General features: G+C 41.3%; 1 long non-coding RNA gene and 1 pseudogene across 1 annotated transcript; both read left to right on the top strand.

Moving 5' to 3' along the window:
* The first annotated feature begins 7402 nt into the window (after nt 1–7402).
* Nucleotides 7403–8920, top strand: LOC147890360 (wall-associated receptor kinase-like 20 pseudogene; annotated as a pseudogene).
* A 36393-nt stretch (nt 8921–45313) lies between these two features.
* LOC147890359 (uncharacterized) lies at nt 45314–45943 on the top strand. The gene is made up of 3 exons (XR_015542700.1): nt 45314–45405; nt 45500–45666; nt 45825–45943. It is a non-coding gene; the product is annotated as an uncharacterized LOC147890359 (long non-coding RNA).
* Nucleotides 45944–72089: the final 26146 nt, after the last annotated feature.

Below are 72089 nucleotides of genomic sequence, written 5' to 3'. Positions count from 1 at the left end.
GATGTGTGGACTACTAAAGCTGCATCTATTGGAGGCTGTCATTATTTTGTCACTTTTATTTATGACTACAGCAGAAAAGTTTGGGTGTATTTTATGAAAAAGAAAAGTGAAGTGTTTGGGCATTTCAAAGCTTTTAAAGCTATGGTTGAAAAAGAAACAGGCCTGCAAATAAAATGCCTAAGATCAGATGGAGGAGGAGAGTACCTCTCAAATGAGTTTGCAAGGTTCCTATAGGAGCATGGCATAAAGCAGCAATATTCATGCAGTCATACCCCATAGCAAAATGGACTTGCAAAAAAAGGAAAAACAGGCATATTGGAGAGGTATCTCAGGCCATGCTAAATAAAAAAGACCTACCAGATTATTACTGGGTTGAAGAAGTTGCTACAGCACTTTACATAATGAACAGGACTCCCACTGCAGCAATACATGGCATGATGCCAGAGGAGATGTATACTGGTAGGAAACCAGATATTTCTCATTTGAAAATGTTTGGTTGCATTGCCTATGTTCATGTGCCACATGAGTTGAGGTCCAAGTTGGATCCAAAAGCTGAGAAGTGCATCTTTATTGGTTATTCTCTCCAGCAGAAAGGGTATAGATGCTATAACCCTTCTACTCGTAAGTTTACAGTGAGCAGAGATGTTGTTTTTTATGAGATGAGCAACTGGTATAAACTAGTAAATGTGATTGATGATGTAGATGCACAAAATGGTAATGTTGCACAAAATTCATAGCAGCAATCACAAAATATTAAAGGACCTGTAGTGTCCTCTAGCAGTGGTTCACATACTTCGCCATGGACAGGTAAATTGAGATCAGGAGAATCTCCTCAAAGCAATGCAGATAGTGCTATGCAGGTATCACGAAAAGGAAAAGAGAAGGTAGATCAGCCCATGTTTGATGTGAATGCAGGTCACTCTTATGTGGATGGTGAATCCAGTGGCTAGGAAGACCAAGGATGTTCTGAGAGCACCTGGAAGTGAGCCTATTTTGTGTAGGTCTACCAGAGCTAGGTATCCTGTGGATAGGCTGAAATATGATCGATTTACAGCCATTCACTATGCCTATATGGTCAAAGTGATACAAGAATTAGAACCCACTTCTTTTGAGCAAGCCATGGGAAAAGAAAAATGGGAGAAAGCCATGGATGAAGAAATGGATGCCTTGGAAGCAAATCCTACATGGGAATTGGTTCCTTTGCCTAAAGACAAGAATGCAATTGGCTGTAAGTGGGTTTATAATGTGAAGCACAATGCAGATGGTTCTGTGAATAGATACAAGGCAAGATTAGTTGTCAAGGGGTATGCACAGACATATGGCATTGATTACGAAGAAACATTCAGTCCAGTTGCAAGGATGGCAACCATAAGAGCAGTCATTGCTATGGCTACATCAAAGGGATGGTCTTTACATCAGATGGATGTAAAGAATGCCTTCTTGCATGGTGATTTGCAAGAAGAGGTCTTTATGGTGCAGCCACCAAGGTTATGTTCATGCTGTTCATCTTGAGTTTGTTTGCAGGTTGAAGAAAGCCTTGTATGGCTTGAAGTAAGCACCTAGAGCATGGTCTGACAAGATAGGACAGTATCTTGTCACTATTGGCTTTCAGATTTCCAAGGCAGATTTCTCACTTTATGTGAGAAAAACAGAGAAAGGTATTATGCTACTTGTCATTTATGTTGATGATTTGATCATCACAGGTGATAGTGATGAAGATATCCTTCATGTGAAAATGCTATTGAAGCAGAAGTTTAAGATGAAGGATTTGGGAGAGCTACGTTATTTCTTGGGCATTGAGGTGATTAGATCACCAAGTGGGATACAGCTCTTGCAGAGGCAGTATGGATTGGAAATGTTGTCCAAATATGGGATGACAGGCTGTAAGCCTATTTCAGTTCCTTTGGAGTAGAATGTGAATCTAAGCGCAGATGCAGGTGAGCTTCTGCAAGACCCTACTATGTACAGACGCATAGTAGGAAGTTTGATTTATATGACTATTACCAGGCCAGATTTGAGCTATGCTGTTGGATTGGTTAGTCAGTTTATGCAGGCTCCAAGGAAACCGCATTTGGATGTGGCTAGACGCATACTTAGGTATGTGAAGTCCACTTGCAGTAGTATGGACTATTTTATGAGACTGGGGTTCAGATACAGTTGCATGGATACACTGATGCTGATTGGGCTGGTAGTATTTCTGATAGACGATCTACCAGTGGATATGTGTTCTCTTTTGGGAGTGCTGCAGTCACTTAGAGTAGCAAGAAACAGCCTACAGTTGCCTTGTCGAGCATAGAGGCTAAGTACAGGGGTGCAGCAATGGCTACATGTAAGGTAGCTTGGTTGCATAAGCTACTTTATGATATGCATCAGTCTATAGATGGGCCAATTGTCATTTATTGTGATAACATGAGCAGTATACACTTGGCAAATAACCCAGTCTATCATGCTAGAACAAAGCACATTGAGGTGCATTATCACTATGTGCGAGAGAAGGTTTTACTAGGTCTTATTGATCTAGTTTATGTCAGCACAAAGGATCAGGTAGCTAACATATTCACGAAGGCATTGGGCGCAGAGAAGCTGCACAAGTTCAGAGACCTGCTTGGTGTGTGCAGGAATTGGGATTGAGCTCGAGGGGGAGTGTTGAGATATCAAGCTCCACTCGTGATATGCCAGGGTGACCATTGTGCATTTATGTCACTGCCTTGTTAGCTGCAGATGCGGTTGGTAGACCGCCCATGAATAATAGTTGGATGACAGCTATCCTTACGTACTCTAGTTCGTGGCTCAGTTAGTATGCCACCTTAGTTAGCTGAGTTTGGTTTGAGACCCACATATAGGGTTCTTCTATTTCTTTGTACTAGAGTTCTTTTAGCTTTCACAACTAAGAAGAGAAAAACTGTTTTCAGCCTCCACCTTTGTGTGTATTCCCCCATTGTGTATGTGAGAAAGCCGCAAGTGAGACTCCTTCCTTCTCTCCCACTATCTTCACAATCCTCCCATGTGAAGTGTCAGGGAAGTGTCAAAAGATATAAGAGATGGTGATTGTGGCAATATGAGGGGAAAACATGCATCTTTTTGCTAGCTCTAGCCATGATGGGTTTTGAGATTATCTTTGATGTAGTGATTAGTTTTTGGATTTGGATCGAAAATGGTGGCTATGAAAAAGTCATATTTTAGTTTTAAAACTTCCTTGATCCAGCCTTCCACCTTGTGATGTTACGTTTTGACTCTTGAGTATGCTTGGAGGCTGAGTGGTGCCACTAGGGCTGTATTGCATTCCATGCTTGTAATTACTAAAAGTCCATTTATGGTGATGTCATAGATAAGTCAGCCCTAAAAGTTTCATATTTAGTTTTCCTTTGTGGTGTACCCCTTTGGATAATGTTTGAGAAGTAATAAAGTTTCCCTTTTGTACAAGATTGAAAGGATAATTTTTTGGTAATCCTTTCAATGCTTGCTTGAATATTTCAATGAAAAGGTGTGGATGTTCCATGTAAGATAGTTGCTATTCTAAACTTATTTTATAGACATTATAAAACAAGTTGAGTTTGATTTTAGTATCAATTTTTTGTTATTGTGTATTCTTTCTTATTAAATGATTGAATATATCTTGCTTATTGAGAAAATTTTCTTAAATGTACATGCCCATTCTCCATGCTTGAATTGACTTTGTAGCTGCATATGATTGTAAAGTATAGTAGAATGTATTAAATTAGGTATGTGGTTTTCAAAGAATGGACTAAGAAATTCATAATTATGACCAACAACCAATACATTGAAATAAAAATAGCACTAAGGGAACCCTTATCAAAATAAATACAATTATTCATTTCATGATTATTGTACATAATTACATGGATAGCCTTGTAAGAAGAACCAAGTCCTAAGAGATATTTTATCCATTCATTTAGCCTAAAAGTTGTAGCTACTCATGGGTTTTAAGAACTCATGGGCCTACTATGGTTTTGCAAATTCCAAATTCTAAATCACTAAAGAGTTTATATAGGTGCATTGCATATGTGCAAAGACCCATGAATAATGAATTGAAAATATCAAAGTTTGTTCCAAGTGGAAACAAAGGAGGACCATAATCAATCTCAAACACTAGCCTCCACATTAGAGAAACAAATTGTCTAAATATAACCCTCTCAAGAAATGAAGAGATCCTTAGCTAGAGGTAAGGTATTGTCTCTAGTAAAGGTAACTTATTGTATCAAATGAAGAATTGATAGTCTTAAGGTTAGTTGTTACATATTTATCTACTTATTCATCTCTATTGGCCAACTAGATGATGATTTGAAGCTCATAATGCGTACACACATGCACATATATGTCTACATATGTCACATGCATCATATAACCTTTAGAGAGTATTTTGAAGGTAACTTTGTAATCTAGCACAATTGTAGTAGCCATTTGAGATCATGCAAGGGTGTCATGTTGGATCCTGTAAGCTTTATTTCTACACCAGTAGTGCTAAAGAGAATAGATATGGGTGATTGCCAAGGTACATAGGAAAATTTCACATAAGAAATGTAATATGAAAGTTAAACAGGTGGACATGTATGTCCAAATTCTTCTCAAAGAAAATCTATGTAACACTGCTTTATCTCTGGGTAGGTTTGATAGATCCTAAAACCTACGATGGTATGTCAAAAAGAAATTGCAAGCTGGTAGTATCTAGTCAAAATGATTATATCCAAAATGTAACCAAGAATGCAATGCTTTCTTATGTGTAGGATATCTAGGAGTTATCAAATGTACGATCAACATTTTTTATTTTAGTTGTTTAAAATTATACTAAAGTAAGAAGCGTCTTGTTTCTCTAGTTTGTATTGATATTAAAGATTTTTCCTTCTTTACTAAAAGATAATAGTGGTTTTTTAATGGAAATATTGACAGCATTTGTGGACAAAAGGCCATTTTTCTAAGAGTAGAAACACTGATAAAATTGGTAGTTTTGGGGTCGGCGGTCTCAATGTGCTGGTATAACCATGGCTATATAAAAAAATGGTAGGTTCTTTTTTCATTTGTATTGGCATCACAATATGCCATCGATCCTTCTATTCGTATATGCATTGGTATTCTATCGGTGTATATGCATATATTGATGGTAATTCTAATGAAAATATCCACAAAAATATACTTAAGGGCCATTCACTTTAAAAGAAAGGGTGAATAGTTGAGGCGTGTCGACATTGGCAAAATGGTGCTCTCTTGACCCTAGGAAATATGATCTTTAGGGCCATTCACTTTAAAAGAAAGTGAGTGGTTAAAACTTGAGGTGTGTCGACATTGGCAAAATGGTGCTCTCTTGATGACGAGACCATATGACATTCATTTTAAAAGAATGGGTGAGTGGTTGATGCATGTCAACATTGGCAAGATGGTACTGTCTTGACCCTAGGGAATATGATCTTTAGGGTCATTCACTTTAAAAGAAAGTGAGTGGTCAAAACTTGAGGTGTGTTGACATTGGCAAAATGGCACTCTCTTGACCACAAGACCATATGACACTTAGGGCCCTTCACTTAAAAAGAATGGGTGAGTGGTTGAGGCATGTCAACACTGGCAAAATGGTACTATCTTGACCCTAGGAAATATGATCTTTAGGGCCATTCACTTTAAAAGAAAGTGAGTGGTTGAAACTTGAGGCATGTCGACATTGGCAAAATGGTGCTCTCTTGACCATAGGACCATATGACCCTTAGGGCCCTTCACTTTAAAAGAATGGGTGAGTGGTTGAGGCATGTCAACATTGGCAAAATGGTACTGTCTTGACCCTAAGAAATATGATCTTTAGGGCCATTTGCTTTAAAAGAAAGGTTGAAACTTGAGATGTGTGGACACTGGCAAAATGGTGCTTTCTTAACCATAGGACCATATGACTTCAATGCGCATGCCGAGGGACCCTACCACGAAGCTCTATCGCAGGAGGGCCACGTCCTTCGTTGTGCCTGGATGGGAGTGCATTGTGACACAAACCTCAGTGTCGACGAGCTCTCTCTCCGCGGCTGGGGTTTAGTTATGTACAACCGTTCTTTTGTGCTGCTGTTGGCCTCTTTGAAAAGCCTCAAGACATTAGATCTCTCGTCGAACCCTCTGCGCACTGAAATCCCTCCGGAGATAGCCAATTTGACTGGCCTCACCTTGCTAGATCTTTCAGCCGGCAGCATACCATCCACACTCCGCAATCTCACCAACTTGCAGTTCCTACGTCTTTCGGGCAATCAACTGACTGGCCCGATTCCTCAGCTGCACAATTTGACCAACCTTGTGAGCTTAGAACTCTCCAGCAATCGATTTTTTGGCCCCGGTTCCCAGTCTGTAGGGTCTCAACAAGCTCATCTCCATCCATCTTGAAAATAACAATCTTACTGGGTTTGCCGGGTCTCAATTTCCGAGTTTGGCGAGTCTCTTCGAGCTTAGAATAAGAAACAATCAACTAGAGGGACGGATACCGTCCGGGTTTCAATTGGGCATCTGCCAAATCTTCGATCGCTGGACCTGTCATCCAATCGCTTGGTGGGCGAGATCCCGTCGGAGATTTGGTCGAATACTACTTCTTATGCTTTTCCCACTGTAGATTTGTCTGGAAATCTGCTCAGTGGCAGCATTCCTGCCGCACTACTGCAGCCTGGGAGCCTGTGGGGTTATCTGAATCTTTCGAATAATCTCCTAGTCAGAAGGCTTCCAGAGGACAGCCTTAATTTCTCAGTTTTTGGCCTCGACCTGAGCCACAACCAGTTGGAAGGCCCCCTGCCTACTAGGTTTGCTGCAAATTCCAGCATCGGGCAGCTGTGGGTTCAAAACAACCATCTCTCCGGCGATATCCTACTGGACATCTGTTTCGCAGGCGCGACAGACATTCGACTCGCAGGCAATATGTTTAGTGGTGACATTGACATGCCGGTTTTTGATTTTTGTGCCTTTGAGCCTAGACCTTAGTTACAACCCTCTCAGCATGACAAGCACAGCGAAATACCCCAATCCTTTGCAACTTCTTCTCCAAAACATTAGGATCTGCTCCTGGTGGGCAACAATGTGACAGGCCTCACCCTACCTAGGAGACTCAACCTGACATATTTTCACTACCTGGAAGTCCTGGATCCTGAGCGACACCAATCTGGAGGGAGAATTGCCACCTGACCTCTTCACCTCCATGTCCTTGCCTTCCTTGTCCTTCTTAAATTTATCCCACAATCGACTGAGCGGGCAAGTTCCTGCTAGCTTCAAGGGTCTACTAAACTTGACATATCTCGATGTCTCTTACAACAGTCTCTCCGGGCCTCTTCCTGCTTCGCTACCCCCCAATCTATGGAATCTCGACTCCTTTTCTCACAATCATGGACTTTGTGGTGGCCCTCTTAAGTCTTGTCCCCCCATTAGGCATATACGATTGAGGCTACTCTTGTCAGTTGTTGTTGCATCTCTCTTCGTATCTGTTGGGAGCTGTTTACTCCTTGGATGGCAATGGAGCGTGCATTCGAGAAAGCATCAGCAAGATGTGGACTTGATACAAACACTCATGAACAAAGACGCCGCCACATTGATGCCTCTTCGGGAGCTTCAAAAAGCCACGGTCAACTTCGCTGAGAGTTGCCAGATAGGAGTGGGAGGCTTTGGAACGGTCTACAGAGGTAAACTCAGCGATGGAACGGTAGTGGCCGTTAAAAAGAGCAAGCGCACAGGATCACCACAAGACAAACAACAGTTTCTAAACAAGGTAAGGATCCTTTCACAAGTAAATCATCGGCACCGTGTAAAGGTCTTGGGATGTTGCTTAGAGAACAAGGTTGCATTGCTTGTCTTTGAATTCATCTCGAATGGCACACTTCTAGAGCATCTTCAAGCGAAGAAGGGGCAAGCCACATTGAGTTGGAGGCAGCGCCTTCGCATTGCTCTTCAAACAGCAGATGCTCTGGCCTATCTTCATTCGGCAGCCAATCCTCCAATCTACCATTGGGATGTTAAATCTACAAACATTCTCCTAGATGAAGGCCTAAATGTTAAGGTAGCAGATTTTGGAATCTCCAAGCTGGCTCCTCTAGGGGCTACTCACATCTCAACTGCGGCCATCCAGGGCACTATCAGATACATTGATCCTGAATATTACACTAGCTTCCAAATCAATGACAAAAGCGATGTTTACAGCTTTGGCATTGTGCTTTTAGAGCTCATCTGTGCCCAACCTACCGTCGATTTTAGTAGAAGTTACGAGGATGCTAGCCTTCGGAACATGGCAGTACCCTACATCAACAATGGGGATTTACAGGGGCTACTTGATCCAGTTCTTGTGGAGGCTTACAATTTTGAAGTTGTGAAGGAATCAATTTTGAGTATGGGGAGGTTGGCAGTAAGGTGCTTAGCAACGTGGGCAAGGGAGAGACCCACTATGAAGGAGGTGTGGAGAGAGTTACAAAGATTGTGGCTAGAGGCAGATGTCAACTCTGATGATGTGGGCTACATGCATTTAGAAATGTTACAAGGGGAGGATGAGAGTCTTCAAGACAACAGGTGTTTGCTTTGGGATACTTCCTTGAGCGATCCAAGCATAACAACAAGAGGACACTCGGGCATTCATGCCATTGAGATGGCAGACCTTCGTGAATTGAGTATGGCTCTTGCAAGCTCTCATGGAGCTCCACGAGGGATGAGTTGCCCTTCATGCTTCAGATTATGTGAAACTACTTGATGAAACTCCTCAGTATCTCACTCAAAAGTTGACGCATGCAGCTTTCAAGTCTTCAAGGGAGAAGCTCATCGGCATCATGTTCATCGTCTCCTATGCTATAGTCTAGATCTCACATCCTCTTCATTTTGTGCAATGTAGACTAGTGGGTGCGCCAAGCATACTTCCTCAAGATTCATGTCTAATGTAAGGGCCCTTGTTACTTCAGATGACAATATATATACATATATAGCTTTTAATATATTATATTTATATGAATTTTCTCGATATCAAGAGAAACCTCATTATATTTTGTGGACCCTTGTTGAAATCTAAGATTGTAGTAGGGGCATCTTTTTTAATTTTGTGTCTACCCCCCTTGATGCTTCATTACTAGCTTACTGTTACTTTGTATTTATGGATGTTCATAGTTGTATTGTATTGTTTCCCTTAACTTGAACGAGTGCCTTGTGAGTTCGCTATTGCCCATTGGCCATGGCTTGAAATGTTCACTAAAAGGGAGGGATGCTATTCTTTTCTCTACTCATCACGGTGTGCGTAAAACTCCACCTAATGTTTTGTATGTGCCAATTGTTGCAAAGAAGTTGCTTTCAATCTCTACTAGTAATAACATAAAGGTGGAGTTTGATGATGAGTAGGTTTTATTGAGAAATAGACAAAGAAATGTCATTGTCGCTTGAGGGATCAAGGATAGTATTCTATCTCAGATAGTGCATTCTTTTCTCTTATTCAAAATTCATTGAGTATGTTGTGGCATAAGCATTAAGGGAATGTACCACCCACCACATTAGTGGAGCTGCATCAAAAGAATAAGCTGACAAGACTTTCCAAGCTTTCCCCACATTCTTCTATTGGCACAACTTACCTCGAGGGTAAGAAATGACAAGAGCCCTTTCCATAAAGCTATAAATAAAGATGACACCCTTAGAGCTAGTTCACTTTGACTTGTGTGGGCATATGTCCACAACATCCTTTGGTAGCTATCTATATTTTCTTACCTTTTTGTTGAGCAGCCTCTAGGCTTTGAGATTAAGGAGGAACACATGGTGTGCAAGTGAAGAAGCTCTTGTATGGTTGAAGTAGGTCCCTAAGCTTGGTGTCATAGGATTAATAAGCTATTCACTACTATTGGACTCACTTGAATTTCTTGTGATGTCAACCTCTACACACTAGTACAAGATGATCTTATCATGCTCATTGTATTCTATGTTGATGACTTTATCATCTCTAGCAATGATCATCGTCTGATAAGATATCATGCTCATTGTATTCTATGTTGATGACTTTATCATCTCTAGCAATGATCATCGTCTGATAAGAGATACACAAATCATGCTTCAAAGTGAATTTGAGATATTTTAAAAATGTTAAAATAACAACATGCACAAATATATTTAGACATAAGTAAGCCAAGTTACGATTAAAAAATACATCTTTAAAATATTAAAATGATAATATATACCAAAATCATACACCAATTAAAAGTATTATTAAATGATGCGAATGATTAATACTCTTCTTCCAACCTCTTTTTGGTAAATTATTAAAATAATATTATTGATATAAATAATAAAAATTAAGAAATATAAATGAATAAATATTTAAATAAGAATGAGGCATGCATTAGGCATGAATATAAGAGAAGCAATATATATATATATAATATATTTATTTATTTATTTATATTATCCAACATTCTTTGGACTTTCTATCCCTTGGCATAGGATTTAGTAATTTTATGCCATCTTTGGGAAAGGAAGAATCTTGAATCTTTCTTTATGATCGATCATCAACACATTTAAACTCTTCCAAAGCACTTTTGCCACATCATTTCATGCTTGGCTAATCCATGAGCCAATTTAATAATAACATCTAGGTATCATCGTCTATTTAATAATTCTTAATTTCCTATTTATATTATATTGATTGTCATGGTGAAGTTTGGAATATATGAAGCATGTGAAGAGTTCCCATCACCTTTACTACAAGGCATATTTATGAATTAATCTTATACAATATATTGATATTTGGATGATCATGATATAAACATTTTTAAATTTTTTTATAAAATAAATATTGTGGCTTTTTTATCAATTGTCCATCATTTGGTTTTCATTCCTAAGTTCCATTTCAACCACATGCATGCAAGGAAATGAATTTTCTTGAATGGTCTTTAATGCATATATATGAGTTATAATGATGCAATATTGTGTTGGTTTTATTGTGAAAATTGTTATTTCTTGTGTTGAATTTGAAGTTGACTTTATTTCATCTCATCCTCATCGAGATTGTGAAATTCTTTAAAAAATTTAGCACTAAATCCACCAAACCTTGATTTTTGGTACTAAATTGAGAAATTTTTTGAATTCTTACAATATTTTTTACACAATCCTAAATTTCATGCCATAATTTTTAAAAATTATAAGATTTGAACAAGAGGTTTTGTTGCACGCAAATTGGCTCTTCCCCCAAGTTGAACCTATTGTGAGAACAATATGTTGGGGTGCAACATAAACCCTTGCTCAAATCAAGAAATTTTTTTTCATTCGAGAAAGTGGTTTTATTACTCCTCATCATAGGTTGGTGGATCTAATATCTATTTCATGTAACCTATGGCTGAAGCAACACCTTGAAGTGAAACACACCCTATTTTGCTAAATAGAATGGGTGCCCCATCCGTGCCCCAGATATTGACTTGAAGGGTTGTAAAGCTCCTCAAGCTACCTCTTAAGCTCCAAGTTCTCCTCCTATGTTTACCTGTAAGGTGTCTTTGCTAGTAAGTACACCTCTACCTTGTGATTAATCTCATGCTTCAGAGTCAACATGCTCAACAGTGCCTTTGACATGAATACATGAAAGCACCTCAAATTCGGGTAGGTATAGAGGGATAGGTTAAATATTTAACCACTCTTTCATCTTCAGTAGCTCCCACACAATGGCAATCAAGGTTTTTCCCACCCTCTAGGATGCACACTGCAGCTATAACATTATCAACAACAATAGTTGCAAGACCTATGTGTTTGTTGTTCTTTAAACAATTTACCATTTATCATCTTCCATGGTTGACAAAGAGGAGCTACTCCACTTTTGGGTCAACAAGGGCATTGTTACCCTATAGCCAAGTTTTCCCCACATGACGTCGAAGTCGTCCATGGATACAATGTTGAACTCCATGCTACTACATTATGCTATTGCACTCTCCCACAGTGATGGACACATGTTGTGCCTTGTGAGAACTACTTGGCCTAGTGCATTCATGACTTTCATGGTCCACCCCATGCTTGCTTTCACATTCAAGCCAAGCTCTCGAGCCCACTCTAGGGTCATGATATGATGTACATATGCCATGCCAAATGAGTCATAGCTTGGCCTAGTGCATTCACAACTTTCATGGTCCATCCTGTGCTTCCTCCCACATGAAAGTCAAGCTCCTTGATCTTCTTCTAGCTCATGAAGTTGTGGCTAGCTCCGATGTCAAACCATCATAGAGGTTGACCAACCATTTATCATCACAAGACCATACAAGATTCTTGGGGCCGTTTGAATCTCAATCATTGCTCTAAGCAATCAAAGTGGCATTCATGCTAAATCAAAATGGCATTTATGCTGAATCAAAATGGCATTTATGTTGAATCTTCTTCTCACCCCTCATTCGACTCGTGACCCAATGCTCGATATAGTGTGTGCATAATGCTTAGTAGGAAGATGTCCTCTATTTCTATCCATTAACTACTAGCTGCGCAAGACTTCCAGAGTGCTCGGGTTGTAGATCAAGATGTCAAGAATTAGAACATAGAGATTTCTATTGCGTAGGTGAAATCGTATGGAGATGGGTGATCGAGTGTATTAGTAAATACATGAGATGTAGAAATAGAATGTAATTTATAATTAGAAATCCAAACATGTTATTAGAGAATCCACATAGAATACAATAGTCATAGCTACAAACTCATAATGCATACTCCTTCTATTGCTCATCTTGGCTGAGGATCAACACTCTGTGAGAGCTACAAACACATACTCCTTCTAGTGCTCACTTTAGTTGAGGCTCAACACTCTCTAAAAGTAGTAAGACTCGACTCCTTCTAGTCTATACATATCCTAACATGATAAAACAAGATGACTTGAAATGAGAAACTAAGGGAGAAATCTTGTTCCAGCTTGGCCTCACCCTCTAAGTACCTAAAAACTCAAGCAATTGAGATATGCTACCTTCCTATCCTCGACCTTGGAATTCACTAGACTTCCTAAGTACCTACAGACTCAAGAAATTGAGATATGCTACCTTCCTATTCTAGACCTTGGAATTCACTACCTTCCTATTCTTCCTAAGTACCTACAAACTCAAGCAATTGAGATATGCTACCTTCCTATTCTAGACCTTGGAATTCACTAGACTCTTCCTCTTCACCCCACAATCTTCAATTTTAGGACCTAGTGTCGATGTATCCAAGAGTCCTCTATTTCTCCTGCTGGCATACATTTACTTGAGTTGACTAAACCCCATAACCTCCCATCATGGGCTTACTGTCACATTTTGCGAATGAAGGCCTCGAGTGGCTACAAAAATATGGTTGAGAGGAAGGAGAAAGGATAAGAAACTATCTTTTGCAAAATAATAGCACTTAGTATTACCCCTCAGGTATTCTAATATTATATAATAAATTGTTGGAGTTAATGCAAAAAATTCTCAATGAAGGCTTTAGCCATTTTGAGACTGAGCATGTTGCGCCTACCCAACACAACTAATAGAGGAAGAGTTAGATATATCTCTTGCCATCTTTAACTCCACTACACATCCTGATACATCACACTTGCCCCACCCCTCCACTAGGGATGTTTTTATGGAAGGTATACTTATATATTAATATACAATCTTAGCAAAAGTTTATCGTGCTAGTTTTTTTTGTTTCATAATAATGATAGAATATATTATACTTTTTCGTATTTTCTTTGGAATTTTGAATAGTAAGGTAAATATTGGGAAAACTTTAATTTTTTTCTCATAAAAGTTTCAAATCCTGGCAAATGTTTCAAACCTTTATTTTTATTTGGGCATACAAACTTTCAACATGACTATAAAACTTTCACCTCTTAACAAAACTAACATGAAAAAATCATCCATGTCCTCCACCAAATATTGACCGCCCACCTGCTTCTCCCCTCAATAGATATCTTAATTTTCCCAACCCCTCCACTCACTCCAAACCACCCACTTCTTCCACCTCCACATGGCCTTCTGCCTCATAGCCCTCCACAAGCACACATCTAGGGTCAATGGAGACCCTTGTACGACAAATAAATGATCAACCTGCACGAGGAAGTCCAAAAGATAAACTGGCTAGCCTCCTTCTCAGGTGAGCCTCTTCAACAGGAGCCACTTTTGATTGAGACAAACCACTTTCCAATAGAAGGGGAGAACCAGGTTGAAGACAATCCAATCAAAGACCCCAAGTGGTACTGTGTGCTGCACAAATGCATACCCTTTGAAGATATTATTAATCTCAGTCTATGGAAAGGCAAGCTGCAAAGTTTTGATTTAAAGGCTATAGACATGATGGAGGTCTGAAATCCTGACCACTTTTATCTACAAAAGTTTTTGACATTGGTAGGTTGCCAATAAGCTAGATACCAGATCGATATGCAGATCCCAAACCCTAAGCTGTGCTCCTTAATAACAACAATGCAAGAGTTCAACCGTATTGGAGGATTCCCTTTTTTGATTCATCACAAGTATAATGTAATGCAATGCATGTCGGGACCTCTGAATGCATCCCACCTATATGCCTCTCCGTCAAAGATGGAAGTGGAGCCTCTTCCAAAAGATGTAAGCAAGCGATCCAAATGTCATTTACAATTTTCCTTGCTTTCACTTTTTGAAGGTGGCTTCTACTGCATATGCCCTCACATCCCCATGTAAAATTTTATAGATACATATGCCGAAGTTCGAGTTCCTACAGTCGTGGCTTCGATACACTTTTTCAGGTTCTTGATTATTCTACTTTGAGATATGCCCCAAAGAGCTCCGATAGTAAAAAAGCAACATTTAAATAAATGTCATGAACTAGTCTTTGATCTAGATGGTGGTCCCTCCTATAGGAAAATGGCATGTGTGTACCTCCGCGTATGTGCCTATCACATCAGAATATTTGAGGAAATGCATAACACACATTTCTAGTAGCCCCATTTTCCATTTTGCTGGATCTTGCAATGACTCCTCTACTGCCATTCAATTGTCCAAGCATCTTTTGGATTCCTCACACACTCTTAATCTAGGGATGGATCAATAGCAGGAAGGGGGCCATGTTACCTGCTTGGGTTAACATTGTTACATTTTGTGCCCTCTTATGAACTCTTGTAAATAAGTGCAATGCACTCGTGAATGTTGTTAAAAGTCACCTTGGAATCGTAGTGGCCCACGAGAATCATAAATACTAGGAACAAAAGAGTAGAAAAGATAGAAAGGGAGGAAAGCATAGGGTCGCCCCTCCCCTCAAAAGGTGACGTGTATAAAAGGCCAAAAGTTTGACTTTGTTCTTCCATTGTTGGATGTAAGTTTGAGAAATAGAAGCTCTCTCTCTTTCCAAGAGTCGTGTCTTGTGTTTCTCTTGCTTCTTACATTTTGTGAATGCCTCTCACCCCCTTCTGCCCTAATGCCTCTTGCTTCCCATCTCCTCTCCCTCTTCCTCTCTTTTCTCCCCTCTCTTCTCCCCCTTCTTCTTATGAGGTTTCACACTTGCAACAACTCCGAAAGCCATTTGAGTGACACTTATGGACCGTGTATGCTTGCATAGCTCAAGGAGTAGCTTGGAGTAGGAGGTTCCATTGGCACACCTCCAAGATCCCACAACAAGTGAGTCACCACCGAGACTATATTGGAGTTCTAGCTTTTAGATTGTAACTCTGTGAGAGTGTAGCTCATCAAATTTCTCCTTATACTTAATACTTATGGTAGACCAAGGTATAAGAACCCTTAAGATTATTCGTTTGTAAGGTGACCTTTTCTTGTTGGGGAATGTCCTCAATGGTACTTGACCATGGATTAGACTTGGGCTTGAGCAGTGGTTGCCTGTAAATTGGTGGCAAGTTCTTCTTTGAGTAGAAGGCATTTCCTTATAAATTGAATGATGTATTCTATCATAGTAGGTGCTGGAAAGAAAGAGTTTAGCTTCTCAAAAAGATTCCCTAGACCCTTTAACTGCAAGAAGTTGCATGCATCAACGAATAATTGTGAAAAGAGTGGGAGAGAAGGAAGGAGTCTCACTTGCAGCTTTCTCACATACACAATGGCGGAATACACACAAAGGTGGAGGCTGAAAATAGTTTTCCTCTTCTTAGTTGTAAAAGCCAAAAGAACTCTCTAAGTACAAAAGGAATAGGTGAACCCTATATGTGGGTCTCAAACCAAACTCAGCTAACTAAGGTGTCATACTAATTGAGCCACTAACTGGAGTATATAAAGATAGCTGTCATCCAGCTATTATTCATGGGTGGTGTACCAACTGCATTTGCAGCTAATAAGTCGGTGACATAAATGCACAATGGTCACCCTGGCATATCACGAGTGAAGCTTGATATCTCAACACTCCCCCTCAAGCTCAATCCCAATTCTTGCACACCAAGTAGGTCTCTGAAGTTGCACAACTTGTTTGCGCCCAATGCCTTCGTGAATATATCAGCTACTTGATCCTCTATGCTAACATAAACTAGATCAATAAAACCTACTAGATCCTTCTCCCGCACATAGTGATAATGCACCTCAATGTGCTTTGTTCTAGCATGATAGACTGGGTTATTTGCCAAGTGTATACTGCTCATGTTGTCACAATAAATGGCAACTGGCCCATCTGTAGACTAATGCATATCATAAACTAGCTTATGCAACCAAGCTGCCTCACATGCAGCCATTGCTGCACCCCTATACTTAGCCTCTGTGCTCGACAAGGCAACTGTAGACTGTTTCTTGCTACTCCAAGTGACTGCATCACTCCCAAAAGAGAACACATATCCATTGGTAGATTGTCTATCAAAAATACTACCAGCCCAATCAGCATTAGTGTATCCATGCAACTGTATTTGAACCCCATTCTCATAAAATAGTCCATATTGCAATGTGGACTTCACATATCTCAGTATGCGTCTAGCCGCATCCAAATGCGGTTTCCTTGGAGACTGCATAAACTGACTTACCAACCTAACAGCATAGCTTAGGTAATAGTCATATAAATCAAACTTCCTAACATGCGTCTGTACATAGTAGGGTCTTCCAGAAGCTCACCTGCATCTGCGCTCAGCTTCACATTCTGCTCAAAGGAACTGAAATAGGCTTACAGCCTGTCATCCCATATTTGGACAGCATGTCCAATCCATATTGCCTCTACAAGAGCCATATCCCACTTGTGAATCTAATCACCTTAATGCCCAAGAAGTAACGCAGCTCTCCCAAATCCTACATCTCAAACTTTTGCTTCAATAGCATTTTCACATGAAGGATATTTTCATCACTATCACCTATGATGAATGACAAGTAGCAAAATGCCTTTCTCCATTTTTCTCACATAAAGTGAGAAATCTGTCTTGGAAATCTGAAAGCCAATAGTGACAAGATACTGTCCTATCTTGTTAGACCATGCTCTAGGTACTTGCTTCATGCCATACAAGGCTTTCTTCAACCTGAAAACAAACTCAGGATGAACAGAATGAACATAACCTGGTGCTTGCTCCATATAGACCTCTTCTTGCAAATCACCATGCAAGAAAGCATTCTTTACATCCATCTGATGTAAAGACCATCCCTTTGATGTAGCCGTAGCAATGACTGCTCTTACGATTGCCATCCTTGCAACCGGACTGGATGTTTCTTCATAATCAATGCCATATGTCTATGCATACCCCTTGACAACTAATCTTGCCTTATATCTATTCACAGAACCATCTGCGTTGTGCTTCACCTTATAAACCCACTTCCAGCCAATTGCATTCTTGTCTTTAGGCAAAGGCACCAATTCCCATGTAGCATTGGCTTCCAAGGCATCCATTTCTTCATCCATGGCTTTCTCCCATTTTTCTTTTCCCATGGCTTGCTCAAAAGAAGTGGGTTTTGGTTCATGTATCACTTTGACCATATAGGCATAGTGAATGGCTGTAAATCCATCATATTTCAACCTATCCACAGGATACCTAGCTTTGGTAGACCTCTGCAAAATAGGCTCATACCAGGTGCTCTCAAAACATTCCTTGTCTTCCTTACTCCAGGTGTAACAATAGAAGGAATACCCAACTCATCATCAAGGCTCTGTTTTGAGCCACTGGATTCACCGTCCACATAAGGGTGACCTACATTCACATCAACCATGGGCTAATCTACTTTCTCTTTTCCTTTTCTTGATACTTGCATACCACTATCTGCAATGCTTTGAGGAGATCCTCTTGATCTCAATCTACCTGTCCTTGGCGAAGTATGTGAACCACTGCTAGAGGACACTACAGGTCCACTAATATTTTGTGATTGCTGTTGTGAATTCTCTGCAACATTACCATTTTGTGCATCTACATCATCAGTCACATTTATTGGTTTATACCACCTGCTCATCTCATCAAAAACAACATCTCTACTCAATGTAAACTTACAAGTAGAAGGGTTATAACATCTATACCCTTTCTGCTGTAGAGAATAACCAATAAAGATGCACTTCTCAGCTTTTGGATCCAACTTGGATCTCAACTCATTTGGCACATGAACATAGGCAATGCAACCAAAAACTTTCAAATGATAAATATCTGGTTTCTTACCAGTATACCTCTACTCTAGTGTCATGCCATGTATTGCTACAGTGGGAGTCCTGTTCATTATGTAGACTATTGTAGCAACTCCTTTAGCCCAATAATAATTTGGCAGGCCTTTTTTGTTGAGCATGGCATGAGATACCAAACTCTTTCACAACTAAATAACCAATAAAGATGCACTTCTCAGCTTTTGGATCCAACTTGGATCTGAACTCATTTGGCACATGAACATAGGCAATGCAACTAAAAAATTTTCAAATGAGAAATATCTGGTTTCCTACCATTATACCTCTCCTCTGGCGTCATGCCATGTATTGCTGCAATGGGAGCCCTGTTCATTATGTAGACTGTTGTAGAATCTGCTTCAACCCAATAATAATCTGGCAGGTCTTTTTTGTTGAGCATGGCACGAGATACCTCTCCAATATGCCTATTTTTCCTTTCTGCAAGTCCATTTTGTTGTGGGGTATGACTGCATGAATATTGCTGCTTTATGCCATGCTTCTGTAGGAACCTTGCAAACTCATTTGAGAGGTACTCTCCCCCTCCATCTGACCTTAGGCATTTTATTTGCAGTCCTGTTTCTTTTTCAACCATAGCTTTAAAAGCTTTGAAATGCCCAAACACTTCACTTTTCTTCTTCATAAAATACACCCAAAGTTTTTTGCTGTAGTTATCAATAGAAGTGACAAAATAATGACAGCCTCCAATAGATGCAGCTTTAGTAGTCCACACTTCAGAGTGGATTAATTGCAATGGCCTCTTACTCTCTTGAACATGTTTAGGAAATGGTTTCCTTGCTTGTTTTCCAAATTTACAGGCTTCACATACCTTATGCATTTCTGCAACCTTGAACTTAGGCAATCTTGCAATAATATTTTTGGGCCTGCATTGATTTAAGTCATTGTACATTAACATGACCAATGCGTTTTTGCCAGATATCAATATTCGCAACTACACCAGTCCCATGTGCAAACATTGCTGCACTCAATTCAGGCATGTCTGCATCCAACGTAAACATCCTGCCCTTCTTCTTCCCTTTTGCTATCAAGCGACCTTTATTTTTCATATCCTCAACAAAGCATCCATGAGGCTTAAATCTAACCTGCAAGCCCTACTCAACCATTTGACCAACAAAAACCAGGTTCTTGGTAATATTCAAGACATGAAATACATCAGACATGTATTTCTTTTTTCCATCCTACATAGACAATAGGATGTGTGATATCATCACCAGTCTCCACAAATCCTGGTCTTTCCATTTTCCTTGCATCCTACATCCATTCTGCATGACCTGTCATGTGGTTTAATGCACCTGAGTCCACATACCACAAATCATTGCTTTTTTCTGCACTTGTCATAGAATTGGTCATGTGCTACACCATAAACAAATGCTCATTTCTGTCATCACCCTGTCTAATAGAGGATGGATAATTGCCTTGCTACAATTTTCCAGTCATGATGTCATTCTGCATTTTATAGCAGTCTTTAACCATATGACCCATTTTACCATAGTACTACCATTCAACATTGCTGTTTGCATTTTGGCCTCTTTGCCATCCACCACGACCTCTTTGGCTCCCCCTGCCTCTAAAGTTACCACGTCCTCCTCCATAGGACTGATTTTCTTGAATTCGCTGCATATTCTAATGGCCTCTAGATCGACCTGCTCTACCTCTGCCTCTACCTCTTCCAGCATTTGAGTACAAGACAGTTTCTTTTGAAGTTCCTCCTTAAGAAGATGCACCACCATTTCTCTGCTCTTCAGAAATTAGAAGAGCAATCAACTCTCTAAAATCAGGAAAATTCTCACGGACGGCAATGGATGTCCGAAATTGTGCATAATCCTTTCCTAGACCATTCAAGGTCACAAAAACTAAATCATCATCTTCCACTGGCGACCCAATGGAAGCAAGTGCATATGCAATCTTCTTCACCTTCATGTGGTAGTCATTGATGCTCATATTTTCTCTCTGCATCTCATGCAACTCCTGCTTAAGCTGCATTTTCCTGGCTTGCATATTTGTGCTATATATTTTTGTCAAAGTATCCCACACCTCCTTTGGCATGCTTGCATCCTGAATATGCACAATCATAGAATCTGAAATAATGATAGACAGCCAGTATATAACTTTTGTGGCTCTCTCATGCCATCCTTTAAATTCCTACAACTCCTATTGATTGGGAACATTAGGAATAATTGGTTCTTGTTCAGCTCTAGTAATGAACTCCTAGTTGTGAAGATAGTGGGAGAGAGGGAAGTAATCTCACTTGCGGCTTTCTCACATACACAATGGGGGAATACACACAAAGGTGGAGGCTGAAAATAGTTTTCCTCTTCTTAGTTGTGAAAGCCAAAAAACCTCTAGTACAAAGAAATAGAAGAACCCTATATGTGGGTCTCAAACCAAACTCAACTAACTAAGGTGGCATACTAACTGAGCCACGAACTAGAGTAGATAAGGATAGCTATCATCCAGCTATTATTCGTGGGCGGTGTACCAACCGCATCTGCAGCTAACAAGTCAATGAAATAAATGCACAATGGTCACCCTGGCATATCGCGAGTGGAGCTCGATATCTCAACACCAGTAGCCTTTTCCCTTAAGGAAATTCGTGATTCTAAACTTCCATGCTTGGAAGTTGTTCTTGTCAATCTTTTCAATGACTATCTATGAAAGAGCATCAGACGCCATTACGAAACACTGCAAAAATATTCTGTCACTGCAAAAAACACGTCTACCTCACAAGGGCAAATCTGCAAAACTGACGAAAATGGTGTTTGACCACACAGTCACTTCCTAGTGATGATTTTGCATCAACAGGTAGTAAGAATGATTCTGTCACTCCCAATATCTCTGCACTCAGGCATACGATGCAATTTCTATGGCAACTTTTCACCGACCTGTAGAATAGTGGTCGCACAGCAAAAATAAGGCGCTTTTTTGAGTGCCTACAAAAAGTTTTCACCACCAAAATGGGCCTTGAAATGGCCTCGAATCAAAAAAATAAAGTCACACCAGGCTTTGCCCTCTCTTGCAGCATATACTACCCTCTCACCACACCATGAAGGGTGTCCCAATCTGAGACAGTGCACTCTTCCACTTTTTGGTTGTGCTACCTGTAGAGATTTGCTCCCAAACTCGAAAAAGGAAAGCAACACTGATCCACTTACCAAGACACCACGAACTTGGTTTGCTTTCTTGAGCTCCTTACCATGAAGCGAGCTCTGATACCATGTGAAGAGAGTGGGAGAGAAGGAAGGAGTGTCACTTGCAGCTTTCTCACATACACAATGGGGGAATACACACAAAGGTGGAGGCTAAAAATAGTTTTCCTCTTCTGTTGTAAAAGCCAAAAGAACTCTCTAAGTACAAAAGGAATAGGGAACCTTATATGTGGGTCTCAAACCAAACTCAGCTAACTAAGGTGGCATACTAACTGAGCCACTAACTGGAGTACATAAAGATAGATGTCATCCAGCTATTATTCATGGGCGGTGTACCAACTGCATTTGCAGCTAACAAGTCAATGACATAAATGCACAACGGTCACCTTGGCATATCATGAGTGGAGCTCGATATCTCAACAATAACATGGTGACCGTTGAGACTCATGGCCGTACAAGATGTATTGCTCCCTCTATTGTTAGCTCTTTGTTGGCTTGGGCATCAAGCTATTCTACGCTTGCATCCTACATAGGGTCCGTAGGTTCTGTGGCATGTCTCCTTGGCATGATGCATTATTTTATTCATCACAGTCACTGTCCAAAACCACCAGCCGTAGTAATTTTGGTGTTAACCTCTAGGTTGGTAATCTTGGATCCTGTCCTTCTTTAGGTTGGTGATTTGGGGAGGGCTATCAAGGTTTAAGGTTTGGGCTGTTTGGCTTGGTGTTGCTTTGTTGATGGCATTGTAGGACTTTTCCCCATTCTTAGTGAGTTGTATTTAGCATGGCATTTCACACATGAATTAAAACCTAGTCTGACAATGCCAATAATGCCATGTGGTAAGAGTACCATGTGCCAATAGTGCATGTTTCTTTTTCGAGTGGCTGATGCATTTTACTCTTTTTGTGATGAGGGTGCCGTGCATGTGGATCAAAGCAAGTATCTCTTAGGGCTTATATTTATGCAATTTATTGGTGGTACTCAAAACATGTGGGTGCTCTATGCATGAAGAGTGGGGTAGGAATTCCTCATATATGCTTAATTTACTAGGGACTTCATATTGCTACTAGGACTAAATCATCACCTCTGAGCCCTATGTTGAAATCATTTGATGCTACCTATATGTGCAAAGACATACATATGCTAGTGAGTGCTTGTCACACAATCTAATACTAGATATGGAATATTTGGGCTCTAAAATCCTTCCCAAATCTTCATTATTATTGGGGGTGGCTTGCATGTTGATGTAGTAGTGTGTCAATTAGCTCCCGTTGATTGTTCTAGTGAATTGGACTCTGTCTAGTGTTTCTAGTAGCATAGGTCCTATGGGATTCATCTTTTTAACTCTATAAGGTCCTTGACCTAGATATTTGAGTTTGCCCTTGTGGAATTTGGCATTGTATAGAAGAACTAGGCCACCTTCCTTAATCTCCTTATCTTTTAAGGTTTCTATCAAACCATGCCTTCCTTCTTCGTTTTTCTACTGTCATGGCATGGTAGGCAACTAAACTTGACTCTATTTGCTTTTCCAAGTGATAGAGTCCTTCCTTGAGTGACTCATGGTCTTCTATGCATTGTTGCACTGCTATGCATAGGCTTGGTATCACAAATTCTAGTGGGAACACTGCTTCAAGGCTATTACCAAATTGAAAAGGCAAAAATCATGTTCTAACCTTTAGTGTGGTTGAATATGCCTATAAGGCTGCATTAAGATTTTCTACCCAGTCAAATCTCTTAGGCTCCACTATTTTGGTGAGGACAATGCATAGTACCTTGATGGTGGACTCGGCTTGTCCATTGCCTTGGGGTTAGTAGGGTGTGCTTTTTCTATGGATAACCATCAAGTCGGCCAAAAGTTCTTGGATTACCTCATTGACAAAATATGTGCCTCTATTTGACACAATTTCAATGGAGCATATAGATTATGTAATAATATTTTCATACAAGAAATTTGCTATGCTTTTGGCATCTGACTTTCTCATTGGTTTAGCATTAGCCCACTTTGTAAAGTAGTCCATGGCTAGAATGATGTAGCATGCTTGTGTTCCCTTTGCGGCTAGATGTATGGGTCCCATGAAATCAATCCCCCATTTTTCAAATGGTTGTTGAGTAGTATAACTGTTGTTAGGGGGTTGAAATCCTTGTGCTAGGGTTTGATTGCTCTTTGGCATACATTACATTCTTTGACATAGTCATAAGCATCTACCCAAAGGGTTGGCCACCAATATTATATTAAGAGGATTTTTGTTGCTATTGCTTCCCCTTCAAAGTTTCCTCCTGATATGCCTTCATGATTTCATGAAGGCATATCAAGAGGACACTTTGATTGGCATGATTTCATGTGGCATAACACATCTTCTGAGAATCTTGTCATTGCCCATCTTGTGTAACTAACTTGCAAAAATTAGTTGGTAGGGGGCAGCTTTAATAATTTCCTTACCTCCACTGGTCTCAGTTCAGGGGGTGGTCTTCCTATCATTAAATAGCCAATGATGTTTGCACACCATTCAAGGAGAACATCACTTTGAAACAAAGCAGCATTTAGCAAGTCATTTTTTATTCCTTTTGGCTTTTCTCTTGTCATTAATCATGACATATGACCTGCAATGTAGTGCTGAGCTCCTTTCTTAACCACTATCTTGAAGTTGAATTCTTGGAGAAGTATAAGCCGTCGGTCAATTCACAAGATACAATAGGGCTTGATGATCCATATAAAATACAAAGTCAATGACCAATAAATAATCTCAAAATTTCTTCACACTATAAACCATTGGTAGGGCTTCTCTTTCAGTGGTAGTGTAATTGACCTCTGTGTCATTTAACTACCTGCTTGCAAAGTGGATTGGGAAGTCTTTATTATACTTGCCTGGTTGACATAGCACAATCCCTATTGCATATTTGGAACCATCTATATGCACATGGAATCTAATGTCCCAATTTGCAGCCATCAATATGGGACTTGTGATCCTTCTGTGATCACTCTCCACTTGAGGGTTTCAAATTATTGTTCGCATTCTTCTGTCCATATTAAATTCACCAGTAGCTTATAGAAAGGTCTTGAAATCATGGCATAACTAAGTATGGACCTTCTATAGTACCTAGCATGGCCCATTAATACTTGGACACCCTTAGCATTTTGTGGGGGGGAAAGCTCCATGATGATCCTGCATTTCTTTAGTACATCTTCATGGCATTTTAAGTGACCCTTTTTTCATGAGTGTATGCATAAGTCATTGAGGAATACTTGTAGGAACTTGTTGAAAAATTCCTTGAAGGTGGTGTACACGACCCTTTTAAAAGTGGATAGAGCATTGCATAAGCCAAATGGTGTGACTCTTTATGGAAAGATGCCCCACTCTGTAGCAAAGGATGTCTTTTCCTGATCCTAAAGTGTAATTTGTACTTGATTGTACTGGCTAAACCCATCCAAGAAGTTGTATACTTCTGACCTTGCTACCCATTCCAAAAATGTCTCTGGCAATGGTAGGGGGCAGCGATCTCTGATTGTGGCTACATTAACATTGTATGATTCCCCATATTCTCATCTTCTTGTTTTTCTTTGGGACACGATTGGTGCACCCAGTTGGTGTGCTCAATCCTATAAATGAAACCGGCATCCAATAAATTTTGTAGTTCTTCATAGACATGGGTGCCATACTTTGGATTTTTCCAATAGGGTCCACATACTTGGGACATAACTTAGGCTTGGATCCTTCTCTAATCAGTATGGTGTGTACTTCAACTTGAGGGGAGATCCCTTCTATGTCGTTATTGGATCAAGTCATGAAATACCTATATTCCATGAGCAACACTTTTAGTTTTTTTAATTCCTCTTTAGTGAGTTGCTTGCCGATGTACACAAGCCTTCCCTCTTCTCCTTCCAAGGCAAGATCCAATTTTTTGGTCTTGATTGGTCCCTCATAAACTAACATTTCCCCTAGTCCTTTTGTTTCCTTGATCTTTGATTCCCTGATTGGTCTAGGCATGGCTATTGTTGTGTTTCCCCTTGTATAATTTTTGAAATAGTTAGGTAATTACCTAAGGCTTTCATAGCATTGTGAGGTGCTAACTTGACTATTTGTGCTACTCCTTGCTATGGAGGAGTCTTGATCTATTGAATCGATACCCACTTGCTTTCCCATTTTGTGTGTACTATCTAGCTCAATCTTGATCCCATGTCAGGTTTCAACTTATGGAACTTCTAGTTTGGGAGATGGGCATTGGATTCTCAATGGGCATTTTGTTTTCAAAGAGTGGTTCTTATGTCTTGCATACACCCTCAAGGCCCTTTGGGTCCCATTGTAATTTTGGTGGTTCCTGCACTTAGGTGGGCTTGGTTAAGTATAATTCCACCACTCTATCTTGCTACCACTCTATCTTGCATCCTTTCAAACTCATTGAAGTGCTCCACCTTAGCCTTCTGGTGTTCCACACCCTCTTTCTTCTTCCTTGACCGTTTGCTATTTGTTTCTGCTGGAGGATCTAACTTGGGATATTCTATCCCCATTAATGCATGAAGGATTGCCAAGTTGTTATCAAAGATTTGACCTTTTATTGTAGCATTCTCTACTTCTATTTTAGATCCCAATCAAAATCTTCACTGTATCCTTCAATGATGGCCTCTTTGAGATCACTATCCCAATCTATATCTGCCATGAAGATAGGTACCTCCATTGCCTCTAATTCTTCATCCCAAATTGGTGGTTCTACCTGTATCATTTGTGCATCCACATCTGGCAACACTGGATGTGTTGTTTTTGTAAAGAATGAGGGAGAGAGATAGGAGACTCAAGTGCAGCTTTCTTCACAACACACAAAAGAGGAGAGAGGACACAAGGTTGGAGGGTGAAGCCTTTCTTCACTTTTGCACACAACAACAATACAATAGAAGAGGGAAATACCCTATATGTCAAAACCTAGAATACGTGGTTCATATGTGAACCCAAACCAAAAACATACGTGGTAGTCTAACTACACCACGAGTACAACTAACATAGGCAGTGACATAAATGATAGTCATCCAGGAGGTATATCGGCGATAGAGCTTGATATCTCAACACTCCCCCTCAAGCTCAAATCCATCTCACGTACACCAAGCAAGCTTCTAAATCTGTGAAGCTTCTCGGTACCCAATGCCTTCGTAAAAATATCAGCCACCTGCTCCTCAGTGCTGACATAGACAAGATCAATCTCACCAGCTAGAACCTTCTCTCTCACAAAGTGATAATGCACCTCAATGTGCTTCGTTCTAGCATGATAAACTGGGTTATTAGCAAGCATGATGCTGCTAATGTTGTCACAATGAATGACAACTGCTGCATGAATTGACTGTCCCATATTTGCAAGTAGCTTCCGTAACCAAGCTACCTCACATGCAGCCATTGCTGCACCCCTGTACTCAGCCTCTGTGCTCGACAAGGCAACTGTTGGCTGCTTCTTGCTGCTCCAACTGATGGCACCACTCCCAAGGGAAAACATAAAACCACTAGTAGATCTCCTGTCTGAGACACTACCAGCCCAGTCAGGATCTATGTATCCATGTACCTGTAATGCACACCTAGCTTCATAAAACAGTCCATAATGCAATGTGGACTTCACATACCGCAGTATGCACCTAGCCGCATCCAAATGTGGCTTCCTCGGTGCCTGCATTAACTGACTCACCAGCCCCACAGCATAGCTCAAATCTGGTCTGGTTATAGTCATGTAAATCAAGCTACCTTCTATGCGCCTGTACATAGTAATATCTTCAAGAAGCTCACCTGTATCTGCATTGAGCTTGACATTCTGCTCCAATGGAACAGAAATAGGCTTACAGCCTGTCATCCCATATTTGGACAGCATGTCCAAACCGTATTGCCTTTGCAACAGCCATATCCCACTCGGGGATCTAATAACCTCAATGCCCAAGAAGTAACGCAGCTCTCCCAAATCCTTCATCTCAAATTTCTGCTTCAATAGCAGCTTCACTTCATTAATGTCTGCATCACTATCACCTGTAATAATCAAGTCATCAACATAGATGACTATAAGCACAATCCCTCTGTTTGTCCTTTTCACATAAAGTGAAAAATCTGAATTAGAAATCTGACATCCAATAGTGACAAGATACTGCCCTATCTTGTCTGACCATGCCCTCGGTGCCTGTTTTAAGCCATACAAGGCTTTGCGCAACCTGCATACAAAATCGGGGTGTGAATTATCCTCATAACCTTCTGGCTGCATCATATAAACCTCTTCCTGCAAATCACCATGCAAGAAGGCATTTTTCACATCCATCTGATGCAAAGACCATCCCTTTGCAGCAGCCATAGCAATTACTGCTCTCACGGTTGCCATCCTTGCAACTGGGCTGAAAGTTTCCTCATAGTCAATTCCATATGTCTGCGCAAAACCTTTGGCAACCAATCTTGCCTTGTACCTGCTAACAGACCCATCAGCATTGTGCTTTACTTTGTAAACCCACTTGCAGCCAATAGCCTTCTTATCATGAGGCAAAGGCATCAAATCCCAAGTGTGGTTTGCATCCAAGGCAGCCATCTCTTCATCCATAGCTGCTTCCCAATTTTTATGCCCTGCTGCATCCTCAAAACATGTGGGCTCTGGCTCCTCTAGAACCTTGACCATATAAGCATAGTGATGTGCTGTATACCCATCATATCTCAGCCTGTCAACTGGATACTTAATACGAGTGGACCTCCATACAACTGGATCAGTTGCAGGAATCTTTAAATCATGCCTGCTTTTCCTTGCACCAGGTGTAACAACAGAAGGAATCCCAAGTTCCTCATCAAGGCTCATTTCAGAGCCACTTGACTCTCCATCAACATGAGAGCTACAAGCAGACACATCAAACACTGGAGCATGGTCCACTTTTTCTTTTCCCTTATGTGATACCTGCGTGATACCTGCACAACACTATCAGGACTGCCATGTGACGATTCACTAGATCTCAATCTCCCTGTCCATGCATTAGATCCACTAGTAGAGGACTCTCTGTGTCCACTCAAGGCTTGAGATTGCTGCTCTGGATTTATTGCAGCATTCCCATTTCCTGCATCTGCATCTCCTACCATAACAGTTGGTGCATACCAGCTGCTCATTTCATCAAAAACAACATCTCTGCTCACTTGCATTTTGCGGGTGGAAGGGTTATAATAGCGATACCCTTTCTGGTGCAGAGCATATCCAATAAAGACGCATTTTTCTGCCTTTGGATCCAGCTTTGTTCTCTTCTCATCAGGAACATGAACATAAGCTATGCAACCAAATACCTTCAAGTGAGAAATATCTGGTTTTTGGCCTGTATACATTTCTTTAGGCGTCATGCCATGGACAGCTGCAGTGGGGGTTCTGTTCATAATATAAACAGCAGTTGCTACTGCTTCAGCCCAAAAATAATCAGGCATGTTTTTCTCATTTAGGATCGCCCGTCCTACTTCTGCAATATGCCTGTTCTTCCTTTCTGCAACCCCATTCTGCTGAGGGGTAGACCTGCATGAGTACTTCCTTTGAATTCCCTGTTCTTTCAGATATTCACAAAATTCTTCTGAAAAGTACTCTCCCCCTCCATCAGATCTTAGCACTTTAATATGCACACCTTTCTCTTTTTCAACCATGGCCTTAAAAGCCTTGAAATGGCTGAACACTTCACTTTTGTGCTTCATAAAATAAATCCACACCTTCCTAGTGTAGTCATCAATAAACGTCACATAATAATGGCATCCACCAATAGAAGCAGCTTTGGTTGTCCAAACATCTGAATGGATCACTTCCAAAGGTCTTCTGCTCACCTTAGCATTTTTGGGAAATGCATGTCTGGCCTGCTTACCCATTTGGCATGCTTCACATACCTTTTGCATTCCCTCAACTCTGAATTTAGGCAAACCTGCAACAATGTTTTTTGTTTGCATAGATTTCAGCCTTTGTATATTCACGTACCCAATGCGCTTGTGCCATATCTCAATATCTGCAATGACACCTCTCCCATGCGCAAACATAGCGGCTTTCACCTCAGGCGCTTTCACCTCAGGCATATCAACATCCAAGGTGAACATTCTGCCATTTTTGTTGCCTTTTGCAACCAAGCGGCACTTATTTTTCAAGTCCTCAACAAAGCATCCATCAGGATTAAATCTAACCTGCAGACCTTGCTCAACCATCTGGCCAACTGAAACCAGGTTCTTAGTGATTTTTGGAACATGAAGTACATCTGCCAAGTACTTTGTTTTGCCATCCTGCATAGCCAATGGCACTTTACCAACCTGCGTAATTGGGTGCGCAGTATCATCACCTGTTTCAACATAACCTGGCTTATCCAAATTTCTAACATCATGAAACCACTCACCATGACTGGTCATGTGGTTAGAGGCACCTGAATCAACATACCAAACATCATTGCAAGCTGCAGCATCTCCTGACATGGAGTTAACCATATGCTGCATCACAAAAAGGTGCTCATTTCTGTCGTCACCATGCCCACTTGATGATGCATAGTTGCTTTGCTGCAACTTCCCACTTTTGATGTCGTTCTGTTTTTTATAGCATGTATTCTCCTTGTGTCCAGGCTTTCCACAATAATAGCATTCTGTGCTGCTATTTACTTGCTAGTTCCTTTGCCATGAACCACGGCCTCTTTGGCTCCCCCTGCCTCTAGAACTACCACGTCCCCCTCCATAGGACTGGTTTTCCTGTTGTTGCTGCTGGTTCTGATTTCCTGCACGGCCACCAAAACGGCCTCTTCCTCTACCCCTGCCTCTACCTGTATTCGAGTAGAAAGCAGTCTCTTGAGAAGTTGAGGTGGCTGAACCACCATTCCTTTGCTCTTCACTCAGCAAGAGAGAAATAAGTTCCTGAAAATCAGGAAATGTTTCACGGACTCCAATGGATGTCCGAAACTGTGCATAATCTTTCCCAAGACCATTCAAGGTCACGGACACTAAGTCCTCATCATCAACAGGTGCTCCAATGGAGGCAAGAGAATCTGCAAGGCCTTTCACCTTCAAGGAATACTCATTTATATTCATATTCTTCCTTTGCACATTGTGCAACTCCTGCTTTAGCTGCATCTTTCGTGCTTTGGTATTTGTGCTATACAGCTTCACCAATGTATCCCATGCCTCCTTAGGTGTCTCTACATCCTGTATATGCACAATCATAGAATCTGAAATGCTAATAGACAGCCAATACAAGCATTTTCTGGCTTTTTCATGCCATTCTTTAAAGGCCTTCGATTCAGCAGGAGTGGGAGCAGTACCCAAAACTGGTTCTGCAGTTTCACCACTGATGTAATCCCAAACTCCCTTTCCCATAAGGAAGTTTGTCATCCTGAACTTCCATGCTTGGAAGTTGTTCTTGTCAAGCTTCTCACTGACAATGGTAGACAGATTCTCAGACATTTTACAAATCACGAATTGCAACAGCAACCTATAAACACAGCAAATGCCTCACAAGGGCAAATAGCAAAACTTCTGCAAAAAATCTCACAGGGGCAGATCTGCAACACTGACGAAAGTGGTATTTCACCACACAGTCACTTCCTAGTGACGATTTTGCATCAACAGGCAATAGGCATGAATCTGCAACTCCCAATATCTCTGCACACAGGCATACGATGCAATTTCTGTGGCACTTTTCCACCGACTAGCCATGCAGTGGTCACACAGCAAAAAACAGGGCCTTTTTCTGAGTGCCTGCAAAGAACTTGCACCTTCAAAACGGGCCCCGAAACGGCCTCAAATCAAAAAAATAAAGTCACCGAGGGCTTCGCCCATTCCCGCAGCATATACTGCGCTCTCGCCACACCGCGAAGGGCCTCTCAATCTGAAACAGTGCACTCCTGCACTTCTGGCTGTGCTACCTGCAGAGATTTGCTCCCAAACTCGAAATAGGAAAGCAACACTGGTCCTCTTACCAGGACACCACAAACTTGGCTTGCTTTCTTGAGCTCCTTACCACGAACAAGGCTCTGATACCATGTAAAGAATGAGGGAGAGAGATAGGAGACTCAAGTGCAGCTTTCTTCACAACACACAAAAGAGAGAGGACACAAGGTTGGAGGGTGAAGCCTTTCTTCACTTTTGCACACAACAACAATACAATAGAAGAGGGAAATACCCTATATGTCAAAACCTAGAATACGTGGTTCATATGTGAACCCAAACCAAAAACATACGTGGTAGTCTAACTACACCACGAGTACAACTAACATAGGCGGTGACATAAATGATAGTCATCCAGGAGGTATATCGGCGGTAGAGCTTGATATCTCAATAGTTTTGTAGTTGTCGATTGTGGCCAATGCTGGCCAATTCTATATCCAAATTGTTGATGTCACTTTTTCTATCATCTTCTATGGGTTTGAGTTCAAGTGATGCATGACTGTGGATGTGGTGGAAGAAGTGTCATTAATATTCCAAGGTATAGTGGGCTTGACTTCCCCAATTCCCAGGTTGATTTTCATAGGATTATCTTGATTCAAAACTCTTGATAGGTGCTTGATATGTGGTTGGTCTTACTTGATTGGCATAAATTGGAATGAGTCCTTTTGCACCATTCATGTAGTATATGGGGTATTCTGTTTCATACTCATATTCTGATTCTAATTCTTTAGGTTTAAGTTCTTGCACTGGAACTACTAGAGCAAGATTGGGGGCTCAAGGGTTCTACAAAGGATTTGGATTTATCAATAGTGGAGGCACTTGTGTCCTCATAGGTATGGGATTGAGCCATGGCACTTGTGCACTAGGTGCTAGTGCTAGGTACCTAGATAGTAGGATTAGCACTTGTTGTTGATACTATTGGGGTCGAAGTTGTGCAACCCTCATATTGTAGAAGCATGTATTTACATCATGGCCTGTAACATTGCAAATGCCACACTATAACCTTGGGGGTTGGGCCACTTATGGTGGGTTGAGGCAATTTCTCAGGATTGGGCACTCATTGGCCATGTGGTTGGCCATATAGTGTAAAGAGAGTGGGAGAGAAGGAAGGAGTCACACTTGCAGCTTTCTCACATACACAATGGGGAATATACACAAAGGTGGAGGCTGAAAAAATAGTTTTCCTCTTTTTTGTTGTGAAAGCCAAAAGAACTCTCATAGTACAAAAGAATAGGTGAACCTTATATGTGGGTCTCAAACCAAACTCAGCTAACTAAGGTGGCATACTAACTGAGCCACTAACTGGAGTACATAAAGATAGCTGTCATCCACCTATTATTCATGGGCGGTGTACCAACCGCATCTATAGCTAACAGGTTGATGACATAAATGCACAACGGTCACCCTGGCATATCACGAGTAGAGCTCGATATCTCAACAGTCCCCCTCGAGCTCAATCCCAATTCCTGCACACCAAGCAGGTCTCTGAACTTGCGTAGCTTCTCTGTGCCCAATGCCTTCATGAATATGTCAACTACCTGATCCTCTGTGCTGACATAAACTAGATCAATAAAACCTACTAGAACCTTCTCCCACACATAGTGATAATGCACCTCAATGTGCTTTGTTCTAACATGATATACTGGGTTATTTGCCAAGTATGTACTACTCATGTTGTCACAATAAATGACAACTGGCCCATCTGTAGGCTGATGCATATATTAAAGTAGCTTATGCAACCAAGCTACCTCACATGCAGCCATTGCTGCACCCCTATACTCAGCCTCTGTGCTTGACAAGGCAACTATAGGCTGTTTCTTCCTGCTCCAAGTGACTGCAGCACTCCCAAAAGAGAACATATATCCACTGGTGGATCGTCTATCAGAAATACTACCAACCCAATTAGCATCAGTGTATCCATACAACTATATTTAAACCCCAGTCTCATAAAATAGTCCATACTGCAATGTCGACTTCACATACCTTAGTATGCGTCTAGCCGCATCCAAATGCGGTTTCCTTGGAGCCTGCATAAACTGACTTACCAAACCAACAGCTTAGCTCAAATTTGGCCTGGTAATAGTCATATAAATCAAACTTCCTATTATGCGTCTATACATAGTAGGGTCTTCTAGAAGCTCACTTGCATCTGCGCTCAGCTTCACATTCTGCTCCAAAGGAACTAAAATAGGCTTACAACCTGTCATCCCATATTTGGACAGCATTTCCAATCCATACTACCTCTGCAAGAGCCATATCCCACTTGTGGATATTATCACCTCAATGCCCAAGAAGTAATGCGGTTCTCCCAAATCCTTCATCTCAAAGTTCTGCTTCAAGAGCATTTTCACATGAAGGATATCTTCATCACTATCACCTGTGATGATCAAATGATCAACATAAATGACAAGCAGCATATACCTTTCTCTGTTTTTCTCACATCAAGTGAGAAATCTGCCTTGGAAATCTAAAAGCCAATAGTGACAAGATACTGTCCTATCTTGTCAGACCATTTCTCCATATAGAGCTCTTCTTGCAAATCACCATGCAAGAAGGCATTCTTTACATCCATTTGATGTAAAGACCATCCCTTTGATGCAGCCATAGCAATGACTACTCTTACGGTTGCCATCCTTGCAACCGGATTGAATGTTTCTTCATAATCAATGCCATATGTCTGTGCATGCCCTTTGACAACTAATCTTGCCTTGTATCTGTTCACAGAACCATCTGCATTGTGCTTCACCTTATAAACCCACTTGCAGCCAATTTCATTCTTGTCTTTAGGCAAAGGCACTGATTCCTTTTCTCCCATTTTTCTTTTCCCATGGCTTGCTCAAAAGAGGTCGGTTCTGGTTCATGTATCACTTTGACCATATAGGCATAATGAATGGCTATAAATGTTAAGATATAGAGCTCCACTCATGATATGCCAAGGTGATCGTTGTGCATTTATGTCACCGACTCATTAGCTACACATGCGGTTGGTACACCACCCATGAATAATAGCTTGATGACAGTTATCTTTATGTACTCTAGTTAGTGGCTCAGTTAGTATGCCACCTTAGTTAGCTGAGTTTGGTTTGAGACCCACATATAGGGGTCACCTATTCCTTTTGTACTTAGAGAGTTCTTTTGGCTTTCACAACTAAGAAGAGGAAAATTGTTTTTAGCCTCCACCTTTGTGTGTATTTCCCCATTATGTATGTGAGAAAGCCGCAACTGAGACTCCTTCCTTCTCTCCCACTCTCTTCACATGGTATCAGAGCCCGGTTCGTGGTAAGGAGCTCAAGACAGCAAACCAAGTTCGCGGTGTCTTGGTAAAGGGATCAGTGTTGCTTTCCTTTTTCGAGTTTAGGAGCAAATCTCTGCAGGTAGCACAGCCGAAAAGTGCAAGAGTGCACTGTCTCAAATTGGGACACCCTTCACAGTGTGGCGAGAGAGCAGTATATGATGTGGTGACATTATTTTTTTGATTCAAGGCCATTTTGGGGCCCGTTTTGATGGCGGAGGTTTTCCATAGGCACTCCAAAAAGCACCTTGTTTTTGCTGTGCGACCATTATTCTGTAGGTTGGTGAAAAGTTGCCGCAAAAATTGCATCGTATGCCTATGCACAGAGATATTGGGAGTGACAAAACCATTCTTATTGCCTGTTGAAGGAAAATCATCACTAGTTAGTGACTGTGTGGTCAAATACCACTTTCGTCAATTTTGCAAATTTGCCCTTGGGAGGCAGAAGTTGTGTTTTTTGCAGTGACAGAATATCTTTGCAGTGTTCTATAATGGCATCTGATGCTCTTTCATAGATAGTCACTGAAAGCTTAACAAGAACAACTTCCAAGCATGGAAGTTTAGAATGACGAATTTCCTTAAGAGAAAAGGCTATTGGGAGTTCATTACTGGAGCTGAACAAGAACCAGTTATTCCTAATGTTCCTAATCAATAGGAGTTGCATGCATTTAAAGGTTGGCATGAGAGAGCCAAAAAAGTTATGACTAGCTGTGTATCAGTATTTCAGATTCTATGATTGTGCATATTCAGGATGCAAGCACACCGAAGGAGGCGTGGACTTAAAAAAAAAACGTATAGCACAAATATGCAAGCCAGGAAAATGCAGCTCAAGCAAGAGTTGCATAATGTCCAGAGAGAAAATATGAGCATCAATGACTACCACATGAAGGTGAAAAAGATCGCAGATGCACTTGCTTCCATTGGGTCGCCAGTGGAAGAGGATGATTTAGTTTCTATGACCTTGAATGGTCTAGGAAAGGATTATGCACAATTTCGGACATCCATTGCCATCCATGAGAATTTTCCTGATTTTGAGGAGTTGATTGCTCTTATAATTTCTAAAGAGCAGAGAAATGGTGGTGCATCTTCTTCAAGAGGAACTTCAAAAGAAGCTGTGTTCTACTCAAATGCTAGAAGAGTAGAGGCAGAAGGTACAGCAGGCCGATTTAGAGGCCGTGGCAAAAATCAAAATATGCAGCAAATTCATGAAAACTAGTCCTATGGAGGAGGACGTGGTAACTTTAGAGGCAGGAAGAGCCAAAGAGATCGTGGTGGATGGCAGAGAGGCCAAAATGCAAACAGCAATGTTGAATGCTACTACTGTGGTAAAATGGGTCATATGGTTAAAGACTGCTACAAAAAGCAGAATGACATCATGACTGGAAAATTGTAGCAAGGCAATTATGCATCCTCTATTAGATAGGGTGATGACAGAAATGAGCATTTGTTTAGGGTGCAGCACATGACCAATTCTGTGACAAGTGTAGAAGAAAGCAATGATGTGTGGTATGTTGACATAAGTGTGTCAAACCACATGACAGGTCATGCAGAATGGATGCAAGATGCAAGGAAAATGGAAAGACCAGGATTTGTGCACATTGGTGATGATATTGCACATCCTATTGTGTAGATTGGTAAAATTCCTTTGTCCATGCAGGATCGGAAAAAGAGATACATGTCTGATGTAGTTCATGTCCTGAATATCACCAAGACCATGGTTTCTGTTGGTCAAATGGTTGAGCAGGGCTTGCAGGTCAGATTTAATCCTCATGGATGCTTTGTTGAGGATATGAAAAATAAAGGTCACTTGATAGCAAAAGGGAAGAAGAAGGGCATGATGTTTACGTTGGATGCGGATATGCCTGAATTGAGTGCATTAATGTTTGCACATGGGACCGGTGTAGTTGCAAATATTGATATCTGGCATAAACGCATTGTCATGTTAATGTACAGCGACTTAAATTAATGCAGGCCTAAAATATTGTTGTAGGATTGCCTAAGTTCAAGGTTGCAGAAATGCATAAGGTATGTGAAGCCTGTCAATTTGGAAAACAGGCAAGGAAACCATTTCCTAAACATGTTCAAGAGAGTAAGAGGCCATTGGAATTAATCCACCATGATGTGTGGACTACTAAATCTGCATCTATTGAAGGCTGTCATTATTTTGTCACTTTTATTGATGACTATAGCAGAAAAGTTTGGGTGTATTTTATGAAAAAGAAAAGTGAAGTTTTTGGACATTTCAAAGCTTTTAAAGCTACGGTTGAAAAAGAAATAGGCTTGCAAATAAAATGCCTAAGGTCAGATGGAGGGGGAGAGTACCTCTCAAATGCATTTGCAAGGTTCCTAGAGGAGCATGGCATAAAGCAGCAATATTCATGCAGTCATACCCCACAGCAAAATGGACTTGCAGAAACGAAAAACCGGCATATTGGAGAGGTATCTCATGCCATGCTCAACGGAAAAATCCTGCCAGATTATTATTGGGCTGAAGCAGTTGCTATAGTAGTCTACATAATGAACAGGACTCCCACTACAACAATACATGGCATGATGCCAAAGGAGATGTATACTGGTAGGAAACCAGATATTTCTCATTTGAAGGTTTTTGGTTGCATTGCCTATGTTCATGTGCCAGATGAGTTGAGATCCAAGTTGTTGGATCCAAAAGCTAAGAAGTTCATCTTTATTGGTTATTCTCTGCAGTAGAAAGGGTATAGATGCTATAACCCTTCTACTCGTGAGTTTATAGTGAGCATAGATGTTGTTTTTAATGAGATGAGCAACTGGTATAAACCAATAAATGTGATTGATGATGTAGATGCACAAAATGGTAATGCTACACAGAATTCACAACAGCAATCACAAAATATTAGTGGACCTATAGTGTCCTCTAGCACTGGTTCACATACTTCACCATGGACACATAGAGTGAGATCAAGAGAATCTCCTCAAAGCAATGCAGATAGTGGTATGCAAGTATCACAAAAAAGTAAAGAGAAAGTAGACCAGCCCATGGTTGATGTGAATACAAGTCACTCTTATGTAGATGGTGAATCCAGTGGCTCAGAACAGAGCCTTGATGATGAGTTAGGTATTCCTTCTGTTGTTACACCTAGAGTAAGGAAGACAAGGAATGTTTTGAGAGCACCTACTAGTGATCCTATTTTGCATAGGTCTACCAGAGCTAGGTATCCTGTGGATAGGCTGAAATATGATGGATTTATAGCCATTTACTATGCCTATATGGTCAAAGTGATACATGAACCAGAACCCACTTCTTTTGACCAAGCCATGGGATAAGAAAAATGGGAGAAAGCCATGGATGAAGAAATGGATGCCTTGGAAGCAAATGCTACATGGGAACTGACGCCTTTGCCTAAAGACAAGAATGCAATTGGCTGCAAGTGAGTTTATAAGGTGAAGCACAATGTAGATGGTTCTGTGAACAGATACAAGGCAAGATTAGTTGTCAAGGGGTATGCATAGACATATGTCATTGATTATGAAGCAACATTCAGTCTGGTTACAAGGATGGAAACCGTAAGAGCAGTCATTGCTATGGCTGCATCAAAGGGATGGTCTTTACATCAGATGGATGTAAAGAATGCTTTTTTGCATGGTGATTTGCAAGAAGAGGTCTATATGGAGCAGCCATCAGGTTATGTCCAGGCTGTTCATCTTGAGTTTGTTTATAGGTTGAAGAAAGCCTTGTATGGCTTGAAGCAAGCACCCAGAGCATGGTCTGACAAGATAGGATAGTATCTTGTCATTATTGGTTTTCAGATTTCCAAGGCAGATTTCTCACTTTATGTGAGAAAAATAGAGAAAGGTATTATGCTGCTTGTCATTTATCTTGATGATTTGATCATCACATGTGATAGTGATGAAGATATCCTTCATGTGAAAATGCTATTGAAGCAAAAGTTTGAGATGAAAGATTTGGGAGAGCTGTGTTACTTCTTGGGCATTGAGGTGATTAGATCTACAAGTGCGATATGGCTCTTGCAGAGGCAGTATGGATTGGACATGTTGTCCAGATATGGGATGATAAGCTATAAGCCTATTTCAGTTCCTTTGGAGCAAAATGTGAAGCTGAGCGCAGATGCAAGTGAGCTTCTGGAAGACCCTACTATGTACAGACGCATAGTAGGAAGTTTGATTTATACGACTATTATTAGGCCAGACTTGAGCTATGCTATTGGTTTGGTAACTCAGTTTATGCAGGCTCCAAGGAAACTGCATTTGGATGCGGCTAGACGCATACTAAGGTATGTGAAGTCCACGTTGCAGTACGGACTATTTTAGGAGACTAGGGTTCAGATACAGTTGTAGGGATACACTGATGTTGATTGGGCTGGTCGTATTTTTGATATGCGATCTACCATTGGATATGTGTTCTTTTTTGGGAGTGCTGCAATCACTTGGAGGAGCAAGAAACAGGCTATAGATGCCTTGTCGAGCACAGAGGCTGAGTACAAGGGTGCAGCAACGGATGCATGTGAGGTAGCTTGGTTGCATAAGCTAGTTTATGATATGCATTAGTCTACAGATGGGCCAGTTGTCATTTATTGTGACAACATGAGTAGTATACACTCGGTAGATAACCCAATCTATCATGCTAGAACAAAGCACATTGAGGTGCATTATCACTATGTGTGGGGGAGAAGGTTCTAGTAGGTCTTATTGATTTTTTATGTAAGCACAGAGGATCAGGTAGCTGACGTATTTGCGAAGGCAATGGGTGCTAAGAAGCTACGTAAGTTCAAAGACCTGCTTGGTGCAGGAATTGGGATTGAGCTCGAGGGGGAGTGTTGAGACATTGAGCTCCACTCGTGATATGCCAGGGTGACCGTTGTGCATTTATGTCACCGACTTGTTAGCTGTAGATGCAGTTGGTACACCACCCATGAATAATAGCTAGATGACAGCTACTCTAGTTAGTGGCTCAGTTAGTATGCCACCTTAGTTAGCTGAGTTTGGTTTCAGACCCACATATAGGGTTCACCTATTCATTTTCTACTTAGAGAGTTCTTTTGGCTTTCACCTCCAGCTTTGTGTGTATTCCCCCATTGTGTATGCGAGAAAGCCGCAAGTGAGACTCCTTCCTTCTCTCCCACTCTCTTCACAATAAATCCATCATATTTCAGCCTATCGGCAAGATACTTAGCTCTAGTAGACCTGCGCAAAATAGGCTCACTACCAGGTGCTCTCAAAACATCCCTTGTCTTCCTTACTCCAGGTGTAACAATAGAAGGAATACCCAACTCATCATCAAGGCTCTGTTCTGAGCTACTGGATTCACCATCCACATAAGAGTGACGTGCATTCACATCAACCTTCGGCGGATCTACTTTCTCTTTTCCTTTTTGTGATACTTGCATACCACTATCTGTGTTGCTTTGAGGAGATCCTCCTGATCTCAATCTGCCTGTCTATGGTGAAGTATGTGAACCACTACTAGAGGACACTACAGGTCCACTAATATTTTGTGATTGCTACTGTGAATTCTATGCAGCATTGCCATTTTGTGCATCTACATCATCAATCACGTTTACTAGTCTATACCAGCTGCTCATCTCATCAAAAACAACATCTCTGTTCACTATAAACTTACGAGTAGAAGGGTTATAGCATCTATACCCTTTCTGCTACAGAGAATAACTAATAAAGATGCACTTCTTAGCTTTTGGATCCAACTTGGATCTCAACTCATCTGGGACATGAACATAGGCAATGCAACCAAAAACTTTCAAATGAGAAATATCTAATTTCCTACCAGTATAGTATACCTCTCCTCTGGCGTCATGCCATGTATTGTTGCAGTGGGAGTCCTGTTCATTATGTAGACTATTGTAGCAACTGCTTCAACCCAATAATAATCTGGCAGGTCTTTTTTGTTGAGCATGGCATGAGATACCTCTCCAATATGCCTGTTTTTCCTTTCTGCAAGTCCATATTGCTATGGGGTATGACTGCATGAATATTGCTGCTTTATGCCATGCTCCTGCAAGGAACCTTGCAAACTCATTCGAGAGGTACTCTTCCCCTCCATCTGACCTTAGGCATTTTATTTGCAGTCCTGTTTCTTTTTCAACCATAGCTTTAAAAGCTTTGAAATGCCCAAACACTTCACTTTTCTTTTTCATGAAATACACCCAAACTTTTTTGCTATAGTGATCAATACAAGTGACAAAATAATGATAGCTTCCAATAGATATATCTTTAGTAGTCCACACATCAGAGTGTATTAATTCCAATGGCCTCTTACTCTCTTGAACATGTCTAGGAAATGGTTTCCTTGCCTGTTTTCCAAATTGACAAGCTTCACATACCTTATGCATTTCTGCAACCTTGAACTTAGGCAATTCTGCAAAAATATTTTGGGCCTGCATTAATTTAAGTCACTGTACATTAACATAAACAATGCGCTTATGCTAGATATCAATATCTGCAACTACACTGGTCCCATGTGCAAACATTGTTGCACTCAATTCAGGCATGTCCGCATCCAACGTAAACATCCTGCCCTTCTTCTTTCCTTTTACTGTCAAGCGACCTTTATTTTTCATATCCTCAATAAAGCATCCATGAGGATTAAATCTGACCTGCAAGCCCTACTCAACCATTTGACCAATAGAAACTAGGTTCTTGGGGATATTTCGGACATGAAATACATTAGACAGGTATTTCTTTTTCCAATCTTGCATAGACAAAGGAATTTTACCAATCTGCACAATAGGATGTGTAGTATCATCACCAGTCTCCACAAGTCCTGGTCTTTCCATTTTCCTTGCATTCTGCATGACTTGTCATGTGGTTTGATGCTCATAAATAGATGCTCATTTCTGTCATCACCCTGTCTACTAGAGGATGCATAATTGCCTTGCTGCAATTTTCCAGTCATGATGTCATTCTGCCCTGCCCTGGCTGGGTGCTATTATTGGTTGAACAATTTAGTTAGCATTATTTAGCCATATACTCTTTTGCGCCTGCCACACGGGGAGGCCTAAGTGAAGCGGACGCCTTTTTGAAAAGCAAAAATCATTTTTGTGTCTCTTGCATTTCCGAAACAGCCTGTTCTTCTTTCTTTTGTTAGCCTTGTCGTGTCTCTCGTTTCCGAGTTGCATGGACAGTAAATAGATCGCCTACATTCTCCTCAGTTATAGCATGCATCCCATCACTATTACCACTGGAAAATGACATGCAGATGTTGGTTGATGATTGCAAAATGCTCAATAAATAATTGGGATGGTTTAAATATCTTGTCATTAATACTATAAAAACAATAGAAAGATATTGCCATATGATATAAATGTGTTAAATAAGTAATTATTTATGTATAATATTATTACATTGAGAGTGATTATGAGGGATGTTTCTTAAAGGAATTAATTTTCAACACTTTTTTAAGGTAATAACAAGGGTACAAATGAATGTCTATGAATAAGAAGATTTATGTTATGTAAAAATGAATGAGTGACTAGTCTGTATAAAATAAAAGTGAAAATACCATGTTTCCTAAAGAAATACTATTTTTTAAATCTCTTGAAAAACACGCTCGGATAAACCTGCTCATAGGTTTTTGCTCGTAAAATTGACGCATCCTTGTTGAGGCAACCATATCAATTGTTGGTGGAGAGGCTATGTTCTACTGCATTATATGCCTTGAGCAGCTTCTCTAGTACCTCAACATCCCAACCCTCTTGCTAGGGTAGATTTGCATATGCATATAGGTCATTTCTCTTCAGCATTTGTTAGTAGTCACTAGGTATGGGCACATCGGCTGTGGCGAGTCTGGTCTACTACTTTTTCAGCCTATCTTAATTTCTTGCTATGGAGAGTTTTGGTTTGTAAGATGCCCACGAAGGACAGGCTTGTCAAATGGAGACGGAACATCTCACCTTTCTACCATTCTATAAGGTGTAGTCAGAGAGTCATTTTCATCTTTTATGGGCTTGCTTTCAAAGATAAAGGAGTCTGGAAAATGATTCACTCTTGGTTGATAGAGCTAATATTCAGGTCACCGTGTGCTAGAAGACTGCCATGTTTGGTGACATGTGGGATGGCTAAGTATCAGTTAATGAGTTGGCATTTGGTGAGAGTGACAGTGATACAAGGATTATGGAAGTGGAGAAACTCTTTGATTTTTCACAAGATCCCATTGCCAAGGGATTTTCACTCCTGTTTGAGGCAATAGTGTTTGGATGCTCTCTTTTACTTTGGTAGACATCATGATTCTCTGCGCATTGCAGCAAGGCTTCTTGCCAACAATCACTTTTGACTTAAGCTCATTCTTGTAAATTTTTATTATTTTTTGTTATTTTAACACATTTGTTCTCGCAAAAAAATATAAAAATAAAAACTTCCTTTCAGCCGTCTCTCTGCCTCGCCCCTTGTCTCCCTGTCCTCTCCCTTCTTGCCTCGTCTCACCCTTTCAAGAAATGTGAGCAAGAAAACCTATTTTTTCTTGCTCAAGGGTAGTGCGCCTGGCACCCTATGATTGTTTGTTTTGTACACCAAAGATGTCCACCCTCTTGTGAACCTAGCTTTTCAAGAGCAATTATTGGCCTACCCTTTGGGTAGGTCTAAGTGGAGGTTCGCTTCTGTAAGAAGCAAAATTTACAATTTTCTTTTTGTAAAAGTCCCAAATTTTATCTTTCCCTTGAAATCCTCCACCTTTTTCTCTATATATCTATATATATATATATATATCCCCCCTCGACACTCTCTCTCTCTCTCCTTTATCTCCTGTAGTCTTCCTACACACCATCTCCACTATATTCTTTTTCCCTTTTTTGATCTTGTGCAAGCCTTATGAAATTAATAAATATCATTCACCTTGTTATGTAAACCAAAGCAGTCTACCTTCTTACGAACCTATTTTCTCGAAAAGCTTTCAGGTGTGGATTTTAGGGGAGTCACGCGTGAGCCTGAAACCCCTCTTATGTAAAGCGTCTTCATCTTCATAATATCTCAACACTTTCCTCGTGTCATCGCATTTGCTTGTGAACATTACTAGCCCCGACTGGGTGCTATTATTGGCTAAACAATTTAGTTAGCACTATTTAGCCACACTCTTTTGGGCCTGCCACACAGGGAGGCCTAAGTGAAGCCGACGCCTTTTTCAAAAGTGAAAATCATTTTTGTGTTAATTGTATGAAAATTGCTTGTCCGTGCCACACCTGTTGCAACGTTTCTTCCACATGTTCTCGACTGTGTGGTCCACAGCATGCAAGCTCCTGCATTTTCGAAACATCATGTTCTTCCTTCTTTTTTGTTTGCCTTGTTGTGTCTCTTGTTTTTGAGTTGCATGGATAGTAAATAGATCCCTAGCATTCTCCTCGGTTACAGCATGCAACCCATCACCATTACCGCTGGAAAATGACATGCAGACGTTGGTCGATGATTGCGAAATGCTCAATACATAATTGGGATGGTTTGAAGTCTCTTTGGGAACTATGAATAACTCAGAGCCATTCTCACATCAGAAGCTTATTCAAATAGCGTTGGTTTGGAACCCTTGATAAGCCAAGATTCGGTTCCAAATAATTTTCCTTGTAGTTGTCTTCAATCATGCATTTGAATGTTGAATCAATGGAGCTGCTTGTAATAAAATTATGTAAAATTAATTGCAAGGGGTGAACAACTGCTAATAGAAAAGTAGGATTCTAGGAGTGATGCATGCATTTGGGCAAGACGCTCACGTGTCCATCCCTTTCGGGGCTTCTACATTGCTCCAAAGACAGTCGGCTTGCCAAGGAAAGGCATGGCTGTCGGTGAATGAGGAGGACCAAGTCATTTGCCTTTGCCAAGGAAAGGATGGCTTATGATGGGAGGAGAAAAGCGGAAGGAATGCATATGGGCATCGGATGTCCAAAACGAGAGTCATTGGGTTGCTTGTAAAACGACGATTCTATGCATCGTCCATCCATGGGATTTTCTACCTGTTGTTTTTTGCATGTATTTGTTGCTAATCACTATGTCATGAGTAAAGTAGGTGGTTTCTAAAGATGGATCAGTAGGCTCTGGAGAATCTATGGATATTAGTAGTGGGGAGTTTGACTAAGGTCTCTGTTTGCATGGTACTTCTTGATTCTTCTCAGAGCTTTCATTGAAATATGCATTCTCTCCTCTATATACCCTGTAGTTCTTGGTTCAACCACTTGGCTTTCCGTTGGTCCACTATCTTTCTCATTTTCTTGTCTTTCTTTTCTACCTCCTGGTTTGTCTACCTTGCTTTGCCTCTATTGCTTCACACTTCTTTACAAGGTTCTCGTTGAGAAGCTCAACCATCAGGATACATTTAACATATGAGATTCACACTTCTTTACAATGTTCTCATTGAGAAGCTCAACCATCAGGATACATTTAACGTCTGAGCTTCAGCTACATTTATGATTTCTGCATTACACCATCATGAGTATTTTTGAATTGTGTGGATGCCCTCAACATTGACAAGATTTGGATTCATTGATCAAATTTGACAGTTATATTATCGAATCTCTATTTGAAGGTCTCATGGACGTGGCAAAATCCAAGAAGATCTCCACAAAGGATGCGTGTTCAGTTATTCGAGGTAATGACCGGAAAATTTACAATCTTAGTATGAATTCTTAATCGGACATGTTCGCATGCATACTATCAATGCCTATATTTCTTCTTTGTTACAGAAGAGGTTGTGATGAATGCAACACAAATAATCGTGCAATTGAAGAATGCTTGTGTGCACCAAAAGATGATTACAAAGGAGAATACGAAGCCCAAGATATAGGTTCGGCGGCTGAAAAAAGTACTTCTATGGCACAGCAGGTTCCAAAACATATTCATGTAGCTGAGGGTATACCTTCTTCACCAATCTCTATTTAATCCTTGTCATAGTGTAAGATTCATAACAAGTAACAAAGAGAGTTCTCTCTGTTTCAATGAAGTCGTCTTCTTTAATCTTCTCATAGTAGATGTTGTTGACTGTTATGACACGGATGGACATCACCTTAGATATTTTAATACACACGGGGGTGTCAAAAACATCCATTGCAAGTGCAGGGGCAAGGATTGAAAGTTTTGATCCAATGCAAGGTACAAGGAAGATTTTTATTCTTTTTCTTTTGTTTGAGTCTCATCGATTACTCTTGTGTGCAAGGCCTTTTTTTTAAATTCATGTCATGGTAGGCCTTGGTCCACCAATGAGAGAAGCAGTACAAGCGCTTGCACAACATAGTGTTGTTTCAGCTTTAGGTGCTTGTTGATAAAGACCTCAACCCCACCCCTAGTGTCAGTTGCAAGTTTTCCTCTAGTGTTAGCCCCAATCAAAGAAGGTGATATGCAAAAAAGTTCAAAAAAAACATTGAAAACTACGTTCTATGCGGCTGCAAAGCAAGCTTGTGCTAAATGTATAACTTTATATATTTTAGTAAATTTTTTGCAACTACTTTATATAGCTTAGAGATGTTCATGGCCACCGATTCCAAAGGACCAACGTGCCTCGAAAGTCATAGACGCCTAATATGAACTTATTAATCCCTACGCTTTTTTTGTAGATATAATTTCATTATTATGGAGTTATAGACGTTTATATATGCTTATGTGGTACTTATGCTAACTTTTTAAAACTACAAGGTTATTTCCTCATATTATATCAATGCTACTTACGTCTATTTTTTCGTTGTTCATTATAATTTCTTAAAAGAGTGAAATATTATTTACTTGAAGTATACAAATGTCTTTTTCTCGATGTTTTTGTTTGATTCGCCATGCAAATGTGATGCAACCCATGTTATTTATTTGCATCTTATTGAAGAGGGAGGATGCACCAATGAACTTGTTTAAAAATGTCGGTTTTTTAAAATTTGCTTTTGAAACCAGAAGTCATGTTTTCTTTATTTGTACTTGCATTTAGTTAAAGAGGGATGATGCAAAAATGAAGACGTTTTTTCTCAATGCACAAGGAACATGAAGTGCAAGTAGTTATTGGCATATGTCCACATTTTATAGTAGATCATTAAAAAAATGAGAGCATATGTAGTTGCAAAATGAAAATCATCTTAATTCAAATGCTTCCAAAGATAGCACATTATTTTTTCTTTGAATACATTGCAATTTTAAAAGCACTTGGTCAATGAAGATAGGATTTCAATTTAAGATACATTATTTTAAAAAGCACATTATAAATTAAATAAGTTATCGAAGGTACTTAAATATTCCTCACAAGAATAACAATGCTATCTTTCAGGTAGTTCAAATGTTGGAGCGTAACCTAGAAAAAGTTTTTGCAACACCAATTTGGAGCTTGCACATCAAATAGAAAATATGGTTGTTGATGTGAATGATGAAAGTGGACCTGATGGAGTAAATGCTCTGCTAGTACTATCAATAGGTGAATTATCAGAGTTCATATCACATCGCTTCACTTTTGAAGGGAAGGCCTTGGCAAAGTACGGAACCTTCAAAGCAAAACATGTTTCGTATCCTGTATACATGCGTATTGACCTAACTGATTATGCATGCTCAAAAAGAATCACACTACATGTCCTGCACACATATGTTTTGGATTTCCAAGCTATAGAGGGCCCAACCATTAGCAAGTGAGGTTCCAATGAGGGAGGTACATCTTCTTTTTCTTTGCGTGTTGACACAATAACAACAATTCTGAAAGGAGAACCGTTTGATGGTGTCATTTCATTTGATTCAGATAACATCATATGATGTTATGCACCTTGGGTAGCCAATCAAATGGAAAACTTGAAAGTGCCATTCACATCAATTATTGGCACATTAGTCTTTGTAATTGTCAAAGTGGACCTTAATGGACCATCGACCTATCGGATCATTGTCACAGATGATCCAAACCCAAGGATTGCACAACGATGACAATCAAATACCTAAAGCCTTAGCACATTTCTTCGAAACGTTTTAATGTTAGATAAAAACTTGCCTGTTTGGTGGAGAAGTTTGTTGATGAAGGCATCGTAATGTACATCACAAAAAATATTTCATATATGAGCGCAAGGCATTCACTCGGAGTATTTGATTTCACCATCTTGGGGAGCAGTACCTGAAGGAAATCTTCGAGCCACATTGCATGATGTATTCATACACCAAGTCTCTTAATTAGGCTATGGGAAGAAGTCACATCATGCCTACCTAATGACGGACTTCTTTACTCTAACCACCCAATAATATAACAATCTTCTCTCTTTTCCTTGTAGGTACATGGCATCCTACACTTCATCAATCTTAACAATCCTCTTGTCGAGCATCATTGTGAGACATGCGGTGGCACTCAAAGTGAGCTGAGTGTTGAGATATCGAGCTCCACTCGCGACATGCCAGGGTGACCGTTGTGCATTTATGTCACTGACTTGTTAGCTGCAGATGCGGTTGGTACACTGCCCACGAATAATAGCTGGATGACAGCTATCCTTATCTACTCTAGTTTGTGGCTCAATTAGTATGCCACATTAGTTAGTTGAGTTTGGTTTGAGACCCACATATAGGGTTCTTCTATTTCTTTGTACTAGAGTTCTTTTGGCTTTCACAACTAAGAAGAGGAAAACTGTTTTCAGCCTCCACCTGTGTGTGTATTCCCCCATTGTGTATGTGAGAAAGCCGCAAGTGAGACTCCTTCCCTCTCTCCCACTATCTTCACATGGTATCAGAGCCTTGTTCGTGGTAAGGAGCTCAAGAAAGCAAACCAAGTTCACGGTGTCCTGGTAAGAGGACCAGTGTTGCTTTCCTATTTCGAGTTTGGAAGCCAATCTCTGCAGGTAGCACAGCCAGAAGTGCAAGAGTGCACTGTCTCAGATTGAGACGCCCTTCGTGGTGTGGCGAGAGCGCAGTATATGCTGCGGGTAAGGGCAAAGCCCTTGGTGACTTTATTTTTCTGATTCGAGGCCATTTCGGGGCCCGTTTTGAAGGCGGAAGTTCTTTGCAGGCACTCAGAAAAAGGCCCTGTTTTTGCTGTGCGACCACTACTCGCGGCTGGTCGGTGAAAAGTTGCCGCAGAAATTGCATCGTATGCCTGTGCACAAAGATATTGGGAGTTGCAGAATCATGCTTGTTGCCTATTGATGCAAATTGTCACTAGGAAGTGACTGTGTGGTCAAATACCACTTTCGTCAGTTTTGCAGATCTGCCCGTGTGAGGCAAAAGCTGTGCCTTTTGCAGGGACAGAATATTTTGCAGTGTTCTGTAATGGCGTATGATTCTCTTTCACAGATTGTCACAGAAAAGCTTGACAAGAACAACTTCCAGGCATGGAAGTTTAGAATGACGAATTTCCTTATGGTAAAAGGTTATTGGGAGTTCATTATAGGAAATGAAGAAGAACTAGTTCTTCCTAATGTTCCCAATCAACAGGAAATGCAGGCATTTAAAGGATGGCATGAGAGAGCTAGGAAAGTTATGTACTGGCTGTCTATCAGTATTTCTGATTCTATGATTGTGCATATTCAGGATGCAAGTACGCCAAAGGAGGCATAGGATACTTTGGCAAAAATGTACAGCACAAATACGCAAGCCAGGAAAATGCAGCTCAAACAGGAGTTGCACAATGTGTAGAGAGAAAATTTGAGCATCAATGACTACCACATGAAGGTGAAGAAAATTGCAGATGCACTTGCTTTAGAGGAGGCCAATCTGCAGGCCGTGGTAGAAATCAGAATATGCAGCAAACTCAAGAAAACTAGTCCTATGCAGGAGGACGTGGTAACTCTAGAGGCAGGGGGAGCCAAAGAGGCTGTGGTGGATGGCAGAGAGGCCAAAATGCAAACAGCAATGTTGAATGCTACTACTATGGTAAAATGGGTCATATGGCTAAGGAATGCTACAAAAAGCAGAATGACATTATGAATGGAAAATTGCAGCAAGGCAATTATGCATCTTCCAGTAGACAGGGTGATGACCGAAATGAGCATCTATTCATGGTGCAGCATATGAACAATTCTGTGATAAGTGTAGAAGAACGAAATTATGTGTGGTATGTTGACTCAGGTGCGTCAAACCACATGACAGGTCATGCAGAATGGATGCAAGATGCAAGGAAAATGGAAAAACCAGGATTTGTGGAGACTGGTGATGATACTGCACATCCTATTGTGCAGATTGGTAAAATTCCTTTGTCTATGCAGGATGGGAAAAAGAAATACCTGTCTGATGTATTTCATGTCCCAAACATCACCAAGAACCTGGTTTCTGTTGGTCAAATGGTTGAGCAGGGCTTGGAGGTCAGATTTAATCCTCATGGATGCTTTGTTGAGGATATGAAAAATAACGGTCGCTTGATAGCAAAAGGAAAGAAGAAGGGCAGGATGTTTACGTTGGATGCGGACATGCCTGAATTGAGTGCAACAATGTTTGCACATGGGACCGGTGTAGTTGCAGATATTGATATCTGGCACAAACGCATTGGTCATGTTAATATACAGTGACTTAAATCAATGCAAGCCCAAAATATTGTTGCAGGATTGCCTAAATTCAAGGTTGCAGAAATGCACAAGGTTTGTGAAGCCTGTCAATTTGGGAAACAGGCAAGGAAACCATTTCCTAGGCATGTTCAAGAGAGTAAAAAGCCATTGGAATTAATCCACTCTGATGTGTGGACTACTAAAGTTGCATCTATTGGAGGCTGTCACTATTTTGTCACTTTTATTGATGACTTCAGCAGAAAACTTTGGGTGTATTTTATGAAAAAGAAAAGTGAAGTGTTTGGGCACTTCAAAGCTTTTAAAGCTATGGTTGAAAAAGAAACAAGCCTGCAAATAAAATGCCTAAGGTCAGATGGAGGGGGAGAGTACCTCTCAAATGAGTTTACAAGGTTCCTACAGGAGCATGGCATAAAGCAGCAATATTCATGCAGTCATACCCCATAGCAAAATGGACTTGCAGAAAGGAAAAATAGGCATATTGGAGAGGTATCTCGGGCCATGCTAAATGAAAAAGATATACCAGATTAATATTGGGCTAAAGCAGTTGCTACAGTAGTTTACATAATGAACAGGACTCCCACTACAGCAATACATGGCATGACGCCAGAGGAGATGTATACTGGTAGGAAACCAGATATTTCTCATTTGAAAATTTTTGGTTGCATTGCCTATGTCCATGTGCCAGATGAGTTGAGGTCCGAGTTGGATCCAAAAGCTGAGAAGTGCGTCTTTATTGGTTATTCTCTGCAGCAGAAAGGGTATAGATGCTATAACCCTTCTACTCGTAAGTTTACAATGAGCAGAGATGTTGTTTTTGATGAGATGAGCAGCTGGTATAAACCAGTAAATGTGATGATTGATGTAGATGCACAAAATGGTAATGCTGCACAGAATTCAATGCAGCAGTCACAAAATATCAATGGACCTACAGTGTCCTCTAGCAGTGGTTCACATACTTTGCCATGGACAGGTAGATTAAGATCAGGAGAATCTCCTCAAAGCAATGCAGATAGTGGTACGCAGGTATCACGAAAAGGAAAAGAGAAGGTAGATCAGCCCATGTTTGATGTGAATGCAAGTCACTCTTATGTGGATGGTGAATCCAGTGGCTTAGAATAGAGCATTGATGATGAGTTGGGTATTCCTTTTGTTGTTACACCTGGAGTAAGGAAGACCAGGGATGTTTTGAGAGCACCTGGAAGTGAGCCTATTTTGCGCAGGTCTACTAGAGCTAGGTATCCTATGGATAGGCTGAAATATGATGGATTTATAGCCATTCACTATGCCTATATGGTCAAAGTGATACATGAACCAGAACCCACTTCTTTTGAGCAAGCCATGGGAAATGAAAAATGGGAGAAAGCCATGGATGAAGAAATGGATGCCTTGGAAGCCAATGCTACATGGGAATTGGTGCCTTTGCCTAAAAACAAGAATGCAATTGGCTATGAGTGGGTTTACAAGATCAAGCACAATGCAGATGGTTCTATGAATAGATACAAGGCAAGATTAGTTGTCAAGGGGTATGCACAGACATATGGCATTGATTATAAAGAAACATTCAGTCCGGTTGCAAGGATGGCAACTGTCAGAGCAGTCATTGCTATGGCTGCATCAAAGGGATGGTCTTTACATCAGATGGATGTAAAGAATACCTTCTTGCATGGTGATTTGCAAGAAGAGGTCTTTATGGAGCAGCTAGCAAGTTATGTTCATGCTATTCATCCTGAGTTTGTTTGCAGGAGGTTGAAGAAAGCCTTGTATGGCTTGAAGCAAGCACCTAGAGCATGGTCTGACAAGATAGGACAGTATCTTGTCAGTATTGGTTTTCAGATTTCCAAGGCAGATTTCTCACTCTATGTGAGAAAAACATGCTTGTCATTTATGTTGATGATTTGATCATCACAGGTGATAGTGATGAAGATATCCTTCATGTGAAAAGAAGCAGAAGTTTGAGATGAAGGATTTGGGAGAGCTACGTTATTTCTTGGGCATTGAGGTGATTAGATCACCAAGTGGGATACAGCTCTTGCAGAGGCAGTATGGATTGGACATGCTGTCCAAATATGGGATGAGAAGCTGTAAGCCTATTTCAGTTCCTTTGGAACAGAATGTGAAGCTAAGCACAGATGCAGGTGAGCTTCTGGAAGACCCTACTATGTACAGACGCATAGTAGGAAGTTTGATTTATATGACTATTACCAGGCTAAATTTAAGCTATGCTGTTGGATTGGTAAGTCAGTTTATGTAGGCTCCAAGGAAACCACATTTGGATGCGGCTACATGCATACTTAGGTATGTGAAGTCCACATTGCAGTATGGGCTATTTTATGAGGCTAGGGTTCGGGCTATTTTATGAGGCTGGGGTTTAGATACAGTTGCATGGATACACTGATGCTGATTGGGCTGGTAGTACTTCTGATAGACGATCTACCAGTGGATATGTGTTCTCTTTTGGGAGTGCTGCAGTCACTTGGAGCAGTAAGAAACAGCCTACAGTTACCTTGTCGAGCACAGAGGCTGAGTACAGGGGTGCAGTAATGGCTGCATGCGAGGTAGCTTGGTTGCATAAGCTACTCTATGATATGCATCAGGGGCCAGTTGTCATTTATTGTGACAACATGAGCAGTATACACTTGGCAAATAACCCAGTCTATCATGCTAGAACAAAGCACATTGAGGTGCATTATCAGTATGTGCGGGAGAAGGTTTTACTAGGTCTTATTGATCTAGTTTATGTCAGCACAGAGGATCAGGTAGCTGACATATTCATGAAGGCATTGGGTGCAGAGAAGCTGCGCAAGTTCAGAGACCTGCTTGGTGTGCAAGGATTGGGATTGAGCTCGAGGGGGAGTGTTGAGATATCGAGCTCCATGCCAGGGTGACCGTTGTGCATTTATGTCACCGACTTGTTAGCTGCGGATGCGGTTGGTACACCGCCCACGAATAATAGCTAGATGACAGCTATCCTTATCTACTCTAGTTTGTGGCTCAGTTAATATGCCACATTAGTTAGTTGAGTTTGGTTTGAGACCCACATATAGGGTTCTTCTATTTCTTTGTACTAGAGTTCTTTTGGCTTTCACAACTAAGAAGAGGAAAACTGTTTTCAGCCTCCACTTGTGTGTGTATTCCCCCATTGTGTATGTGAGAAAGCCACAAGTGAGACTCCTTCCCTCTCTCTCACTATCTTCACACTGAGGTGATGGTATCCATAGTGTTTCTCAAGTGCCTTCTCTAAAAGGTTGTGTTTTCCTATGTGATACCACCCAAGCTGCTATACAAGTTTGTGGTCCTCATGTAGATGAGGTTCTTGGCCCTCATTGTCCATTCCTAGAATTCCACAATCAAAGCATTATCGCAACACGATCCATTTTGCTTAAGAAGAGGCCCACAAGAGAATTTATTGTAAATAGTTCGGGGTTCATGACCTCATTTGCAAAGACCGCCTAGTTGAGAAGTTCTTCTCATGCAGCTAGCCCTTGTGGATACTGTGACAACAAAAAATGATATTTTGTTTTGAAACCTATGGGAGGATTTGTGGGGCCCGCAAGGTGACAAAAGCTAGCCATGGAGACAAAGAACCAAGGCTACTCTTGTTGCAGCTTGTCAATCTTTTGATGTTGACTACTTTATTTCATGTAATCATTAATGTGGGTTTGACACTAATTAGAATAATTAGTGAAAATGATTGCAAATGTGATTATGAGTGGAGTGCATCATTGTAAATACCACAGGTATGAATTACAAATACCTTGTGTTGAGAGTTCATGCTCAACATCATGTGATCATGTGTGCATAGCACCATCACGTGATCATATGTGCATAGCACTAACCTTATAGAGTGCTATAAAGGAAAGGGTTAGATCCCCTAACCCTAACCCTAAAAGGGTTTGTATATATTCTATTTTTTTCAACTAATTCTAGTGTACAGTTAGTCATTTGTGGCGTGCTCTCTAGCTGTGCCCTCTCTCCTCATCTCCACTCTTCTCCTCTCCCCTCTTCATATTTTGTCATGGTATCAGAGCTTCCTTGTCTTCCGCTGAGACATTGAGTTTCTTGAGAGTGTGAGAGAGATTGTGAGATTGAGAGTTCTCTTGAGTGATTGTGAGATCCTTCCCTTCACTTCCGTTGAGAGAATTTCCGTCCATTGAAAGAAATTTCCGTCATTGTTCTTGAGAGATTTCTGTCATTTGAGAGAGTTTATTTGAGTGTTTCTTGAGTTGAGAGAAAAAGAGAGTCCTCCAACTGTTCTACAACAAGCTTGTGGAAGAACTCCAGCCAGAGAGATCAAGCTTCCAAGGAGACCTCAACAGCAAGCTTCTACGGTCTTAGTTCTCCTTCAAGGAGCACCTTCAAGCTTCAATGATCTTAGCTTGGCAAGCTCACGGCCTCCTAAAGCTCATATGAACGGCCGAGTTCTTCTCAGAAACCGAAAGCCTTTGGAAGGCCTTCCAAGCTATAGTGTCGTGTCTCTCCAACGAGCAATGCGCTTCTTCACGGTCGATGCTCCAACGAGACGCAACGGCTGAGGGTTGCAACGACCTTGCCCACGAATCTTCTCTTTCGCAAGCACACATGGGCAACTAATGACCATCAGCTGCAACGACCCTCCAGCGAAATGTCGTCGCCTTCTTCAACGAGCTTATGCAAGCTCCATGCAAGCCGACGCTGCGCAGTACTTGCCCCCAGTGGACGGGCTGTAGTTCGCATTTACAGCCACGGGCTGTGCTGTGGCTCCACACACTCCAGCAAATAGCACGCAAAGACGCTCTCAAAGCCACCGCCAAAGCAACGCCATCAGCATCGCAACCTCTCCACAAGCAACTGGCGGACCTCCAAGCCTCAGCTAGGTCCGACTCCAAGCTCCTATGTCAACGCGTCTACAAGGTGACCGTCGAGCAGCTGAAGGCTCGATACTCCTTGATAGTTGCGACATACTCCTGAGTCTTCAAACAATCGCGGCTCACGGCTCCTGAGGCGCAGCCCAAGCTCCTTCCACGCCCGCGACCTGCAACGGCTCATTAATCCTCTCCAGCAAGACCTCAACTCCAACGCACCGCTCTACAACCTTCCAAGCGGCTCCCCCACTCTCCACAGGCGGCCTCTTCTATAGCTCAACGAGCCCTTCTTGTAGACGCAACTCCTCTGCTTCGATGCCTCTAGCCCACCGATGGCTCCTTAGCACAAGCTCCTTCAACGGCCGCCTCCCGTAACAACAACGAGCGAAAGCAACAGCGACCTCCGCCAACGACTCCCTCTATACGACATCGACGGAAATCCGCAGGCGGACGAAATCCCAAAGATTCCGTCAGAATCTTCAAAAGATTTCGACTACCCATGAAGCGACACATGGCAGATAGGACCTAACCAGGGTTAGGTTCAGTCAACCCCTAGTTAGGTGGTTTGATCACAATTGTGCCACGTGGCAACGTCATCTTATCTGCCACGTCAATTGACACGTCACCGACTGCCACATCATCACCGACTGCCATGTCACCACCGACTGCCACGTCACCTATGCCACATCATCAGTGCCACGTCACCTGTGCCACATCATCAGTGCCACATCACCTGTGCCATGTCACCTATGCCACATCATCACTGCCACGTCACGTATGCCACGTCATCAGTGCCACGTCAGCATTGCCACGTCACTCTGCTGACATCATCTGTGCCACCTCAGCAGTCCAGTCAGCACTGACCCTCTGCAGGCACAGTCCCTTGCCAGGCACACTGTGCACACACTGCATGTGCACACTCCTGCCACCTCAGCACAGAGCTTCACTGGCACACCTCTTGCTAAGCACAATGCCACATCATCACTGCATGTGACTCACAGTGACACATCATCATTGAGCACCATTTGCACTCCTTTTGCCCCTCCACCTAGATCAAGTCATATCTCTTGATCCAGGAAGAATTTGAGGGTGCTCCAAAAAGGAAAGTCGCTCAGTTTTTTATGCTCTACGCGCTCGTTACATCACGTGCACATTTCGGCGCAAGTTACACTCACATTTGATCCTCACCGACAAAACCACTTCCTTCACGCACATTTGCCTCTACATCGATGCATCTGACCCAGCACTTAAAAAGAACAAAAGAAAAGGAATTATTTGCTGCTCTTTCGTCGATCGACGGTTCGTTTAGATCTAGATCAGAGTAGACTAGATCGCCATAGAGGGGACGCTTTGAATTCCCCAAGTTGCCAATCTAAGCCATGCCCGAAATTCCCCGACTAGTACCTACTAGCAGTCAGTCCATATGCTCACATCCAATTTCACATCATTACATTACCTGAAACCTTATGTTCATCAGTTCAGTGAGCAAACTTCAGAGTTCAGAGGCATTGCAGATTGATTCAGTGGGCAGATAGCACTTGATTTCACACACACATGCCACCATTGTAAAGCTTATTTGGCTATCTCACGGCATCGTGCACATCATTTTTCAGCCTTGTAAAGCCTCTTGGCTATTCCCGGCATCATTGACACAAGCCTTGTAACACAGATCAGATCTTATATACTGCAGTTCTATCTTCACCGACGGTACAGAGATTTCACTTGGCATCTTCAGTGTATTTGCAGTTGATTCATACAAAGTTTTTCAGGACACTTTTGAGTACATTGTTTGCACCATGTCGACTAGCAACCTCAATCTGGAGGCATCTGCTAAGTTAGACAACTCCAATTACGGTACATGGAAATACCGAATGGAGACCATTCTTGTGCTTCAGGACAAATGGGAGTATGTCGATGGATCTATACCTAGACCATTGGCCGATCCAGCCACCAGTAGCTCTACTCCATCTGTTGTCACAGTACCAGCAACGGGATCTACATCAAGATCTACATCTACACAAATAGTTTCCACACCAGTAGCAGATCCTGCCATTGCCCGAGCTCAAGCAGAATGGGATAAGAAAGACAAGTATGCCTATCACCTGATCAAGCAGAATGTGCAAGATGTCATGCTAGGACAGCTCAACACAGTCAAGACATCAAAAGAAGCATGGGATATGTTCGCAGCTCTCTACGAGTCCAAGAACACATCCAGGATTCTCACCCCGAGAAACCAGATCAACCAGAGTTTCCGCAATAGCAATGAAACCGGTCATGCTTATGTACTCCGCATCAAAGACTACAACAAGCAAATTGCAGTAGCAGGAGAGACTATGAATCCTGCAGAAATGGTTCAAGTAATCCTGAATGGACTAGGAGAAGGATATGAGAATCTAGTCCAGAGTATTGCCATCCCCAACGGCAAATTCCAACACTGGAAGAACTTCAGTCAGTTCTACTTGATGAAGAACTCAAGACTCAGGCCATTCAAGCACGTAAAAGTCATTCTAATGATCAGGCATTCACAGCTTCAGACAGAAGCAGAGGCAAAGGCAGAAACAGAGGTAGATCATATCAGAAAAGTGGTCATCATCAACAAAGTCAAAATCAGCATCAGCATCAGCATCATCCTTAGCAACATCAGAATCAGCAAAGAGGAAATCATTCCAACCGAGGAAGATTTCAAGGACGAGGGAATGCATCCACCAATGTGTCAAACATTCAATGCAACTATTGTCACAAGTTTGGACACTATGAAAGAGATTGCCGCGAGAAGCAGTACGACCAAGGCGGTCAATTCAGCAGTAATTGAGGGAATTCCCGAGGAAGAGGAAATCATCGTGGTGGACATTCTAGTCACAGTCATTTTGCAAATAAACATGGAAATATGTTTCTTGCAAGTGAGGATTTGCATCCGACTGATACAATGCACCTAGACACTGATTTCAATCCCAAAGAGGATTTCAGCTATCAAGTCGACCAAGTGGAACAGGATCCTTGGTACATCAACAGCGGTGCATCATCTCATATGACAAATCACCAGGAATGGTTCACAGAAATGAAGCCATTAGAAGGTCAAAAGAATGTCATCTACACAGTAGACAATACACCGAATCCGGTTCAAGGGACAGGTGTTATCCCTATGAACAATTTCACTGGTACAAAAGGATTAGTCAAAGATGTGCTCTATGTTCCAAAGCTCAGCAAGAACCTTTTGTCAGTAGGTCAAATGACGGAACACAACTACAAAGTCATCTTCGACGATGATGAATGCACTATCAGAAAGAGGTCAGCTAGTAGCAAAAGGTGTCAAGGAAGGACGCTTATACAGGATGCTAGCTACAGTACCAGATAAGTATGCCATGTCAGCTCAAATGCAACAGATGCCACTATCTGCAAAATGGCACAAGAGATATGTTCATGTCAACTTCAAGTACTTGTTAGATCTCAGGAATCAAAATATGGCAATTGGGATTCCGAAGCTACAGTTTCTTGGAAAGGTTTGTGAAGCATGCTGCTTTGGCAAACAAAAGCGAACCAACTTTGTCAGAAGTACCTCTCGTGCACGAGGTATTCTTGATTTGATTCATACAGATGTATGGGGTTATGCCCAGACCCGCAGCATCAATGGTTCACTTTATTACTTGACCTTCATCGACGACTACAGCAGATATTGTTGGGTCTACTTTCTGAAAGAGAAATCTGAAGTGTTTGCCAGATTTCAAGAATTCAAAGCCATGGTAGAAAACCAAACAGGCAGAAAGATCAAGGTCATGAGATCAGACAGAGGAGGTGAATACATGTCTTGGCATTCATGAACTTTTGCAAAAATCACGGCATTTGAAGACAATTCACATGTGCAGATACTCCTCAGCAAAATGCAAGAGCTGAAAGGAAGAATGGGACTTTAGCAGACAGTGCTAGAGCAATGCTTAGTGAAAAGCATCTTCCGAATCAGTATTGGGCAGAAGCAATAGCTACAGCTAACTACTTGCTTAATCGGCTTCCTACCGAACCGATACAAGGTATGACTCCTTATGAAGCATTCACTGGACACAAGCCACGCATTGGGCATCTCCGCATATTTGGTTGCATAGCATATGCCCACATACATGATGATCATCGCAGGAAATCGGATGCGAAGTCACGCAAATGCATCATGGTTGGCTACAGTGAAGAAAGCAAAGCATACAAATTGTATGATCCCATCAACCGCAAAGTCATTATCTCCAGAGATGTAATCTTCGATGAGGAACCAGAATGGAAAACCTCAACTACACAGGAGATAGAAGCATCGACTTCACAGTCATCTACAGAACAGGTTGATGAAGAAGAGCAAGAATTGCCAGCAACACCCCAAGCAGCACCACAGCAGCTCAGACGGTCTACTAGGGAAAGCAGACCACCAGCCAGATTGACATATGCTCAGAAAGGCAAAGCAATTCAGGTGGAAACCACCAACTATGCTCTTATGACTACCATCATGGCTACAGAAGAGCCAGTGTACTTCGAAGACGCAGTAGATAAGCCAGAATGGCAAACTGCTATGAATGAACAAATGGATGCTTTGTATAAAAATAACACTTGGGAATTATGCGACCTTCCACCAGGAAAGAAGGCCATAGCCAACAAATGGGTATACAAAGTGAAGTACAATCCAGATGGCAGTATTCAGAGATACAAAGCCAGATTAGTTGCAAAAGGATTTGCACAACAATATGGCCAAGATTATGATGAGACTTATGCTCCAGTAGCAAAGATGGATTCCATACGGTTCTTGATATCACTAGCAACACTCAGTAAATGGAATGTGTATCAGCTAGATGTCAAGAATGCATTTCTCAATGGTTATCTAGACGACGAAGTCTACATGCAACAACCAGCCGGTTATGTTGAACCAGGAAAGGAGAACAAAGTTTGCCATCTCAAGAAAAGTCTCTATGGCTTAAAGCAAGCACCCAGAAGTTGGTACAGCAGAATTGACAAGTATTTTGCTAATCTGGGATACATGAAGTCCAATGCAGATCATACTCTCTACTACAAAGTTCAAGGGGAAGACATTACTATTGCACTTTTGTACGTAGATGATCTGATTGTGACAGGAAGCAAGGATAGCTTCATCAGAAAACTAAAACAAGACTTATCTGCAGAGTTCGACATGAAAGATCTTGGACTTATGCACTATTGTCTTGGAATTGAGTTCTGGAGAGATTCAGATAGCACATTCATGAGTCAGCTCAAATATGTTGACAGTCTCCTGAAGAAGTTTCATACGGCAGATTGCAAGATTGCAGCCACTCCCATGGAACAGAGTTTGAAACTTACTAAAGATTCAGAAAAGCCTACAGTCAATGACAGATACTACAGGCAACTCATTGGATCTCTTATATATCTGACAATCACACGGCCAGATATTTGTTATGCAGTAAGCTCACTAGCACAGTTTATGGCAAATCCAAAACAGTCTCACTGGAATGCAGCCAAAAGAGTCTTGAGATACATCAGAGGTACAAGACAATTTGGGATAGAATACAGAGGAAGTCATCCACGGCTGCATGGATACTATGACAGTGACTATGCTGGAGATCATGAGACCAGGAGATCGACACAGGGATATGCATTTTTCCTTGGTCAAGGTGCTATATCATGGTTGTCAAACAAACAGCCAACTGTTTCTTTGTCTTCGACTGAAGTAGAATATAGAGCACTCACTACAGGTGCATGTGAGGCTATATGGCTCAGAAGACTATTGTCAGAAACAGATTACTTTGATGAGTCCAAGCCAACAACAATATACTGTGATAATCAATCGGCTCAAGCATTGGCCAAAAATCCAGTATATCACTCCAGGACAAAGCACATTGATGTCAGAGAGCACTTCATCAGAGAAAGAGTGTTACTTGGTGGCATCACACTGCAGCATTGTGATAGCAAAGAAAATGTTGCAGACATCTTTACCAAACCACTCGGTAAAGAGCTATTCGAGAAACACCGACTAGCTCTTGGTTTGATGCAGAGGAAGGACATTCCCATTAAAGGGGTGTGATGGAATGTAATGCTCAGTCCTTCTTCTATTCCCCAGAATCATCATCTTGAGGGAAGGCCTACTTCATGATGTTGATCTTGAGGGAAGGTGTTGAGAGTTCACGCTCAACATCATGTAATCATGTGTGCATAGCACCATCACGTGATCATATGTGCATAGCACTAACCTTATAGAGTGCTATAAAGGAAAGGGTTAGATCCCCTAACCCTAACCCTAAAAGGGTTTGTATATATTCTATTTTTTTCAACTAATTCTAGTGTACAGTTAGTCATTTGTGGTGTGCTCTCTAGCTGTGCCCTCTCTCCTCATCTCCACTCTTCTCCTCTCCCCTCTTCATATTTTGTCACCTTGGTATAGGGATAGAATGGTTTGGGAGACATATTATTTGCTTTGTAATTGGGAGAATAGAAATGAGTCATGTATTTTGAGTCGGCCAGATGACTGCATGGCCTCCATAATAATATGGAGATCACATGCCAAGCACATGGAGGGCATGTGGAGGAGTGTGGAAGAGTGTAAAGTCAAGAGGAATCCTACTAGAATTCTAAGGTGGTATATGGAGGATGTTGATGTATGGAAAAGAGAGGGTCCCTATGGGCTCCAAGGGGAAAGACTCTTGACTTTCTCAATTTTAAAAGAGTCATGAGGATCTTGTAATGGGACACTTGTCAAAATGTGCCCAAAAGGATATTTGATGGTGACCCATGTCCTTATGTCACTAGGTGGTGAAGGAATCTACTGGCTAAAAATGTGACAAGGTGAAGGAGGGTGAGAATTGCTCTATAAAAGAGACCCCTCTCCTCCCTCTCCACCATCTGGTTCTTCTCTTTGTAATTATGCCATCACTTGTATCTAGCTTTGCCTATCTTTTCCCTTCTTCCTAGAGCATTAGGCTCTCACTTTGTACCCCTCTTCTTGCTTTGATGTTTTGAATAAAGTTCATGCTTCCTTTTCCTCATCCTTCTTCCATTTCCTCTCTCCTCGCTCTAAAGCTTAGTATACCCACATGAGTGAGTCATTTCTAGATTTGTTTTAAGGGTATTCTCTACTTCCATGGGCAACCTCGATTTGCCATGTATCTTGGAAGCTACTTCTCTACTGAAGGAGATCGTTGCCCTTTCCATAACTGTAGTCGGGTATGGACAGTTTTGACAGCCTTCCGTAAAATGGTCATAACTTTCTACTCTGAGCTCCGTTTTGAATGAAACTTATATCAAAATCTTCATCTTTTCAAGATCTATCTACGAGTGTATTCAGATATTTATTCTATTTAGTAGAATAAAAGTTATTGTTGTCTGAGTGTTGGGTCTATTCTTTGGAGCAGTTTTAAGAAGCTTTCGTAAACCGTCATAACTTCCTGTTCCAAGCTCCGTTTTGAATGAAACTGATATCATAATCTTCGTCTTTTTGAGATCTATGTTTCGTCCCAACCGTCAACCTTTCTTATTTCCAATGCTAGAGTACAACCTCACCTTTGACGGCTATGTCTTTGTTTTGATCTGAGAAGATAGAGAGTGAGTGTCTCTTTAAGCTTCATCTAATGCCCAAATCTCTTCTCTCTTCTTCAATTTGTGGGTTGAGAGTGACCAAAACCAAACCCCTAGTTTTGTGTCACAATACCTCACCCGTTGCCCATGTTGTTTACTTTCCTTTGAGTGTTATTGTGGTTGTGTTCTATTGCTCAATTTCTTGCTCTTGTACATATGCTTGCCCTTGTAACTGCAATGTATAGCCCAAACCAACCCCATGAGGGTACTTCGATTGTAAATATTATGATCTATGAAAATTTATGTACAAAGGTTGTGTGATACATTGCGTCCCTATTTGTAGTGTATTCACACATAATATGTTCAAATTCACATATGCAGGCAGTTTCTACGCTAAAGCATATACATCCAAAAGCCATGTATTGTCAATATACAAAAAATAACATTGTAAGGACCTATCCCTCTCTTCTCTCCTCTCTCTCTCTCTCTCTCTCTCTCTCTCTCTCCTGTGCAATCATACTGTTGCAGTTGTGGTAGTATCCAAAGTATTTCTCAAGTGCCTCCTCCAAAAGGTTATGTTGTCTTGAGTGATGTCACCCAAGTTGCTATACAGGTTCGTGTCCCCCATGTAGATAAGGTTCTTAGCCATCATTGTCCAATCTTAGAATTCCACAATCAAAGCATTCTCTCGATATGATCAATATATTATGCTTGGGAAGAGGCCCACAGGAAAGTTCACTATTAATAGTTTGCAGTTTGTGATCCCATTTGCAAATATTGCCTAGTTGGGAGGTTCTTCTCATGCAGCTACTCATTGTGAATAGCTTGCCAGTTGCACATGTTATTTTCTTTCCTTTTAGTATTGTTGTGGTTATGCTCTACTGTTCAATTTCTTGTTCTTATACATATGCTCACCCTTGTAAATGCAATGTACAGTCCAAACCAACCCCATGAGGTTACTTCGATTGTAAACATTCTGATCTATGAAAATGTACATACAAAAGTTATGTGAGGCATTGCATCCCTATTTGTCGTGCATTCACACATATTCCCGATCTAAATATTAACAAAATCAAATTTTGTACCTAAATGACTTCAAGCTCACATATGCAAGCAATTTTTTGAGCCAACACATTTAGCATCCAAAAGCAATGCATTGTCATTACACACAAAAACAATTGTTAGGACATAACCTTGTCACTCTTCATGACATAAGACATAAAATCTTTGTCCTCAATGGATTCCACAATTGACTGACTCGTACAATGTCAAATGGAATAAAGAATTCAACAATAAAAAACCAAACAAAACCGCCTTGCATACACCTACAACATGATGTTTGAGATGCTCCGAAGTGATGCCATTGAGAATGGTTATGAACACATGGTTTCAAGAAAAACAAAAGTGCCGCACCAACATGAACTTCAAAATGTTACATCAGACAACAATGCACTGTCTGCGCTTCAGAATTCCGCTTGCTACCCTCCCTTGGTCTTCAGCTGCCTTCAGACATTGCATCAACTTTTCCATCATTCTTTTTCTGTCCTTCTATATGATGGCCACTCGCTTACTCAAGCAATGGAATTGAACAGCTTGAACCATGAACAAAAAAGGGTATTGTTAATAAATGAGTCAACTAATCCCACCTTTTTGCCAGGGCCAATGATTTCCCTCCTGAAGCAAAGGCTTATGGAAGTTACCAGAGTGTGCGGACGATGAAGCTGTCGATGCAGTTTACATTCCTCTTCCTACAGCTCTTCATCTAGAGTGGGTGCTAAAAGCTGTAGAAAGAAAGAAACATGTGCTACTAGAGAAGCCTCCTGCAATAACAACAGAGGATCTTGAGAAAAAGATTTTGGCTTGCAAAAAGCATGGTGTACAATTCATGGATGGTACAATGTGGACACATCATCCCCGAGCTGCCAGAATGAAAGAAATTTTGAACAATCATGATTTGTATGGAGAGCTTGTAGCGGTAAGTTTTTCCAAAATTGGTATCGCAGGATTATGCATTGAATACCTATGTATGCACGAGGCATATATTTGTTTATGTGCACCGACATGTGGCATTTCATTGACACCTTCAATTATGTGCATTTGTATTTTCAATTGAGATTACAATTGTCTGCACAACTGCAGCAACCTTTAAAGCTTAATTGAATAGTGTTTTCAATGTCTGACCTATTGTCTATTCAAATAGTGAGTGTAATTTCTCATATGGTGTTTTTTTTCAATGTATAACCCTAGTTTTGCAATGTCAAATGAGATCCTCAATGAAAACACCTTTCCCCAAGTTTAGCAGAGGCCAATGTGGTATTGTATCAGCCTATTTCCAAACTCAATAGCTTCTATCATGTGAGAATGGAGATTTGAGCTTTCCGCGTATGTTGTATGGGACTTTATTGGGATCATGGTTGACACGTACGATCACGTTCGATGCGTACGTTCGATATTAGTATGGTACTAAACGAACTAAAAAATCTTAGGTGTACGTCCGACGGTACGTTCGATACAAAAAAAAAAGAGAGATATTTTAGAGTTTTAGAGTAAGTTGAAACACAAACATGTCCATGACTTGATTCTTGAAAGTTGAAACACAAACATTCTACATGTTGCATAGGTGCAATTTGCAAAACTTAAAAGGACCGAAGATATATCATGATTCATGATTCATGTCAAAAGGACTGAAGATATGTCATTATATATCATTACAAACAGTAGCGAGTTGTGTAAAGTAGTGAGTACAAAAAGGGGGACCAAGGTCTAATATAGATGCAAAAAGTTTTACAAAAGGCTTTACTACTACATGCAAGAGCCTAGGGCCTAGGCCCTAGGTCCTAGCTTGATGGAGAGGAGCTTGATGGAGAGGGAGAGAGAGAGAGAGAGATGGAGAGGGAGCTTGATGGAGAGGCCCAAGGGAGATGGAGAGAAGCTTGATGGAGAGGGAGAGGGAGAGGGAGATGGAGATGGAGGGAGAGGTTGATGGAGAGGCCCGAGGGAGATGGAGAGAGAGCTTGAAGAAGAGGGAGCTTGATGGAGGTGGAGAAGTGATGGAGAAGTGATGGAGGAAGGGGATGAAGAGGGAGCTTGATGGGGATGGAGGGGGTGCTTGATGGAGAGGGAGGGAGAGGGGAAGAGGGAGAGGGAGAGGAGGAGGGAGATGGAGATGGAGAGGAGAGAGGGAGATGGAGAGGAGGAGGGAGAGGGAGAGGGAGATGGAGAGGTGGGCAGTGGGCTGCTTGATGGCTAGGGAGATGGAGAGGGAAGAGTGTTTGGTGGAGAGGGGGAGGGGTGAGAGGGGTATATATGCAGGTTTGGAGGAGAGGCTGGCCCCAAACGGGCAGAAAACAGAAACCCTAATCGGCCAAAACCCTAAAAAAGCAGTCGATCGTATGGGACCGTACAGAACAGAATAGAATGGAACGTACATCGAACGTAGGCAAACCTGATTGGGATATCAATAGTTGTAATTAGATCCATGTGGAAGTGGAAGCCCAAATTGTGGTCGCCAAGAGGAAGGTTGAAACCTTTGAGTTCTCTCTTAAAAGGGGCAGGGGAAAGATTGCTTTTCATAACATTGCAGAATATTGCTTGGATCTGAAAAGATAGAAGCTGAAATATACAATATTTCTTGAGAAAAGATGAACACATGATAGGGGGCCAAGACGGGGCCCACCCCATTATCCAGGCTCTTTATTAGAATGAGATACAAGACCAAAGTTTGAAGTGAATCTTATCAACGCCCTTCCAAACTTGAGATCAAACTAGAAAGGACTTGGACTGTAGCCGGAGCTATGTTCAAGGTTGAGCAGTAAGCCTATATACATAAACAATGTCTCACAACGTAGCATAGTGAGGCTGCTCAGGAGGTGCTGCTCCAAGAAGGTGCTGCTGCAGGACTGTTGGAACTGTGGGGAGACACGAAGTGGATAAAGAACACGAGTGTAGTCCACACACAAAGCTCCACTGAATAGTTCAACAATAGAAGTACAAGACATGAAACCCAAGTATAAAGTGAAAACCCTAGACTAGAATAACTTAGACCAAGTCTAGCCTACAATACCATACCATTGTATGTTCTATCAAATCCCTTGGAACTCCTCAGAAGTACCTAGGGTACCTAAAGTACCATGGTTACACAAATTCATCCAACAGGATATAGCAACGTATGGGAGTATTACAAGAAAAACAATGTCATTTTACAACCCCCCTTGACATTGTTGTAGTGTCTCTGATTCCCAAGCCTGTTCGATGACATACAAAAACTTCTGCTAACAGGCTCTTAGTGAAGATATCTGCTACATTGTCCTCAGATGGACAATAGATGAGGCTAATGATGCCATCTGCTATACAATCCCGTATAAAGTGATAGTGATTTTCCACATGTTTCATGCGAGCATGAAAAACAGGATTGTTACCAATCTTTATGCAACTCTGACTGTCACACAAGATAGAGGTGGCCTGATCATCTTGTGAATGATGCAAGTCATAAAGTAGCTTCCTTAGCCATATGCATTCTGTAGTAGCTGCATTTGCTGCCTTATACTCGGCTTCACTAGAAGAAAGAGAGACCCTGGCCTGCTTCTTGCTTAACCAAGATATGCATGCAGAACCCAAAGAGAAACAGTAGCTAGAAATGGATTTTCTATCATCAATGTCCCCTGACCAATTAGAATCTGTGAAGCCACATAGATCAAGATCACAAGCATTGGTATAATGCATCCCAAGAGTAATAGTGCCATGCACATATCTGAGAACACGCTTGGCGGCATTCCAATGAGTGATAGTGGGACAATGCATAAACTGACTCAATACTCCCGCAGCATAAGCAATATTAGGCCTTGTGGAGCACAAATAGATAAGACTCCCCACCAACTGTCTGTACAAACTTTTTAGCCTTATCATACTTAGACAGTTTGAGACCCTTTTCAACAGGTGTAGCTACAGGCTTACTATTCTCCATGTGAAATCTCTGTAATATACTCCTGGCATACTTAGTTTGGGACATGAAAATACCATATTGAGTTTGCCAAAACTCAATGCCCAAACAACAGTGCAATAAACCCAAGTTTGTGACCGAGACAAAGCTGATTTTACTGATGCAATATTCCCCTCATCACTGCCAGTAAGCATGATATCATCCACATAAAGAATAAGAATGATGATTTCTGATTTTTCTTGAAGCACATAGAGATTTGGCTCAGTATGAGTGCTAACAAAGCCCTGTGATAACAAGAACTGATGGATTTTATGGTACCAAGCCCGAGGTGCTTGTTTCAGCCCATATAAAGCTTTGCGAATCTTGCATACCTTTTGTTCCTGTCCCTTAACCACAAAACCTTGGGGCTGCTGCACATAGACCTCTTCCTTTAGGTCTCCATTCAAGAAGGCCGTCCTCACATCCATCTGATAAACAGGCCAACCGTAACTTGCAGCAAGAGAAAATGACAGTCCGAATGGTTGTCATCTTGGCTACAGGAGCAAAAGTCTCCTCATAGTCAATTCCTTCCTCCTGACTATACCCCTTGGAAACTAAACGGGCTTTATGTTTCTCAACTGTGCCATCAGAATGATATTTCACCTTATAAATCCACTTGGTGCCAACTACATCTTCCCAACAGGGAGATCAACCAATTCCCAAGTGGCATTCTTTTCAATGGACTGAATTTCGGATTTCATAGCATCTTCCCATAATGGGTGTCCCTGAGCATCCTCAAAACACTGAGGTTCAATTTCAGCTTCCATAACTGTGCTCATCAAGGCATAATTGACCTGATTTTGTGCTTGCCTTGTACTAGACCTTATTCTCCCCAATACAGGCTGATTTTGTGCATCCTGAATGGTAGCCCAAGCCCATCTAGGAAGGGGCTGATTAGCTGCAGCAGGCTGAGACTGATCTGCAAATTTTACCACCCTCCTTTCATAGACAATAGGCTGATTTTCATTGACTGATTTCTGAACTGAAATTTCAGAAGTGCTACCTTCATCAGTATGGGGAATTTCTCCAAATGTAGTGGAGGAAGAACTTGGTGTGTTAGACACATGTGATGGCATATCTTCTGACTCAAAATGAACAATATCCAAAGTTGTAGTGTCCTCAATGGGCATATGTAAATCATTAGGCATAAAGCAATCATTTTCATTGAAAGCAACATCTTTGCTTATGATAATTTTTTGTGTTTCAGGATTGTAAAGCCTATAGCCCTTGCTTTCAGTACTATAACCCACAAATATGCATTTGATTCCCTTATCATCAAGCTTGAATCTGTGTTGATCTGGTAAACCATGCCACTTACATCTTGGGCTCGTCATGGATGGCGTGAACCCTTTCGGGTTACTCTCGAAATCTTTGTCGATATGGCCCATAGTGTTGGTGAATTACAATATCCCACCATGGCTAACAATAAAGAAGGGACACCTCATGCTTGCACTACTTGTGCCAAGGAAGTACAAGGCCAAAAATATGGATGTGTACATGGCACCTTTGATAGAGGAGTTACAGATCTTATGGAGAGGAGTGCGGGTCTTTGATATTTCCAGAGCTCCTAGACATCATTAGGGGAGAATTGGGGTCTCCAAAGGGCCCCCAATTAGTGTTTCCTAATTTCAAGGGATTAGTGAGGTATTTAAGGTGTACCAATGGGAGTGCTCCTTTTTGTGGGGCAATGCCATGTTGAGGTGGAGGGTGGGCAGACCTGTAAACAGCCCCTATTGGCTACTCCTCTACACTGGGGACCACTCAAACCATCCCTCCCCCCTGAACCCATGCTTGACCCTTCTCCCATATGCACCTCCCCCAAACAAACCTACAAGTCATTCAAGAGTTGGTGGGCCCTTCTGGGTGAATTTCCCCCCCCTCTCAGCTTGTTACAGGCTTGCCCCCTCCTCTTCTCTGGTCCAACTCCATTCTCCCTCCATTTTTCAAACGTGGGAACTCATTTGGCATCTTATCTGCCCCCTCTTGCTCTGGTCCGCTGTGTTTTTCCCTCTCTAGCACCTCCTACAGTAGCAACTACTCATCCCCCTCTGCTCTTTCTTTCTCCATTCCTAGCTACAGTACCTCCTGTAGTGGCTGCTCATCCCCCTCTGCTCTTTCTCCCTCCATTCCTAGCTACGACACCTCCTGGAGCAGTTGCTCATCCCCCTCTACTCTTTCTCCCTCCATTCCTAGCTACAACACCTCTTGGAGCTTCTCTCAACCTTCAGTTGCACCCTTTATACGTTCTTCCCATAGAGATTTTGCTCAGTATGAGTGCTAACAAAGCCCTGTGATAACAAGAACTGATGGATTTTATGGTACCAAGCCCGAGGTGCTTGTTTCAGCCCATATAAAGCTTTGCGAAGCTTGCATACCTTTTGTTCCTGTCCCTTAACCACAAAACCTTGGGGCTACTGCACATAGACCTCTTCCTTTAGGTCTCCATTCAAGCAGGCCGTCTTCACATCCATCTGATAAACAGGCCAACCGTAACTTGCAGCAAGAGAAAATGACAGTCCAAATGGTTGTCATCTTGGCTACAGGAGCAAAAGTCTCCTCATAGTCAATTCCTTCCTCCTGACTATACCCCTTGGCAACTAAACGGGCTTTATGTTTCTCAACTGTGCCATCAGAACGATATTTCCACTTATAAATCCACTTGGTGCCAACTACATTCTTCCTAACAGGGAGATCAACCAATTCCCAAGTGGCATTCTTTTCAATGGACTGAATTTCAGATTTCATAGCATCTTCCCATAATGGGTGTCCCTGAGCATCCTCAAAACACTGAGGTTCAATTTCAGCTTCCATAACTGTGCTCATCAAGGCATAATTGACCTGATTTTGTGCTTGCCTTGTACTAGACCTTATTCTCCCCAATACAGGCTGATTTTGTGCATCCTGAATGGTAGCCCGAGCCCATCTAGGAAGGGGCTGATTAGCTGCAGCAGGCTGAGACTGATCTGCAAATTTTACCACCCTCCTTTCATAGACAATAGGCTGATTTTCATTGACTGATTTCTGAACTGAAATTTCAGAAGTGCTACCTTCATCAGTATGGGGAATTTCTCCAAATGTAGTGGAGGAAGAACTTGGTGTGTTAGACACATGTGATGGCATATCTTCTAATTCAAAATGAACAATATCCAAAGTTGTAGTGTCCTCAATGGGCATATGTAAATCATTAGGCATAAAGCAATCATTTTCATTGAAAGCAACATCTTTGCTTATGATAATTTTTTGTGTTTCAGGATTGTAAAGGCTATAGCCCTTGCTTTCAGTACTATAACCCACAAATATGCATTTGATTCCCTTATCATCAAGCTTGAATTTGTGTTGATCTGGTACTAATGCATATGCCACTGATCCAAAAGTTCTGAAGTGGCTAACCTTTGGCTTATATCCATAGAATGCCTCAAACGGAGTCCGATTCACCAATGCTTTAGTTGGACATCTATTTTGGATGTATGTGGCTGTACCTACAGCCTCACCCCAAAATACTTTAGGCATCTTTTTGTACCTCAGCATGCATCTGGTCATCTCCATTCTTTCTTTCAACAACATTATTTTGAGCTGGTGTGTAAGGGTATGTCTTTTGATGATGAATCCCATGATGAGCCATATAATTCTTATAGGCATGAGACATGTACTCCCCTCCTCTATCTGTCCTCAGTGTTTTGATCTTGGCATTAGTCTGGTTCTCAACAAGTGCTTTGAACTCCTGAAACCAATGAAACACCTCCGATTTCTCTTTCATGAGAAAGATCCATGTAAATCTGGAGTAATCATCAATAAAAGACACATAATACTTGGCACCACGATGTGACCGCACATTCACCTCACATACATCACTATGCAGAAGCTGCAGTATATGTGTGGCTCTGACTGATCCATCTTTTTTGAAAGGCAAATGGTGCAACACACAAAGTGGATAAAGAACACGAGAGTGTAGTCCACACACAAAGGTCCACTAAATAGTTCAACAATAGAAGTACAAGACTTGGGATATATATGAAACCCAAGTATAAAGTGAAAACCCTAGACTACAATAACTTAGACCAAGTCTAGCCTACAATACCATACCATTGTATGTTCTATCAAATTCCCCCTCAATGGTATGGTTAATGACGCATGTAAGTATGATGCCACTAAGCCATGTGACTTCGTTATGTGGATCTCCATCAGCAACATCTCCACCGATTGCCACCTATGACGCAGAACAATTTTCTATCCCCGGTCCAAATCAAGAATTTCCTACCTGGACCCCCTCTCCGGGAGTGGATATACACTGCTACGAGCAGGCAGGAAGTATGACTGAAGTACTCTGGGAACTCCTCAGAAGTACCTAGGGTACCTAAAGTACCATGGCTGCACAAATTCATCCAACAAGATATAGCAACCTATGGGAGTATTAGAAGAAAAACAATGTCATTTTACAACCCCCCTTGACATTGTTGTAATGTCTCTGATTCCCAAGCCTGTTCGA

Source organism: Dipteris shenzhenensis, chromosome 19 (genome assembly GCF_047967505.1).
Source record: "Dipteris shenzhenensis isolate YYH24624 ecotype China chromosome 19, Dip_SZ_1.0, whole genome shotgun sequence".
Lineage (NCBI taxonomy): Eukaryota > Viridiplantae > Streptophyta > Polypodiopsida > Gleicheniales > Dipteridaceae > Dipteris > Dipteris shenzhenensis.
This window is presented reverse-complemented; position numbering and strand designations above follow the sequence as displayed.